Source organism: Heterodontus francisci, unplaced genomic scaffold, assembly GCF_036365525.1.
Source record: "Heterodontus francisci isolate sHetFra1 unplaced genomic scaffold, sHetFra1.hap1 HAP1_SCAFFOLD_53, whole genome shotgun sequence".
Lineage (NCBI taxonomy): Eukaryota > Metazoa > Chordata > Chondrichthyes > Heterodontiformes > Heterodontidae > Heterodontus > Heterodontus francisci.
The window spans coordinates 9,263,213-9,335,301 of record NW_027141851.1 but is presented as its reverse complement, the minus strand read 5'-3'; the positions used below and the strand labels follow the sequence as shown (position 1 = coordinate 9,335,301).

Here is a 72,089-nt window from a genome sequence, read left to right as displayed (position 1 = left end):
TGGTGATGCGTTTCTCCGTCTCAAAATATTTTAAGAGTGGTTTTTGAACACTTTTTTGACCTCGTTTCTTCGCTTTCCTATCTGTTGGTTAAGATTTCCTACCGGCCTTCAGCGGAATTTTAATTTTGCAGATTTTGGGGGAAAGAGCAGGGCAGGAGGATTAATTGAGCAGCTCTTTCTAAGAACAAGCACAAGCATAATAGGCTGAATGGCCTCTTTCTGTGTTCTAATATTTTATGATTCCAAATCTAGTGAATGAGCACAGAAAGCATATGCCAAATATATGGGGAACGACAAATAGATTTTAGTCTTTAAGAGACAATCTTAAATTAAAACCTTTTATCTAATTTATTGGAATCCAATTGATTAATTTATTACGTTAATTTATTGTTGATTTTTGCTTCAGGTTCCCTTGAACTCGGCCCTCGAAGTGAACTGATAATAAAACTGACAGGTCCAGTTTGCACCAGTTAAGTTAATTGCAGAATTTATTCATTAAATGTGTTCGCTTATCCTTAAATTCTAGATACATTGATAACACAGTCTCAGAGATCAGTGCATGGCCGTCACTGCAAAACAACATATGTGGTGTTGCCCGACCCTGCTGCGGCGTTCCTGGAGGTCAGAAAAAGAATAACTCCTTTTGGAGTTGGTAACGAGTTTCATCACAGGTGAAAAGTTAGTACAGAAAAGATTCAACGTTACTCTTCATTCTTTTGTTTTGCCCAGATTATTCTGATGAGAAGATGTGTTGCATGGGGAGAGATGGAACTTTTCCTGGTTCCAAAAGATATTCAAATTTGAACCGATTTCTCCCACCGACAAGCTGTTCACGTGTTCTCAGTGCTGTGGAACTGTGCTGTATGAAATGTAACTCATTGCTGCCTCTTTGTGCATTGTACTTCGGGTAGAGTGACAGTGCTGTGTCAGACCTCTGATATACACTTGGACGACCGCTTCTTTAACGAGACTAAAGTTGTGATTCCTTCAGATTTGATCCTGAAGATTTCAGCGTGAGATACATCAACTCCGCCCAACAGCTCCGTAATATATAACAATTTTTTAAATTGTCTGTTGAAATGCGTTGTGGCCACGTCGCCAACACCAATTGAAGGAAGCCCATTGTCAATCCTGGGCTTGTTAACCAGGGAGCAACGCGACAGGAACTCTGTGATCAAATTGGTCATTTCAGACACTTGCCAGAGTGTCTTTACAGCTTGATGTGACAGTGACAGGTTTAAATCCCAAACCTTTGTTACAAACCCGTTTTGTGTTGGAGTGTTTGAACGTCACCTTTATACAGAATCCCCCTTGATGATTGTTCTACACTGACCATGTTGTATATTCAGATCTGAGATTGCCAAACAACTAGGACACAAATCTCATTCCACAGCTCACGCAGAAAGCAAGCCATTACGTTTCCAAACCGAAAATATGAAACAATGAAATACAATCAGATGAAATAATTTTTACTCAATGAAAAGTTGCAACCAACAGTTTACCTCTGCGTTGACGCAACTCTGATTATTTGCAAAAATCAGGATCTGGCGGAAATTTCAAGGTGGCCGAATTGTTTCCAGGACAAGCCTGGTAATGTCTGAACGAGCGGAGTCTGAGGTTTCTGTTGCAGAAGCCCATTCAGTTACAATACGAAACTATGCTGTATAAGAACTGATTATATTTCAGGGAGTCTCAGAAGTTCACTGCATTTGAACAGTTAACTTTCTCGCTCTTGGGCAGATACCAATGAAGTAATCAGTCTGGGTGTTCGACTTATTTTATACAATCTGAGATGATAAGTAGCTGACTTAGTATTGCCATTTCAAGAAGTGAAATGGACCCTGAGACGGAGAAACAGACAAACATCACTTCCTCCCTGTCTCTCTAGCTTTTGCAGAATCTTTTTCTAACCAGTCATCATTAAAGAACCAGGCTACAATGTGTTGGATCATTTTGTAAACATTTCCTTTGTCAATAAAAATTTGCTGCCTAATTACTAATTTTAAGTGCCAGTTTGCTTGGCGTTCCCTTCCATGAAAGTTTTATTGCCCTGCAATGCAGAATGGAACAAGTAGTCTGAGTGAGCATTAAAGAAAGTACAGATAATAGTACCACGTTTATGAAAAAATATGGATGTAAATCATTGTTAACGACACTTCAGAAAAAATGAGATTGAGGATTTATCGAATAAGATTATATATTTGACAATCATCAATCACCAGGATATTATTGCCTCAGGATAAAAAGGCCAAAAACGTATTTTACATTCTGAAGATTTTTCAATAATGTTCCGGAGCGGCTAATTAAATAGCAGAATACTGGGCTCCCAGGGTTGCTATGGATAGTAAACCATCTATACACATTTAGGGTTTGAGTAACTCTCAATCTGTTCATCGTGTTCCCCAGCAAATGCTTAACCATTTACAAGCAGCACTGACAATCCCAAAGGATAAAAATTAAGGAGACTCCTTAATACATGAATTAAATTACTTATACTGCTAAAATGTTCAATGAAATCTGCTTTCTTTGAATTTGAATATGGTACCGGTTACATTTTTTGCCATGTGCTATCAGTTCTGTGCCTTGTATGTTGGTGTCTGTGGTCAATGGCTTTTTAACCAATCATGGTTTTGTTATTATACGAGATTAAAATGAAATGAATCACAGCATTCGATGTGCTGAAACGTTTATCAGGAGTTTCGATATGACATTCCTTTGTATATCCTGATGGACACCAGGCCAACTACATTTCTGATAATTTTTGGACATCATGATCGAATCTCTTCTGTCAAAGTGCTGAATAATATTAATGCAGATGGAAAGTCCCATCAAGGGCTTTGAGATAATCCAGAGTGAAAATTGCTCCAACATCTTTTGGCTGCAATGACGTTCCAAATGGCATTAACGTTATCTTGTGAGTTACACCCAAGATTTTGCAGAAGCTATCCCTCACCACTCTCTGTGCCTTCTGACTGGAGCTTGGTAAACAGTACACTTTATATTTTCCACTCGCTTCGAGATGCATGAGGGACAAAAGGATTGAAGGATATATTGACGGGGTCAAATGAAGAGTGGTGGAGGATGCTTGTGTGGTGTATGGATCAGCTGTGCTGGATGTCCAGTTTCAGTGCTGTAAATATGATGTGATTTTTTGTTGCAGTGAATCGGCTGTGTTCCTTAAGCCTTTGACCACAATCGGCTCTGTTCCTTCAGCCTTTGGACTCCGAGTCATTTTGTTCCAACTTTCATACACACACACACACACACACACACACACACACACACACACACACACACACACACACACACACACACAAGAATCACAAGTACAGACGAATAGGTAACAGAATGATGAAGAACAGTTTCATTTAGATTAGATTCCTGAAAAAAAGTAAATCTAATATACAACCTGTGGGGTCTGGTAATTCAGTTTTCTTCTGGCTGGATTCATGGTTTCAAAGTCTCTGGATGGTAGAAGTGCACATGCAGCTGTTCCGCCTGGTTCAGGCTTTTCTTGGAGACAATGATGGTTGGTATCTTTCTCCAAGGTTTCTATTAGTAGCAATGGTGGACTTGGATATTCAGCAGTCACAGAGAGATTACAAAACTTGCAATGTAACCTGGAGAGAAAAAGCGAGAGAGACAGCCCCACATGGGTCTTGCTTGGGTTAGCTCACAAAGCTTGCCTGCTGTGTGTAACAAAAAGCTCCAACATTATATAGACTGGGTGGAGGGAGTGTTGTCACATGGACTCTCAGCTCCTTTCCTTCTTTAATGAGTTTCAAAGTATAAGAATCCAAATCTCCCTCAAATTATATTAGGTACGTCTCCGCTAATAAATGCTCCAAGACGGTTTCGAATGTCCTCAGGATGATGCCAGATGATCAACTCAACTGTTCAAACCATTGCCCTCGATGGGAGTTTTGAAGTCATGCGCCTCCACTTCAATGTCCTGCAATGTGAGGTATTTCGATGCATATTTGAATTTAATTCATAAATCTGGATTTAAAATCAAGTCTCGTGATGGCTATGAAACCACTTCCGATTTTTGTAAAAACCCATCTGGTTCACTAATGTCCTTTAGGGAAGTAAATCTGCTGACCTTACCTGGTCTGACATACATGTGACTCCAGACCCACAGCAATCTGGTTAACTTTTACATGCCCTCTGAAATGGCCCAGCAAGCCACTCAATTGTACCTAACCACTACGAAGTCAATAAAAAGGAATGAAACCGGACGGACCACCCTGCGTCGACCTCGGCACTGGAAACGACGATGGCACACCCAGCCCTGTCGACTCTGCAAAGTCCTCTTACTAATATCTGGGGGCTTGTGCCAAAGTTGGGAGAGCTGTCCCACAGACTAGTGAAGTAACAACCTGACATTGTCTTGCTCACGGAATCATACCTTGCAGACAATGTCCCAGACACTGACATCACCATCCCCGGGTATGTCTGCCCCACTGGCAGGACAGACCCACCAGAGGTGTTGGCACAATGGTATACAGCAGGGAGGGAGTTACCCTGGGTGTACTCAAGATCGACTCCGGACCCCATGAAGCCTCATGGCATCAGATCAAACATGGGCAAGGTAACCTCCAACTGATTACCACCTACCGCCCTCCCTCAGCTGATGACTCTGTATTCCACCATGATGAACATCACTTTGAGGAAGCACTGAGGGTGTCAAGGGCACAAAATATTCGCTGGGTGGGGGTATTCAATGTCCATCACCAAGAGAGTGGCTTTGTAGCACCCCTAATGACCGAGCTGACCGAGTCAAAAGGACATAGCTGCGAGACTGGGTCTACGGCAGGTGGTTAGGGAACCAACACGAGGGGAAAAACATACTTGACCTCGTCCTCACCAATCTGCCTGCTGCAGATGCTTCTGTCTATGACTGTATTGGTAGGAGTGACCACTGCACAGCACTTGTGGAGACGAAGTCCCGCCTTCACATTAAGAACACCGTCCATCATGTTGTGTGGCACAATCACCGTGCAAAATGGGATCGATTTTGAATAGACCTAGCAATGCAAAACTGGGCATCCATGAGGCGCTGCGGGCAATCTGCAGCAGCAGCTGAATTGTACTCAACCACAATCTACAACCTCATGACCCGGCATATCCCCCACTCTACCATTACCATCAAGCCAGGAGACCAACCCCGGTTAATGAAGTGTGCAGGAGGGCATGCCAGGAGCAGGTCCAGGCATACCTCAACATGAGGTGTCAACCAGGTGAAGCAACAACACAGGACTATCTGCGTGCCAAACTACATAAGCAGCATGCAACAATCTTCAGCAAGAAGTGCCAAGTTGATGATCAATCTCCACCTCCTCCTGAAGTCACAGCATCACAGATGCCAGACTTCAGCCAATTCGATTTACTCTGCATGATATCAAGAAACAATTGAAGGCACAGGATACTGCAAAAGCTACGGGACCTGACAATATTCCGGCAATAGTACTGACGGGCTGTGCTCCAGAACTTGCCATGCCCCTAGCCAAGCTGTTCCAGTACAGCTACAACACTGGCATCTACCCTGCAATGTGGAAAATTGCCCAGGTATGTCCTGTACTCAAAAAGCAGGACAAGTCCAACTCGGCCAATTACCGCCCCATCAGCCTACTCGCAATCATCAGTAAAGTGATGGAAGGTGTCATCAACTGTGCCATCAAGCAGCACTTGCTTAGCTACAACCCTTTCAGTGACGCTCAGTTTAGGTTCCGCCACGGCCACTCAGCTCCTGACCTCATTACAGCCTTGGTTCAAACATGGACAGAAGAGCTGGCTAAAGAGGTGAGGTGAGAATGACTGTCCTTGACATCAAGGCAGCATTTGACCGAGTATGGCATCAAGGTGCCCTAGCAAAACTGAGATCAATGGGAATCAGGGGGAAAACCCTCCGCTGGCTGGAGTCATACATAGCGCAAAGGAAGATGGGGTTGTGATTGTTGGAGGTCAATCACCTGAACTCCAGGACATCACTGCAGGAGTTCCTCAGGGTGTGTCCTAGGCCCCACCATCTTCAGCTGCTTCATCAATGACCTTCCTTCAATCCTAAGCTGGAAGTGGGCATGTTCGCTGATGATTGCACAATATTCAGAATCATTCGTGACTCCTCAGATAATGAAGCAGTCCGTGTAGAAATGCAGCAAACACTGGACAATAACCAGGCTTGGGCTGATAAGTTGCAAGTAACATTCGCGCCACAAAAGTGCCAGGCAATGACCATCTCCAACAAGAGAGAATCTAACCATCTCTCCTTGACATTCTGCAGCATTACCATCGCTGAATCGCCCACTATCAACATCCTAGGGGCTACCATCGGCCAGAAACTAAACTGGAGTGGCCATATAAATACCGTGGCTGCAAGAGCAGATCAGAGGCTCGGAGTCCTGCGGCGACTAACTCACCTCCTGACTCCCCAAAGCCTGTCCACATCTACAAGGCACAAGTCAGGAGTGTGATGCAATACTCTCCACTTGCCTGGATGGGTGCAGCTTCAATAACACTCAAGAAGCTCGTCACCATCCAGGACAAAGTAGCCCGCTTGATTGGCACCCCATCTACAAACATTCACTCCCTCCACCACCGACGTATAGTGGCAGCAGTGTGTACCATCTACAAGATGCACTGCAGCAATGCACCAAGGCTCCTTCGACAGCACCCTCCAAACCCGCGACCTCGACCAACTAGAAGGACAAGGGCAGCAAATACATGGGAACACAGCCACCTGCAAATTCCCCTGCAAGTCACACCCCATCCTGACTTGGAACTATATCACCGTTCCTTCATTGCCGCTGGGTCAAAATCCTGGAACTCCCTTCCGAACAGCACTGTGGGCATACCTACCCCAAATGGACTGCAGCGGTCAAGAAGGCAGCTCACCACTACAAGGGCAATTAATGATGGGCAAAAAATGCTGGCCTGGCCAGCGTCGCCCACATCTCATGAATGAATAAAAAAATATTGTTGAGGCCATCTTGGATGCCAGCTTTTTAAAAGATAAATCCAGGTTTCTAGCTTTCCTTTTTCAAAGTTAAATTTAGGTATACAACCGATGAATCAAAATTCCTCATTCAGTAAAGCATGTTTTCTCGACAACAGTTATTAGAAAGGCAGTCTGTACTTAAAGATGCTCAGCCAAAAGGCATGCGAGTTGCTGAGTGAAGTGAGGATGTACATTGTAGAGGCACCAGCCATACCTTTTCTGACACACAGTGATGGTGTCAAGGGTCTGGAGAATTGCAAATCTTACACCATTGTACTAAGAAGGGTGTAAGGACAAGCCCATCGAATAGAGGCCAGCGAGTTAAAACTCGGTGCTGGGAAAACTTTAATAACAATTAACAATAACATTAACTGACTGGGACAAATGTGGATGAATTGAGGAAATCCAGCACGGATGTGTCGAAGTCAAATTGTGTTTAACTAATTTGATTGAGTACTTTCAGTGAATTAACAGAGCGGGTTGATGAGTGTTATGTAGTTGATGTGTTGTGCATGGACTTCCAAACAGCATTTGATAAAGTGTCACTGAACAGGCTTGTCAGCAAAGGTGAAGCCCATGGAATAAAAGGGACAACGTTGACTGCATGACAGGAAGCAGAGACAGGTGGTGAAAGGTTGTTTATAGAACTGGAGGACGTTTACCCAGAGGTCATTACCAGGACTGCTACTTATCGTGATTTCTATTCGCCACTTGTACTTGAGTGAAAATTATACAATTTCAAAATTTGCAGTTGACACAAAACTTAGAAGTGCATTGCGCAGTGAGGAGGATAGTGAAAGACTTCAACTGGATATAGACAGCCTGGTGGATTAGACAGGCACGCGACAGATGAACATGAAGAGAAGCACACATTGATACATTTTCTCAGGGCAGAGAGGACAGTCTGGAAAATAAAGGGTGTAATTTTAACGGGGCTGCAGCAACAGCGTGGATGCCTGTGCATAATTCGACAAAGGTGTCCGACATGTGGATAAGACGGTTAAAAATGACATGCTGTGTGACTGGCACAAAGGCAGACTATCGCTCCTTACCCTTCACAAACTTACTACACCCTGTGACAATGTTGGTGGTACCATTTTCCTCCACTATCTCTCCACTGTCGTCCAGCTGGAAGGAAATGCAGTTACCTTTTTATTATTTCATGGGATGTGGGCACTGCAGACCAGTTCAACGTTTATTGCCGATCACTAAACTGCCCTTGCGTCGGTGGTGGTGAGAAGCCTTCTGGCAGTCCATCTGCTGCGGGTACACCCACAGTGCTATTCGGAAGGGAATTTCAGGATTTTGACCCTGTGATAGTGAAGGAGCGATGATACATTTCCAAGTCAGGATATTGTGTGACTTGGAGGGGAACTTGCAGGTGGTGCTGTTTCCATGCATCTGCTGCCCTTTTCGTACAAGGTGATAGAGGTCCCGGTGTGGAAGCTGATGTCGAAGGAGTCTTGGTGATTTGCTGCAGTGCATCTTGTAGATGGTACGCACTGCTGCTACTGAGCGATAGTGGTGGAGGGAGGGAATGATTATGGATAGGCTGTCGATCAAGCGGGCTGCGTTGTCCTGGAATATGTCTAACTTCCTGAGTACTGTTGGAGCTGCACCCATCCAAACAAGTGCACAGTATTAAATCACACTCCTGACTTGTGCCTTGTATGTGGTGGACAGGATTTGGGAAGTCAGGAAGTGAGTTACGCGCCGCAGAATTCTCAGCATCTGACCTGCACTTGTCGCAACAATATTTCTGTGGCTTGTCCAATTCGTCCCTCTGGTCAATAGCAACCTCTGGATATTAATATTGGGGAATTCATTGGTATGAATGCCGTTGAATGTGAAGGGAAATGGTTAGATTCTGTCTTGTTGGAGATGTGGCGACTAAGTTATTTGCCACTGATCAGCTAAAGCCTGAATGTTGTCCAGCTCTTGATGCATATAACGTGCTTCAGTATCTGAGGAGCTGCGAATGATGCTGAACATTATACAATCATCAGTGAACATCCCTGCTTCTGACCTTATGAAGGAGGGAATGCCATTGTTAAAGCAGCTGAAGATCGGAGGGCCGAGAACTACCCTGAGTAATTCCTGTATTGTCTGGGAGCTGAGATGATTGAGCTCCAACAACCACAGCCATCTTCCTTCATGCTAGGTACGACTCCAACCAGCGGACAGTTTTCCACTTCACACCCGTTGACGTCTGTTTGGCTAGGTTCCATTCATATCTATAATCACAACAGAAAGTGCTGGAGATATTCAACTGGCCAGGCAACATTAGTGCAGGGAGAAGCAGAGTTAACGTTTCATGTTGATGACCTTTCATTAGAACTGACAATGGTTAGAAATAAAATAGGTTTTGATAAAGTGAAAGATGGGGAAGAACACGAAAATGGACGTCCTGTGAAAGGGCCGACGGCAGGGAGATTAAATGACAAAGATGACATCAAACAAGACAAAGCGAGTGCTAACATTTGTTGTCAGAAACAAATCATTTGTCCAGAGAGAGTGTTAACGGTTGAATACTGAACTGCTCTTTCTGAAAGCACAGACATGAAAAACAAGTTTAAGACCAGGTGACGGTCTGAAATTGTTGAACTCAGTGTTGAGTCCAGAGACTCTAAAGTGTCAACTTGGAAGATGAGGCGCTGTTCCTCGAACTTGCATTCAGCTTCACTAGAAAACTGCAGTAGGCCGAGTTTCGAAATGTCGGAGTGGGAGCAGGGCAGTAAATTAAAATGGCAAACGACCCGAAGTTCAGGTTCATGTTTGTGGACTGAGTGGCAGCTTCTGCTAAGCGATCACCCAATCTGCATTTGATCTCCCCAATGTTTTTTTTACTCGTTCATGGGATGCGGGCGTTGCTGGCTATGACATCATTTGCTACCCAGAGGAGCGGAGAAATTAAGGCGCTGACCGATGGCAATGAAATGATCAAGAGCAGCTATGAGACCAGAGGGAGGGGTCCAGGTGGAGGGAGAATGCTGGAGGTGGGCGAATGGGTCTACTGATTGGGAGAGAGCTCCTGGTCAAAGAAATGAGCCCGGAGACGGTGGAAGAAACGCTCAACGTAATTGCGACCGTGAAATTCATTGAGGTGGGGTTGTAAGAGGATGAAACTGAGTCTTTTGTTAAGTACATATCTTTCAGCGTCAGAGAGGGAAGACCAGGGCTATTGTGAATACATTACAACCGGTCAGATTAGAAGCAGTGATGGGGTTGCTTTCCTTGACAGGAAAAAAAGCTTTTTGTTAAAGTGTCGGATAAGCGAAGTATGAAATAAATTTGTGGAGCGTGTCTTATCTATTTAATCATATAGAGAGAAACACTTGCAATGACTTCTCTTCCTGCTCCTGTACCGTTAGCTCTGTTTTTCCACATGGATCTATTTGTCACCCCATCCTATTGCTCATCTACATGCTGCCCCTTGGTGTCATCATCCGAGAGCACAATATAACTTTTCACATATATCCTGCTGACACAGAGTTCAACCGCACCACCACCTCCCTCGACCCCTCCACTGTCTCTAAAATATCAGGTGTGTTATCCAACATCCACTACTGGATTTGCAAACATTTCCTCCTGTAAAATATTGGAAAGACTGAAACCATTGTCTTTTGTCTCTGTTACAATCTGTGCGCTCTCACCATTGATTCCATCCCTCTCCTTGGCAAAAGTCTGAGGCTGAACCAGAATATTTGTAACTTTTGTGTCACATCTGATTCCGAGATGAGCTTTCAACCAGGTATCTGCCCCATCACTGAGACGATACGTTTCCACTTCCATAACATCACACAATTCCGCCCCTGTCTCAGTTGTTCTGGGGCTGAAACTCTCATCCATACCTTTGTTACCGTTAGACTTTGTTAATCCAACGCTTTCCTGGTTGGCCTCCCACATTCTGCCCTCTGTAAACTTTAGGTCATCAAAACCTCTGCTGCCAGTGTCCGAACATGCTCGAAATGCTGTTCACCCAGCACCTTTGTGCTTGCTGGTACACATTGTCTCCCAGTTAAAAGACTTCTCGATTTTAAACTGCTCGTTCTTATTTGAAAATCCCTCTGTGGCCTGGATCCTCCCTATCTCTGCAAACTCCTTAAGGCCTACAACCCTCCGAACTATCTTCACTCCTCCAATTCCGTTCTCCTTAGCTTCCCCAATCATCATTGCTCGATGATTTATGACCATGCCTTCAGCAGCCTCTGCCTTGAACTCTGCAATAGCCTCCCGTCAATTTTCTACCTCTCTACCGCTGTTTGCCCCTTTAAGACACTCCATTAAATCTACCTCTTTCACCAAGCTTTTGGTCGCCTGCCCTAATGTCTCCATATATGGATCGGTAACATATGTTGTTTTATAATGCCTCTGTGAAGAGACTTGGAATATTTAATTACATTAAAGGTGCTATGTAAAAGAAGTTGCTGTTGAAGTTTGCCAGATATGATTCGGCATTCGCATATCCATGCTACTTGCCACATATCATCCCATGTTTCTTTTCGAACAATGATTACTTTTCTCCCGGTAGTGACTTCTAGAACCTTCCCCACCAGCAATGTTAGATTGTTCAGTAAATACAGGGTTTATCCAACCTTTGTTTTGTTTTCGACAGTGTATAACATTTGCAACCCTCCAGTCTTCAGTCATCACTCTCATATCCAAGGAGGATTGGAAAATTCTGGCTTCTGCCTCTGCTATTTCCACCAGCCCTTCCCTCAGTAACCCTTAAACATTCCATCCATACTGGATAAATATTCCACTTTATTGTGGTACAAAAGGTGTTGGATTGAAAAGGGTTAACTGCATCTGTTTGTTCAGTCACTGTAATTAATGCCAATCTCCTCGGACACTAATTGTGTCACTGAAGGGTTTCCCTCTTCCATTAATAAGGAGCTCCTTTACATGTGTTATCCCATAGTGTCAGTGAGAGCATCAGCCTCAGCACCAACTGGGAGCAGTGGCTCCAGAGAGAGGGAAAGTGTAGTTCAGAATCCGAGAACAATAGATTGGAATGTTACAGCAATGGATCAGAATCCGAGAACAATAGATTGGAATGTTACAACAATGGATCAGAATCTGAGAACATTAGACTGGAAAGTTACAACAATGGGCAAGAGTTTATCATGGTCTCTTTACATGCTTCATACGTATGGTTCACATGTGTTAACACTTGGGATCTATCACATACTGTTGATTATGCAATGCATTTATTACCCAATTCTTGCTGTTGTTGATGTCCCTGGCAAGTCTCTCTATACATCTTATTAACCATGTTTAACTGCATTACTGCTTCTGTAATTTACCTGCTAACCTTGCTGCTGTTGTTATTCCTCGTATACCTATATTTCTAGCTGTTTGCGCTATAAATCATTCCTCACTGTATTATAGCTATTGGACTTTACTGTTGTTGCTGCCACTCCTAATTCTCTATTTCCAGCGAGGAGATCTGTAAACCCTGTCTCACTGAAATACTGTTCTTGCAACTTAAATTTTGGGAAGACTGTAGAGAGTGTCATCGGTCTACATCAAAACTCCGTCCCTTATCCATGAAATACCATACCCTTACTGATCAATGTCTGAGGCTGGACTGGACTTTTTACAGCCTCTGTATTTTATTGATCTCTGAGCTGATTTCATCTCCATATTCTATCTTTCACCAATCCTGCCGACTACCACCTCTGTAAAATCATCCGTCTCCACCTCTGCCTCAGCCCATCTGTTTCATAAACCCTCATCCGTGTCTTTGTTTAAATGCACATTTGACTATTCCAATTCTATCCTGGTCACCCTCCCAGTTAAATAGCTCCATTATCCACAGCCTATCCAGAACTCTGCTGTCTGTCTCCTAACTCACAGCAATTCCCGATCTCCCATCACCTCCCAGCTCACTGATTGACATTGGCTCGCCGGTCTGACAGCACCTTAATTTTAATATTCTCATTCTTGTGTTTGAATTCCTCCATTGACTCACCCCGCCCGATTATCCCATTCCCCTGCCCATTTCACTCTTCCTGCAAAACTTATGCCTGTGAGTCTTTTGCCAATTCCCTTAATAAAGTGAGTTGTTTTCCCTTTCTATCTCCCCTGGCTGTGATTTTTACTCCGTGGCGCCACTGGTGCCAGTGTTACAAAATCCTGGATCTTCCAGTGTGGCCTGCACAGTGCCCCATGCTGGGCAGGAATATAGCTGTGGGCGTACTGTGCGTGTACTGGCAGTATGAGGGGGGGCGGGGTTGAATTGATGTCAATGAGCTATTCCAGCAGCTTTGACGCACGTCTTTGAAAGTTGCACTGTGCATGTCCACTGACCACCTGTGTTAGCCATTCTCATCTGGTCTTGCATTCAGCAGCACGAGGGCTGCGTTCTAGTGTTATTTAAAAGGACCAGGCCACCAACTTACAGGTGAGGGACTTTTGACCTACTGCTGCTATTGTAAAGTTAGTGGAGGTGTTGTGGATGGTTTTCTGGAGGTTGTGTTGTGAGCTGCTGCAGACATTCAGGGAGGACAGATGATTTGGTGACCAAACCCTGCACGAGGTCTGGTGACTGTAGTTACAGTGTATTTGCGTCTGTAACAAGACGAACAAATGGGGCAGAGACTGCAGAGCGGGGAAGCTCTGTCAAGAGGGTCGAAGCAGGGGCTCTGCCCTACCCATGCCGGATTTTTCAACAGCACCTTTCCAACCTACTCCTATCCCAGGAGCAGTATGTGAGGTGACTCTGATTCAATAAGGATGTGTCACCTCTTGCAAAATGATCTGGAGCCTCACACCAAGGTGAAGACTGAACTGCCAGTGACCATTAAGGTCACAGTTTCATTGAATTCTATGCATTTGGATCTTTGCAGGCAGTGCGTGTGCTGTATACAACATCGAGTTGTCGACATTGATTGAGTCATAGAGTCATATAAAGAGGCCATTCGGACACTCCATGGCAGCTCTCAATGGAACAATTGCGTCAGTCCCACTGCCCCACTCAATCCATGTAGCCCTGCAAGTTTATTTCATGCAGGTGCCCCTCCGGATTCATTTATAAATCATTGATTGTCTCGGCTTGCACCACCCTCCAGGGCAGTGAGTTCCAAGTCATTACCGTCCACTGCATAAACCAATGTTCTTCCTCATTTTCCCCCTGCATCACTTTCCAAAACCTTCATCTGTGTCACCTAGTCCGTGTTTCATCAGTTAATGGGAACAGTTTTTCCTTGTTTGTCTTTTCGAAGACTATCATAATCTTGTACATCTCTGTTAAATCTTTCTCAATCTCCTTTACTCCAGGGAGAGCAGTGCAGGAGTCGACAAACTAACCTTGTAACTAAACCTCTCCCCCAACCCTGGATCCATTCTGGTAAATCTCCTCGAAACCCTCACGAGGGCGTTCACATCCTTCCAAAAGTGTGGTAAGCAGAATTGGACACAGTCTTCCAGGGGGCCTGAGCAAAGTTTTATAGAGTTTCAGCATTAGCTCCCTGCTTTTATACTCGTTGCCTCTCATGATGAAGCCAAAGATCTGATATGCTTTGCCAAACACTCTCGTAATATGTTCTGCCACCTTCAGAGATCAATGCAAATGGAGGCCAGGTCCTTCTGTTCCTGCACAATCTTTAGAACTGCACCATTATAATTCTATATTGCCTTTCTCCCCTTTATGCCAGAAGTCTTCACGTCATACTGTTCTATTAAATTCCACCTGCCACTTTTCAGTCCTATCTATATCCTGTTGCTGACAGTTTGCATCATCCTCACGGTTTCCCACTCCTCCAAGATTGGTAGCATCAGAACATTTTTAAATTCTACTTTGTATTTCAAGATCCAAGTCATTTACATATAGCAAAAGAAAAAGAAAAAGCAGTGGTCCCAGTACTGACCCTTGTGGAACATCATCCTCCAGTATGAAAAACAACTGTTTACCACAATTTGCTCTTTTCTGTCCTTTAGACAATATTTAATCCCATTTGATGCTATTCCATGAGTTTCAATTTTTCTAACTAACCTTTTGTGTGGTACTTCATCAAACGCTTTCTTGCAATCCATGTCGACAACATCCACCACTTTCCTTCAGAAACCTTCTCTGTTACTTCATCAAAAAAAGTTTAGTAAAGCATGATCTGCCTTGTAAAATTCCATGCTGACAATTTTAAATTAACTCAGGTCTCTGCAAGTGTGTTTTGATATTCCCCCGTTGATTATTGTTTCTAAAAACTTACCCACCACTGATGTTAAAGTAACTGACCAGTAGTTGCTAGACCTGTGTGTTGTCTATTGATAATTCTGGGAGGTGAGGGAGGCCATCTCTGTCAACATGTTCTCCCTCAGCAGGGAGACGCAGCATGAGAGGTCCCGTTGCTTTATCGGGATAGCCGGATTCCTGATGGTGTCGGTAGCTCTGCAGGGCAATTTGGCAGAAGGCATGAAGAAAGGCAATATGGACTTAATATCACAGGTGGAAGAGTGTACAGGGACAGAGGGACATGGGTGCTCATACACATAGATCCCTGAAGATACAGGACATATTGAGAGAGTCATTAGTAACGCATACGGGATCTTGGGCTTCATAAATCGAGGTAGTGAGTACAGAAGAAGGAAAGTTATGCTGAACCTTCATAAAGCTCTGGTTAGGCTCCAACTGGAGTACTGCATCCAGTTCTGCTCACCACACTTTAGGAAGGTTGTAAGGTTCCTTGACAGGATGTAGAGGAGATTTACCAGAATGGTTCCAGGGATGAAGGATTTTAGTTACAGGGTTAGCTTCAAAAAGCTGGTATTGTTTTGCCTGGAGGAAAGGAGATTGATGTGGACAAGATTATGAGAGGTTTAGATAGGTAGATGATTAGCCGATGCTACAAGACTAGAGATGACGCCTGGGCAAGTGATTCCAGGGGAATGTGAGGAAGAACGTTTTTACGCACCAGTGGCAATGGCCTGGAAGTCACTGCCCACAGGGATGATGGATGCAGAGACAATGAACGATTTCAAACGAATTTTGGAAGGACAGGCGAGGGAAATAAACTTGCAGGAATATGAGAACAGAACCGGGACCTCACTTTTATCCACGTTGTAATGCAGCTGCCATACATTTGCCCACTCACCCAAAATGGACAAATCGAATTGGAGCCTCTTTACATCCTCCTCACAGCTCACTTTCCTCCGCAGCTTTGTGTCAACTGCAAATGTTGAAATGTAAGATTTAGTTTCCCCACCCAAGCCATGAGTATATATTGTGAATCGTTGGTGTCCAAGCACTTGTCCCTATGGCACCACATTGGTCGCTGCCTGCCACCTTGAAAAAATACCCGTTTATTCCAACTCATTGGTTCCTGTCAGTCAATCAATTCTCAATCCATGCCAGTATATTACTCCCAATCCCATGTGCTTTAAGTTTGCACAATAACCTCTTATATGGGACCTTATCAAAAACCTTCTGAAAATCCAAGTACACCACATCCACGGGTTCTCCCTTATCTATTCTACTAGTTGCATCCTCAAAAAAACTCCAGTAGGTTTATTAAGCGTGATTTGCCTTTCGGAACCCATGCTACCTTTATACAATCCTGTTTATGCTTTCCAGGTGTTTTGCTATTATATCCTTTATAATAGATTCTAGCATTTCCCAACTACTGATGTAAGGCGATTGGATCTATAATTGCCAGGTTTCTTTTCCTCTCCCTGCTTTTTGAAATAGTGGGCTACATTTACCACCCTCTAATCTGTAGGAACTGCTCCAGAGTCCAAAGCATTTTGGAAGATGACCACCAATGATCCATTATTTCCAGGGCCACTTGCTTTCTTACTCTGGGACTTAGATTACCAGTCCCTGAGCATTTGTCAGCCTTTAATCCCATTAATTTCCCTATAACTTTTTTTTAAATAATACTGACTTTATCCAGTTCCTCCCTTTCATCAGACCCTTTGATCCATAACATTTCTGTGAGGTTATGCGCGTCCTCCTTTGTGAAGACAGAACAAAAGTATGTCTTTAATTTTTCTGCTATTTCTTTGTTTTCCATTGTAATTTCCTCCGTTTCTGACGGTAAAGGATCTGCAGTTGTCTAAAGTAATCTTTTACTTTTCACATATTTATTTATAGTCAGTTGCCAGCGTTCGCCAGAGCTGGCGGGCAGACATAAAGACGGGGCTAAAATGTGGCGAGTCGAAGAGACTTAGTAGTTGGCACGAAAAAAGGCAGAGGCGCAAGGGGAGAGCCAACTGTGCAACAGCCCCGACAAACAAATTTCTCTGCAGCACCTGTGGAAGAGACTGTCACTCGAGAATTGGACTTTATAGCCACTCCAGGCGCTGCTTCAAAAACCACTGACCACCTCCAGGCGCGTATTCATTGTCTCTCGAGATAAGGAGGCCCAAATAGAAGATTTTAATGTTAGTTTTGATGTTCCACGCACGTTTACTCTCATATTCTATTTTTAACCGCTTCATCATCCTGTTCGTCCTCCTTAGCTGAATTCTAAACTGTTCCCAATCCTCAGACTTGCTGCTTTTTCTGGCAATTTTATATGCCTCCTCTTTGGATCTAATACTATCCCTAATTTATTTTGTAAGCCACGGTTGAGCCATCTTTCTGGTATTATTTTTGTGCCAGACAGGAATGAATGATTGTTGTTCTTTAAATATTATCCATTGTCTCTCAACCCTCAACGCTTTTAGTAATGTTCCCCACTCTACCATAGCTAACTCGCACGTCATATATTTGTAGTTTGGTTTACTTATATTCAGCACCCTGGTTTCGAATTCAACTACTTCACTCTCCATGTTAATGAAGAATTCGATCATGTTCTGGAAGCTCTTCGGCAAGGGGCCCCACACAGCAAGGTTGTTAATTAATGATTTCTCATTGTCCAATAACCAGTCGAGGAGAATCTGTTCTGCAGTTATTTCCTCAAAGTATTGGTTTAAAAAACAGTCACGAACCCACTCCAGAAAAATCTTCCTCCACAGTATTATTGCTAATTTGGTTTGACCAATCTATATGTAGATTAAATTCACCCATGGTCACAGTTGTAGCCTTATTGTATACGCCTCTACGTCATGTTTAATGCCATCCCTAACACCTTCACTACTATCTGGGGGCCTATACACAAACCGCATCAACGTTTTCTGCCCCATTGGTGTTTCTTAACCCCACCCAGATTCCACACTATGATTTTCCGAGCCAAAGTCCTTCCTCACTATTGCATTGATTTCCTCCGTTACTAACAACGCTATCCCACCTCCTTTCCCTTTTTGCCTATCCTTCCTAAATATTGAATACCCCTGGATGTTCATAAAGTCATAGAGTCAGAGAGTCGTATAGCAAAGAAACAGGCCGTTCTGCCCAGCGCATTCATGCCTACCATAATGCCGATCTATACTCATCCCTCTTCCTGCATTAATTCCATATCCCTCTATGCCTGCTCATTCAAGTACCTGTCCAGATGCCTCTTAATTGTCGCTCTTGTTCCTGCCTCCACCACCTCCTCAGGCAGCTCATTCCAGATACTCATTTCTGTTTGTCTGAAAGATTTACCCCTTTGATCACCTCGAAACTTCCTCCCTCTCACCTTAAATTCATGCCCTCTGGTTTTACTTCCAACGCTATAGCGCCGCGGGCAGGAGGGCCATGAGTCATGGTCGGCCTCAACCCTGGCATTAAAGTCCCCCAGCAGGAATAGGTGTTCGGTGTTGGGGATGCTGCTAATGATGTTATGGAGTTGCTCGTAGAACTGGTCTTTAGCTTCAGGAGGGGAGCAGAGTGTTGTAGCATAGATGCTGAGTAGGTGTACTGGACCAGAGGTGGTGAGCAGTCGGATGGACAGTATGCGTTCCGAGCCATTTGAGGGAGGCTCGATCATGCTGAGCAAGGAGTTTCTGATGGCGAAGCCCACTCCATGCTGTCTTGGTTCTTCAGGGTCCCTGCCCTGCCAGAAGAAGGTGTACTCTTGCTCTGTTAGAGATCCACTCGCGCGGAGGCGTGTCTCCTGAAGTGCTGCAATGTCTACATTGAGTCTACTGAGCAAGTTGTTAATGATGGCTGTCTTCCGAGAATCGTTGGTTTGTGTAAGGTCTTCCGACAGGCCAGGACACATAGTTCTGACGTTCCAGCTTGCAAAGCGAAGGGCTGGTACCTTCTTTCCTTTTTTCATGTTGTTTGGTGCGGTGTATCAACCCACCTTTCGGGCAATGACCCTGAGCTCCAAGCACCCATTGAAGCAGGTAGACTGTGGCGGGACAGAACCTTGTTGACCGGGGGCTGCCCGGTTTGAGGTGGGCGGAAGCTGTCCAGTGAGGTGCAATGACCTCTCCCACCGACAAAGCAACCCGTGGTGCCCAGTTTCTACGCCAATTTATCTGGACTTATAACCCGGAACTGCTGCCTTCCGTGTTGTGTCAGTCGCTGTGAGGCAACTATGGAGTGACCTCTCCATGGCGCATGCCTGGGCAAGTTTATGGAGGTTGAGAGTTGACCAGTCGTCAACACCCCCCTCTCGGCCTTTCTGGTGGGGTCCAAAGGAGTGCAGAGCACGACGTTTGGCACCGGTATGGCTGCAGGAACTGCCGGAAACATGCCAAAGGTGACACATGACCGCCTACGGGGTTCCGCTCCGGATTATCTGTTAGGGTTTACTCCCTTAGCCTTGGTCTCTCCCGAGACGCCCACAAGGCAGTGGGGTTGTTAGGGCCCCTACACAGGTGTAGGATGGTGCCTGTGGGAGGAGGAGATGCGAGGGGGAGGGGTGGAGGGAGGGGGGTACTAGGGGGAGCTGGGAAGGGGGCTGTAAGGGGTGGGGTGTGCAGGGGAAGGGGGTGTGGGGGGAAGATGGTGCGGGGTGGCGGGCTGGGACGGGGTTGTTGGGGGGTGAGCTGAGAGGGTGGAGCAGGGAAGGGGAAGGGGGAAAAGGGGGGAAAGGGGGGAAGCGGGTGCAGGTAATAAGGTCCCAAGTGCCGTTGGAAGGATGAATGAGAACGGGCAGAGACTGCTTGAGTTGTGTACCTATCATAACCTCTGCATCACCAACTCGTTCTTTCACACGAAACCCTGTCACCAGGTTTCATGGAGGCACCCAAGATCGCGTCGTTGGCACCAGCGAGACCTCATTGTCACAAGGCGAGACGCCTTAAAGAGTGTTCAAATCACACGCAGCTTCCACAGTGCAGACTGTGACACCGATCACTCCCTGGTGTTCAGCAAGGTTAGACTCAGACCAAAGAAGTTGCATCATTCCAAGCAGAAGGGCCACCCGCGCATCAACACGAGCAGAATTTCTCACCCACAGCTGTTACAAAAATTTCTAAATTCACTTGTAACAGCCCTTCAAAACATTCCCACAGGGGATGCTGAGACCAAGTGGGCCCACATCAAAGAATCAAAGACGCCATCTATGAGTCAGCTTTGACCACCTACTGCAAAAGTACGAAGAGAAATGCAGACTGGTTTCAATCTCATAATGAAGAGCTGGAACCTGTCATAGCCGCTCAGCGCATTGCACTGTTGAACTACAAGAAAGCCCCCAGCGATTTAACATCCGCAGCACTGAAAGCAGCCAGAAGCACTGCACAAAGAACAGCCAGGCGCTGTGCAAACGACTACTGGCAACACCTATGCAGTCATATTCAGCTGGCCTCAGACACCGGAAACATCAGAGGAATGTATGAAGGCATGAAGAGAGCTCTTGGGCCAACCATTAAGAAGATCTCCCCCCTCAAATGTAAATCAGGGGACATAATCACTGACCAACACAAACAAATGGACCGCTGGGTTGAGCACCACCTGGAACTGTACTCCAGGGAGAATGCTGTCACTGAGACTGCCCTCAATGCAGCCCAGCTTCTACCAGTCATGGATGAGCTGGACATCAGCCAACCAAATCAGAACTCGGTGATGCCATTGATTCTCTAGCCAGTGGAAAAGCCCCTGGGAAGGACAGCATTACCCCTGAAATAATCAAGAGTGCCAAGCCTGCTATACTCTCAGCACTACATGAACTTCTATGCCTGTGCTGGGATGAGGGAGCAGTTCCCCAGGACATGCGCGATGCCAATATCATCACCATCTATAAAAACAAAGGTGACTGCAGTGACTGCAACAACTACCGTGGAATCTCCCTGCTCAGCATAGTGGGGAAAGTCTTTGCTCGAGTCGCTCTGAACAGGCTCCAGAAGCTGGCCGAGCGCGTCTACCCTGAGGCACAGTGTGGCTTTCGTGCAGAGAGATCGACCGTTGACATGCTGTTTTCCCTTCGTCAGATACAGGAGAAATGCCGTGAACAACAGATGCCCCTCGACATTGCTTTCATTGATCTCACCAAAGCCTTTGACCTCGTCAGCAGACGTGGTCTCTTCAGACTACTAGAAAAGATTGGATGCCCACCAAAGCTACTAAGTATCATCACCTCATTCCATGACAATATGAAAGGCACAATTCAACAAGGTGGCTCCTCCTCAGAGCCCTTTCCTATCCTGTGTGGTGTGAAACAGGGCTGTGTTCTCGCACCCACACTTTTGGGGATTTTCTTCTCCCTGCTGCTTTCACATGTGTTCAAGTCCTCTGAAGAAGGAATTTTCCTCCACACAAGATCAGGGGGCAGGTTGTTCAACCTTGCTCGTCTAAGAGCAAAGTCCAAAGTACGGAAAGTCCTCATCAGGGAACTCCTCTTTGCTGACGATGCTGCTTTAACATCTCACACTGAAGAGTGCCTGCAGAGTCTCATCGACAGGTTTGCGGCTGCCTGAAATGAATTTGGCCTAACCATCAGCCTCAAGAAAACAAACATCATTGTGCAGGATGTCAGAAATGCTCCATCCATCAATATTGGCGACCACGCTCTGGATGTGGTTCAAGAGTTCACCTACCTAGGCTCAACTATCACCAGTAACCTGTCTCTAGATGCAGAAGTCAACAAGCGCATGGGAAAGGCCTCCACTGCTATGTCCAGACTGGCCAAGCGAGTGTGGGAAAATGGCGCACTGACACGGAACACAAAAGTCCGAGTGTATCAGGCCTGTGTCCTCAGTACCTTGCTCTCTGGCAGCGAGGTCTGGACAACGTATGTCAGCCAAAAGCGACGTCTCAATTCATTCCATCTTCGCTGCCTCCGGAGAATACTTGGCATCAGGTGGCAGGACCGTATCTCCTACACCGAAGTCCACGAGGCGGCCAACATTCCCAGCTTGTACACACCACTGAGTCAGCAGCGCTTGAGATGGCTTGGCCATGTGAGCCGCATGGAAGATGGCAGGATCCCCAAAGACACATTGTACAGCGAGCTTGTCACTGGTATCAGACCCACCGGCCGTCCATGTCTCCGCTATAAAGACGTCTGCAAACGCGACATGAAATCATGTGACATTGATCACAAGCCGTGGGAGTCAGTTTCCAGCGTTCACCAGAGGTGGCGGGCAGCCATAAAGACGGGGCTAAAATGTGGCGAGTCGACGAGACTTAGTAGTTGGCAGGAAAAAAGACAGAGGCGCAAGGGGAGAGCCAACTGTGCAACAGCCCCGACAAACAAATTTCTCTGCAGCATCTGTGGAAAAGCCTGTCACTCCAGAATTGGTCTTTATAGCCACTCCAGGCGCTGCTTCACAAACCACTGACCACCTCCAGGCGCGTATCCATTGTCTCTCGAGATAAGGAGGCCCAAAAGAAGGAAAGTTTTACTCACCCCTACCATCGAAAACAGACACCGGCTATTTACTTTATCTATGCCTCTCATCAATTTATATAACTCGATCATGGCCCCTCGCAGCCTCCTTCACTCCAGGGAAAACAGACCTAGCCTATCCAATCTCTGTTTATAACTCAAGCCCTCCAAACCAGATCACATCCTTGTGAATCTTTTCTGCACCCACTGGAGCGTAAACACAGCTTTCCTGGAGTGCGGCGACCAGAACTGCACACAGTACTCCAAATGCAGCCGAACCAACGTTATGTACAACTGGAACATGACGATCCAACTCTTGCAGTCAGTGCTTCGGCCAATGAAGGCAAGCATGCCATACACCTTCTTCACCACCCTGTCTACCTGTGTTGCCACTTTCAGGGAGCGATGTACTTGCACCCCAAAGTCTGTCTGCTCAACAACACTCCCCAGAGCCCTGCCATTCACTGTATATGCCCTGCCCTGGTTTAACTTCCCAAAATGCATCACTTCACACTTGTCTGTGTTAAATTCCATTTGTCACTCCCTTGTCCACATTCCCAGTTGATCTATATCCTGTTGTAACCTTAGACGAACTTCTTCACTATTCACTATACCACCAATTTTGGTGTCATCTGCAAACTTACTTATCATGCCCTTTACATTCACATCCAAGTCAATAATATATATGACAAACAACAGAGGCCCCAGCACCGATCCCTGTGGCACACCACTGGTCACCGGCCTCCAACCTGAAAAACAACCCTCCACTATCACCCTCTGCCTCCAATCACGAAGACAATTTTGTATCCAATTTGTTAGTTCTCCTATTTTGGGTCCCACCCCCCTGCAAGACGAGTTTAAACCCTCCCGAGTAGTGCTAACCAACCTCCCCGCAAGGATATTGGTCCCCTTCCAGTTTAGATGGAACCCTTTCTTCTTGTAGAGGTCACCTCTGACCCAGAAGAGATCACAATGCTCTAAGTAGTTGAAACCCTCCCGCCTACACCAGCTCTTCACCAACGCATTTCTTTTGCCGAATCCACCTGTTTCTCCCCTCACTAGCACGCGACACAGGGAGTAATCCTGAGATTATAACCCTGGAGGTCCTGCTTTTTAACCTTCTGCATTACTCCCCATATTCACTTTGCTCACTTCCTATCCTTTGGCACACTGTAGGCATGCCTCTATAATTACAACTATATCATAAGAGTTTATATCTATTTGCACTGTTAATTCATCTACATTATTGCAAATGCCCTGCACATTAAGACACAATGCCTTTAGACTCGTTCTTTTAACGTTGTTAGTCATCTTAGCTTTATTTTGCACTGTGGCCCCATTTGTTTCTCGCCCTTATTTTCTCCGTCTTTAAGTTTTATTTTATTTAGAGATGCAGCACTGAAACAGGCCCTTCGGCCCACCGAGTCTGTGCCGACCAACAACCACCCATTTATACTAACCCCACAGTAATCCCATATTCCCTACCACCTACCGACAATAGGCGCAATTTACGATGGTCAATTTACCTATCATCTGCAATTCTTCGGCTGTGGGAGTAAACCGGAGTACGCGGTGAAAACGCACATGGTCACAAGGAGAACTTGCCAACTCCGCACAGGCAGTACCCAGAATTGAACCCGGGTCCCTGGAGCTGTGAGGCTTCAGTGCTCGCCATTGCGCCACTGTGCCGCCAATTTCTGATTTTTATTTCTATTATTGCTTCCCCCTCCTGTATCTTCCCGCTCAGAATCCCACACATCCTGTCATTCTAGTTTAAGCCCTCCCTGACAGCAAGAGCAAACACCCCACCTCACGCACACACCCTGAGGAAATTGGTCCCAGTCCTGGCCAGATGCAATCCGTCCATCTTGTACTGGTCCCACCTTCTCCTGAACCGGTCCCAATGTCCCAGATATCTGAATCCCTCCCCCCACAAAATTTCTGTAGTCACGTATTCATCTGATAGATCCTGTTATTTCTGCTCTCGCAAGCACGTGGCACTGGTAGTAATCCGGAGATTAGAACCTTTGAGATTCTACTTTTTTCACCCTAACTCCCTAAATTCAGCCTGTAGGACGTCACCCCTTTATTTTTTACCTATGATATTGTTACCGATATGTACCAACTGTCTGCTTGCCCTCCGCCATTAGAATGCCCTGCAACCGCTCAGAGACATCCTTGACCCTAGCTACAAGGTCCTAGATGTACACACCTATGCACCACAAAAATACACAAGCACACACAGGCAAGCACACACAAATATCGGCACACACACACATGTGCGCGTGAACGCACACACATACAGACAAACACGCATAGCACAGTCCCTGAGACACACACACAGCGCAACACAGGCACTAAGATATACACACACAGACACACACTGAGACAGCACAAATCAGGCCCTGAGACAAGCAGACACACAGGCGCGCGCAAACACACAAACACACACGCACACAAACACGACACAAACATAGACGCACATACACACAAATATCCACGCACACAAACACTCACGTGCACCCACAAAGCAACACAAGCACACACTTGCATATAAACGCACAAACATCTGCACAAACAAACATCCACGCACACATATGCATGCGTGCACACACACACACACAACCCAGTTCCTGATACACACACAGACACACAGAGACGCACTGATACACACACACACAAAGCGCAGTCCAGTCATTGAGACACTGAAACAAGCATACGAAGACACACAGCACAACCCAGGTAATGAGACACCAAAGACAAAAACACTAACTCACCACAGCACAGCGCAAGTCTGAGAAACAGAAATGCACATACATATGGACACACGCACACACACACAGCATAACCCACGTCCGGAGGCAAACACACAAATGTGCACACACATACACACGCATACCCACACACATACACACGCACACGCAGACACATACACGCACACAAATACACTGAAATATCCACGCACACAAACACACACACGAACCCACAAAGATACACAAGCATGCACTTGCACGCAAACACACAAACATCTACACAGACAAACATCCACACACACACATGCACGCGTGCACACACACACACACACGCACACACACACACACCCCAGTTCCTGAAACACACACAACACACAGACACACATGCACGGACGCAAACAAAGACACAAAACACAACCCACTCCTTGAAACACACATGCACACACAGACACACAGACACACACACGCAGACTCATTTACTCACACATCAGCACCCAGCGCCCAGCACAAGCCAGACCTTGAGATACACATAAAGACGCACACACACGCACACTCACGCACACATGCACAAAAACACAAAGCAGAACCGAGTTCTTGAAACACACACACGCACACGCACACAGAACAACATTAGCACTGAGACACACACAGACAGAGCACAACCAGCCCCGAGCTATAAACTGCACACACACACACACTCACACATGCACAAATACAAAGATGCACAGCACAACCCAGGCCCTGAGACTCAAAAGATACAAATTCAAACACACCACAGAGCAGCACAAGTCTGAGAAACAGAAATGCACACACGCACGGACACATGCACACACACAGCACAACCCAAGTCCAGAAGCAAACACAAACACACCCACACAAAAAACACACATACACAGAAAAACACACGTACGCACACAAAAACACACTCACATACAGCCACAAAAACTCACACACACACAAACACACACGGACGCACACACAAACACACAGAAATATTCACACACACACAGCACAACACAAGCACCGAAATACATACATTGAGACACACTCAGACAGCACAACCCAGTCCCTGAGACAAACACACACACAGACACGCACAAACATACACACAAACACACGCACGCACATGAACATCGATACATACAAATACGCACACACGTACACATATCCACGCAACAAACACACACACACACCACACACATGCACCCACAAGGATACACAAGCACTCACTTTCATACAAACTCACAAGAAACTACACACACAAACATCCACACACACATTATTGTGTGCACACACACGCAGGCACAGTCCAGTTCCTGATTCACACACACACACAAACAAACACCCATCACAACCCAGACTTTGTGCCACACACACGCAGAGTAACATAAGTACTGAGACACACACAGGCTTAGAAGAACCCAGGCCCTGAGCCATGAAGCACCCATATACACACACACACACATGCACACACACAGACACACACACCCACACAAACCCACACCCGCATAAGCAAACTGAACCAGAAACACACCCACAAACACGAGAAGCACAAAAACATACACACACACACACACACACACACACACACACACACACACACACACACACACACACACACATACATACACACACACATACAAAGACTGGTCATTGTGTGCTCGCCACACTTACCTGCAATCCAGGACTCCTTCGCCTGGTGAATCACCAGCAATGACACCAACTAGCTTTTTGGTGTTGATGTCCTCGCCACACTGATCTCCGGTCTGGGGTCCAATGATGACCCTGAACCCAGGCCTGGTGTCGTACTGGCAGTTCCAGTGCTGCAGGTGGCGTTGACGATACTACTGAGCTGCTGGCCCTCTGATTGTTCAGCAGCTTTGGCAGGCGGGATCTCCATTCTTAAAGAGATATGGACGACGGCATCAGGCAGTTAATTCTCCAGGTGCCAGAGAATTGCACCAGGTGGGAGCTCCGAATTGCTGATGCTTTGTTGCATCATCTTTTCATCCATCGTCAGGAAGCCCGCAGGCTCCACTAAATTGACTGGCCATTCACCAGCCGAAAGCCCTGTCACTGGAGCAATAATTCTACACATACTGAAAGTGGTAACAAATGTTCAAATGTTAACACGAAATCCCTCAAACTGTTGTTTTTACCGGTGTAAAATTCTTTGACAATTTCCCTTGCTTACAGTTAACTTAGTGACGATTGAGATTATTTGTTTTATTGATCTTTCAGTGGACACATTTCCAATTATAGCTTTGAAATAACTGAACTCCGAGCTGCCTGTCACAGGTGAGCGAATCTTACAGTCAGTCCAATATTTAAATTTCTATACAAGAGCAACGTGCTGCAGATGCTGCAAATCTGAAATAAAAACAGAAAATGTTGGAAATATCCAGCAGGTCTGGCAGAATCTGTGGAGAGAGAAACCGAGTTAATGTTTCAGGTCGGTGACTCTTCATCAGAACTGGGAGTGATTTGAAATGGAACAGTTTTTTGACGAGACAGGGAAAGGAGGGAGTGGGAGGATTATGATCAACATTGAATGTAACAATTTCAGAATAAATCTATTGTTATTGAATTTCTCCTGCCTTCCACCATATCACAGCATTTTCCGTTTGTTCTTTCAGGTCCAATCATTTCAATACGTCACTGATACAGGAACACGTTTATAAATCTCAATAAGTCCTCAATCAAACTGGTAACTTTGTTCCCAGCCTGATGTATAATTTCCCTGTGTGTTTCTCTTCCTCACAGTTAACTTGCTAACCATTGGGATCCTGTCTCGGGGAAAGTGTGGTCTCTCCAAATGTGTCACTCGTTACCTGGTGGCCATGGCAGTGGCAGATCTACTGGTCATTATCCTCGACCTGATATTAAGGCAGATTCCCATTGCTTTTGATGAACAGTTTAAATTCCTGTATGACATCCACGTGTGTAATATCCACGCAGTCCTGCTTTATGCAGCGACAGACTGTTCTGTCTGGTTCACCGTCACTTTCACCTTTGATCGATTTGTGGCCATTTGTTGCCAGAATCTGAAAAGTAAATATTGTACCGATAAAACGGCGGCTGTGGTTCTGGGAACAGTGACTGTGCTGAGCTGTTTAAAGAACATCTTCTGGTATTTTATGCTAACAGATGAATATTGGCTGTGGAACCAACCCTGGTTTTGTTTTGTACCAAAAGATGTTATGAGTTCTCGGGTCTGGGGAATAATCGAATTCCTCAACAACATTCTAACACCCGGTGTCCCATTTGTGGTGATTCTGCTGCTCAACGCTCTCACCGTCAGACACATTTTAGTGAGCAGCAGAGGACGCAGAAGACTCAGGACTCACAGCAGTGGGCAGAGTCGCAGGGACCCAGAGATGGAGAGTCGAAAGAAATCCATTATTTTACTGTTAGTTATCTCGGGGAATTTCATCCTGCTATGGGCAGTGTTCATGGTGTATTCGATATGGTTCCGGATGTATTGGATGGATTATGAGTCTGTATTTTTACATACTTTTGAAAAAGAATTAGGCTTCATGCTGCAGCTCCTGAGTTGCTGCACAAACACTGCGCTTTATGCCGTGACACAGACACAGTTCAGAGAGGAGTTGAAGTATGTGCTGAAATATCCCTTTACTCCAATTATTAAATTCATTCAATGATGAGAGGGACCGAATCTCTGATGATTTCCAGCACCCTGGGGAAGGGCCTGTCGCTATCGTGACAGAGCGGAGGCGACGCAAATCACAATGGACACAAAGCGGGGGTGGGGCCTGTCACTGTGGGACACAGCGGGGCGAGGCCTGTCGATATGGTGACACAGCGGGGGCGGGTCTGGCGTTACATTTATTGGGAGACGGGCCTGTCACTATAGTCACAGAGCGGGGCATGGCCTGTCGCTATCGGGTGGGGGCATGTCGCTACGGTAACAGAGTGGGGTTGGGGAATTCTCGATGGAGACTGAGGGAGATCGGGCCCTGTCGCTACGGAGACAGAACGGAGGTGGAGCCCGTCATCCCACCCATTTATAACCTTTATAATACCTGACCACTCATAGCCCATCTTGATCCTTTGTAACCTTTATAATATTTCATAAAACTTTCCAATCATCCATAATCCTTAAGTAACAGTTTATAATCCTTTATGAGACCTTATACCTATTTATACACAGTTACATCTCATACATTTGCTGTCGTTGACAGAAAACGCAGAAAATGATCGCCGTGGATTGCTCTCATTTCAAACAGGCCATTGTGCATGTCATTAAAATGGCCGCAGAGCCTGTTACATAAAATAGCCAAGGTACATATCGCTTAAAATGGGCGTACAACATGTCAGTTAAAATGGCCTCAGTGCATATCATTACAATGGCCACAGTGCTTGCTACTTGAAATAGCCGCAGTACATATCAGTTAAAATGGCAGTAGAACATATCACTTAAAATAGCCACAGTGCATCGCACAGTGGCAGCAGTGCGCACCATCGACAAGATGCACTGCAGCAATGCACCAAGGCTCCTTCGACAGCACCTTCCAAACCCGCGATCTCGACCAGCTCAAAGGACAAGAGCAGCAGATGCATGGAACATCACCACCTGCAAGTTCCCATCCAAGTCACATACCAACCTGACTTGGAACTATATCGCCTTTCATTCATCGTCGCTGGGTCAAAATCCTGGAACACCCTTCCTACCTAACAGGACTGTGGGTGTACCTACCTCACATGGACTGCAGCTGTTCAAGAAGGCAGCTCACCACCACCTTCTCAAGGGAAATTAGGGATCGCCAATAAATGTTGGCATTGCCTGTGCCGCCCACATCCCATGAATGAGTAAAAAAATGGTTGCCCTGCATATAATTTGAAATAGCTGCAGCACATAAGACATAAAATGGCTGCAGTCCACGTCACTTCAAATGGCCACTCTGCATAGCACTTAAAGTGGCCGCAGTGCAGGTCACCTAAACTGGCCATACAGCATCTCACTGAAAATATCCTTAGTGCAAATTTCAACCAGGGCTATGTTAATCCCAGCTGTCGTGGTTCTGAGCCGAGCCACACACCAGGAAAGGGCCATTTCAAAAGAGGGCTGTGCTAATCCCATCTGGAGTGGTACTGAGGCCCACTCTCGCACTAGGAAAGGCGTCATTTAAACCAGGCCAGTGATAATCGCAGCTGGAGTGGCACTGAGCCCTACTCACAGACCAGGAGTGGGCCAATAAAAACCAGGCCAGTTTTACACCCATCAGGAATGTCACTGAGAACAATGTACACTCCAGGAAAGGGCCATTACAAATCAGGCCTGTTATAATCCCAGCTGGAGCAGTACTTAGTACAATTCAGACTCCAGGATAGGGCAAGTCAATCCAGCACTGTCTGATACTGAGTCCCACACACATAACAGGAACATGCCAATTCAAACCAGCTCTGTGTTACTCCCAGTTGGAGTGGTACTGAGTCCCACTCAGAAATAAGAAAATGGCCAATACAAACCAAGACTGTACAAATCCGAGTTGGAGTTGTACTGAGTCCCAACACATACACCAGAAAATGGCCATTGCACACCTGGTATGTGATAATCCCAGTAGGAGAGGCACTGAGAGCCAAACGCAAAGTAGGAAAGGGCCAATTCAAACCTGTCCTATGATAATCAAATAGGGAGTGGTACTGAGTCTCAATCTCACAGCAAGAAAGGACAATTCAATCGAGGCCTGTGTTAATCCCATTTGGAGTGATACTGAGTCATACTCTCACAGAAAGAAAGGACTATTCAATCGAGGCCTGTGTTAATCCCATTTGGAGTGATACTGAGTCATACTCTCACAGAAAGAAAGGACTATTCAATCGAGGCCTCTGTTAATCCCAGTTGGTGTGGTACTGCATCCCACTCACACCGCAGGAAAGGGCACTTTCAAACCAGGCGGTGATAATCCCAGTTGGAGAGGAACTGCGTCCCACCTAAACACAAAAAAATGGCCAATTCAGACCGGGACTGTGTTCATCCCATGTGGCGTGGTATTGAGTCCCACACACATGCGAGGATCGTGCCAATTCAAACCTGGCCTGTGTTAATCAAATAGTGAATGGTACTGAGCCCCACACATACCAGGTAAGGAACAATTCAAACTGGGCCCATGTTAATCCCAGGTGGAGTGACACTGAGTCCCACGCACATACCAGAATATGCAGATTCAAATCAGGCCTGAGGTAAGCCCAGTTAGAGTGGTACACACACCAGGGAATGGCCAATACAAACCAGGACCGTGTTAATCCTGGTTGAAGTGGTACTGAGACAAACACGCTCAGCAGAAAAGGGCCAATTCAAACCAGGCAGTGTTCATTTCAGCTGGGGTCATACTGAATCCCACTGACACTCCAGGAAAGGTCCAAGTCAAAACAGGCCTGTGTTTATCCCGGCTGGAATGGTACAGATTTTCACCATAAAAAAACAGGAAGGGACCAATTGAAACCAAGCCCGTGGTTGTCCCAGCCGCAGTTGTACTAAGCCCCACTCACAAAGCAGAAAAATACCTATACAAACCAGGCCTGTGTTAATCACAGCTGGAGTAGTACTGAGCTAGACTCACAAACCAAGAAATGGTCAAAACAAAACAAGACGGTGTTCACCCCAGTTGGACTGGTACTGAGTCCAACTCACACAGGAGGAAAGGACCAATTAAAATCAGGTCTACATTAATAGCAGGTGGAGTAGTACTAAGCCTTACACAGACAACAGAAAAGGGACAATTCAAACCAGGCCTATGTTAATCCCACTTGGACTGGTACTAAGTTCCACACACACACACCGGGAAGGGGCAGTTTCTACCCAGGCATGTGTCAATCAAGCAGTAGTGGTACTGAGTCCCACTCTCAAACAAGAACATGCCCAAGACAAACCAGGGCAGCGTTGATCCCAGCTCGATTTGCACTGAGTCCCAACACACACACCAGGATAGGGCCAATTCAAATCAAGACGTTGTTAATACAATCTGGAGTGGTATTAAGTCCCGTTCACACACCAGGAAAGTGCCAATTAAAAAACAGGCCAGTCTTAAGCCCAGTTGGAGTGGTACTGAGACCCACTCGCACACTAGGAAATGGCCAATACAAACCCTGACGGTGTTAACCCTAGCTGGACTGACACTGAGTCCCAGTTACACAACTGGAAGGAGTCATTACAAACCAGGTCTGTGTTAATCCAAGTTGGAGTGGTGCTGAATCACATTCACACTTCAGAAAAGGTGCAGTTCAAACAAGGTGCTTGTTAATCTTAGCTGGATTGGTACTGAGTCCCAATCAAACGCTAGGAAATTGCCTGGCAACGCAGGCTTGTATTTGCTTTCAGTTTTAGTGGTGCTAAGGACCACTCTCACAGCAGGAATGACGAACTCAATCGAGGCATGGGATAATGCCAGTTTTAGAGGCCCCACTCACATACCATAAAAGTGCCAATTCTAACCAGAACTGCGTTAATCTCAGTTGGAGTGGTACCGAGTCCCTCTCACACACCAAGAAAGAGCCAAATCAAACCAGGCCCATTTTAATCCCATCTGGAGTGGTACAAACTCCCAAACAGAAACCAGAAAATTGCCAATACATTACAAGACTGTGTTAATCCCAGTTGGAGTGGTACAAAGACCAAATTACACTGCAGGAAATGGCCAATTCAAACCACGTCTGTGTTAATACCAGCTTCAATGCTACTGAAAGCACTCACCATTCAGGAAGGGGCCAATTCAAACCAGAACAGTATTAATCCCAGTTGGAGTGGTTCTTAGTAGCTCTCACACATCGGGAATGGGCCATTTCAAACCAGGCCAGTACTTATCACAGCTGGAGTGGCACTGAGCCCAACTCGTACAGCAGGAAAGGGATAATTCAATCCAAGCCTTTGATAATCCCATCTGGAGTGGTGCTGAGTCGCACTCGCGCACCAGGGAACAGCCAACACAAGCCATGTCTTTGTTAATGCCAGTCGGACTGGTACTTCATCCCATTCACACTCCAGGAAAGGTCAATTCAAACCAGGTCAAAGAGAGATACAGCACCGAAACAGGTCCTTCGACCCACCTAGTCCGTGCCGACCATCAACCACCCATTTATACTAATCCTATATTAATCCCAGGTTTTCCCTCTGACATCCCCATCTTCCCTCAATTCTCCTACCACCTACCGACACAAGGGGCAATTTTATGTACAATGATCAATTTACCTATCAACCCACAAGTCTGTGGCATGTGAGAGGAAACCGGAGCACCCAGACGAAACCCACGCAGTCACAGGGGCAACCTGCAAACTCCGCACAGGCAGTACCCAGAACCAAACCCGGGTCGCTGGATCTGTGAGGTTGCCGTGCTGGGAACTGCGCCACTGTGCCGCCCAATAAAAAAGCCTTCAATATGTCCTTACTACTGCACTGGAGCGTCAGCCTTGATTGCTATACTCAATTCCTGGAGTGGGATTGGAATCCCTGCCTTTCTGATTTATCGGTGAGTGTACTACCAACTCAACCACAACCAACACGCGTTGCTAATTACGGCTGGATTCGTACTTTGTATCACTCACACACCAGGAAACTGCCAGTGAAAAAAGGCATGCATTAATTTCAGTTTTAGTGGTACAAAGGCCCACTGTCACAGCAGGAAAGGCCAAGTCAATCGAGGCATGGGATAATCGCAGTTACAGAGCTTCTATTTGCACACCAGAGAAGTGCCGATTCAAACCAGAACGATGTTAAGCCTAGTTGCACTGTTGCTGAGTCCCTCTCACACACCATGAAAGAGCCAATTCAAACCAGGCCCATGTTAATCCCATCTGGTGTGGTAGGGACTCCCACTCACATTGCCGAAAATGGCCAATACATACCAGAACTGAATTAATCCGAGTTCGAGTGGGACTGAGAACATTGCACACAGCAGGGAAATGCAATTCAAACCACGTCTGTGTCAATGCCAATGGTAAAAGTACTGAATTTCACTCACTAGCTAGGAGGGGCCCAAATCAAACAAGACCTGTGTGAATGCTATCTGGAGTCGTACCGAGTCCCACTGACACAAAAGAGCCCGGCCAATACCAAACAGGACTGTGTTAATCCCAGTTGGAGTGGTACTGAGACACACTCACACTCCAGGAAATAGCCAATTCAAATCAGGACTGTGTTAATATCACTTGGAGAGGTACTGAGTTCCACTTGGACACCGGAAAATGTCCAATACAATACAGGACTGTGCAAATCCGTTCAGGAGTGGCACTGAGTCCCACTCATACTCCAGGAAATGGCAAATTCAAATCAGGACTGTGTTAATACCACCTGGAGTGGTACTGAGTTCCACTCTCAAACCAGGAAGTGGCCGGTTCAAATCAGCACTGTGTTAATCACAGCCGAGGTGGTACTGAGTCCCACTTAGACACCAGAGAATGGCGAATACATACCAGGCCTGTGTCAATCCCATCTGGAGGGGCACTGAGTCCCAACCAAACACCAAGAATGGGCCAATTCAAACCAGGACTGTGTTAATCCTATCTGGAGTGGTACTGAGTCCCACAGACACACCAGGAACGTGCCAATTCGAACTAGGCCCATGTTAATCCCAGTCAGAGTGGTGCTGAATCCCACTCTAACTCCAGGAAAGGGCCAATTCTGTCGAGGACTGTGTTAATCCCGATAGGAGTGGCACTGAGTCCCAAACACACAGTCGGAAAGGGACAATTCAAGCCTGGCCTGTGTTAATCAAATAGGGAATGCTGCAGAGACCCAATCTCCCAGTCGAAAATAATTGTGTTAATCCCAGTTGGAGTGGTACTGGGACCAAATCATACTCCAGGAAAAGGCAATTTCAAACCACGTCTGTGTTAATACCAGCAGCAATGCTACAGAATACCACTCAGCAACCAAGAAGGGGCCAATTCAAACCAGGACTGCATTAATACCATCTGGAGGGGAACTGAGTCCCACTCAATCACCAGGAAGGGCCAATTCAAACTAGGCACATGTAATCATGGTTGGAATGGTACTGAGTCCCACTCTTACTCCAGGGAAGGGCCAATTCAATTGAGGCCTTTGTTAATCCCAATTGGGGTGGCACTGAGTCGAGCTCTCATAGGGGGAAAGGCCAATTCAATGGCGGCCTCGTTTCACCTCAGTTGGAGTGGCACTGAATCCCACTCGCACACCAGGAAATGACCAATTCAAACCAGGCCTGTGTCCATCGCAGCTGCAGTGATACAGAGCCTGACGCACGAACGAGAAAATGGCCAAGACGAAACAGGACTGTTTTCATCCCAGTTTGAGTGCTACTGAGTCCAAGTCACACGAGATGAAAAGGCCAATTCATTTCAACTCTGCCTGAAAACATGCGGAGTGTTACTGAGGCCCACTCACACAACAGAAAAAAGGATCAATTCCAATCAGGCCTATACTTATCCCAGGTGAAGTGGTACTGAGTCAACTCTCAGCCCAAGAGGGCGGCACAGTGGCGCAGTGGTTAGCACCGCAGCCTCACAGCTCCAGCGACCCGGGTTCAATTCTGGGTACTTCCTGTGTGGGGTTTGCAAGTTCTCCCTGTGTCTGTGTGGGTTGTGTCTGCGTGGGTTTCCTCCGGGTGCTCTGGTTTCCTCTCACATGCCAAAGAATTGTGGGTTGATAGGTAAATTGGCCATTATAAATTGTCCCTAGTATAGGTAGGTGGTAGGGAAATATAGGGATAGGTGGGGATGTGGTAGGAATATGGAATTAGTGTAGGATTAGTACATAAATGGGTGGTTGATGGTCGGCACAGACACGGTGGGCTGAAGGGCCTGTTTCAGTGCTGTATCTCTACACTAAACTAAGAAAGGGCAAATACAAACTAGGACTGTGTTAATTTCAGTTGGAGTAATACTGAATCCCACTGACACTCCAGGAAAGGTCCAATGCAAAACAGGCCTGTGTTAATCCCGGATGGAGTGTTACTGTGTCCCACTCATACACCAGGAAATGGCCGATGCAAAACAGGACTATGTAAAACCCAGTTGGAGTGGTACTGAGTCCAACTCACACAGCAGGAATGGGCAATTCAAACCAGGTGTGCTTTACTACTGGCTGGAGTGGTACAGCGTTCCACCCACAAACCAAGAAGGCACCAAATCAAAGCAGGTCTGTGCTAATCCCAGCCGGAGTGGTACTGACTCCCACTCACAAACCAGAAAAAGTCCGATACAAACCAGGCCTGTGTTAATCACAGTTGGAGTGATACTGTGGTACTGAGCCACAGTCACAAACTAGGAAATGGCCAAGACAAAACAGGACAGTGTTCATCACAGTTGGAGTGGGACTGAGACCAACTCACACCTTCTCAGGGAAAGTAGGGATGGACAATACATGGGTTCAGAACAATATCGCCAACTTGACGACAGTGGTTCAAGAAAAAAACCGCCATCTTCTCTGGCTAAGTCGGGTTGTTCAGTAAATTCCACCTGGCCAACGCGCTCATATCCTGAAAATGAATCTAAAGAATCTGTAGCCGAGACTCACATACTTGCCTGTTCGTCGAGTTTATCTCTTACTGTCTCAGAGAAATGTTCAGCCGCTCCCCTTTCTCGATCATTACTATTTTCCCATTTATTTATCTACAATACTCCTTCTATCTGCCGATTCCTCCATTTTGCTCTCGTAACCTTCCTCACAGTTTCTATCTGCTCTCATTGTTGTTCTCCAAAACAGTTTGAATACATTTCTTTGTGTACCGTTATTCGAATCGCCTATATATACAGAGAATATACCCACATGTTTCTGGTCGGCCTCCTACTCTCGGTAAACATGAACTCATCTAAAGCTCAGCTGCTGCTGTTATCCTGATACAGACAGTCCCACTCACCGATTTCCCCTGCTCTCACTGACCTGCGGCGACTCCCCGTTCCCAACGCCTCAAATTTCAATGGCTGCACCGATACCTTTCTGATGTTTAGCCTAATGGGTTTGGTGCCAAACATTTTAACATTTTATACTGAAGTTAACTTGCTATTGTATCGTATTACCGCAAACAGTAATATGGAAATATTAATTATAAATAGCAATAAAGTCAAAGCAGGTGAACTGACACGAGACAAACGTGGGGTATTCAAAGCCCAGAATTTAAACTCTTGAATGAGTTACAAAACCAAGGACTGGGTGGTTTAGAGATTACGAAATACAGTCAATGCAATAACTGAGACTAATCGTCCGGGCACTGTCTGTTGAATTTAAATATGCAAACGAATTCAGGATTTGTTCCACAAGGTGACCAGAGTATGGGACATGTGGAAGGACATTGAAGCACTCAATAGGAATAGGAGTAGGCTATACTGCCTTCCCAGACGACTCCGCCATTCAATAAGAGCATGGCTGATTTAATGCCCCAAATCCACTTTCCCGGCCTTTCCCCAGAGATTCAGAAACAACTCCAGACCTTTCATTAAACACTGCATCGAACGACATAAAAAAGTATGGGACATGCAGAAAGAGATTCAGAAACACGTCCGGATATTCAATGCGACATCAACTTAATGAATCACGTCGCAAGAGACTGAGAAACAGTAATTATTGCACAACACCGTGCACATAAATGTATGAAATGGAAAGCATGATTTAATGCAAAAATGCCCAGTTTTGAAGATTGTCGCTAACTAAATAAAAAAACTCATACAGCAAATCCCCCTGAGATAAGCAGCATCGTTTTTGGAGACTGTAATTGATAACTCCATTAATAATTAGTTCAAATGAATCAATATTGGTTCCACCTCCATAGGTTACACAATATTTATAGTCCTTTCCAAACATTCCAAATGCTGTACAAACTATTTAATCTAATTCTTTGTAACACACGGTGCTTCACTGAGAAATTCTGGGGACAGAAATCTCAATGTGGGATCAGTTGGCTAGATGCAGATCCTGGTATTCTGCAGTTCTGACTCACATACACTCGATTGTAACACTGAGCACTTTCTACTTCCAGGAGTCTCCTTCTTAAACGCCTGATTAGAATTTTAACTCCAGTCTGCTGCATCTGTACGAGAGGCACAGGAAACAAAATAAAACCAACTGTTGCATTATTTATGTTCAATTTTGGTAATAAAACTAAATTTTACTCAAATCTCCTCTGAAAATTCAATCAAATGTTAATGAGATAACAAATATTAGATACGGTTTTGCTGTCAGCGACAGAAATGGATAACAGTTCCCTATTTGCATTTGATGAAGTTAAAATCAAACAGGAGAAAACGTATTAAGTGATACATTTATAAAACAAAGAAACTGTTTCAATATTCACTTTATACAATCTCAATAAATGACAACTTTAAATAAATATGAACATTTTCAATAAATTGATTTTGATCAGTGGCCGATTGCTAAAAGAATCGATTCAGGGAGTCAGAGGCATTTCATACTTTCTCTCCGTTCTCTGGCTAGCAGAAAATATTCTTTAAATTACCTTCAAATTCAGGATTTTAGAATAAAATCCCTTTTACAAAAAAGAAAAGAACATTGATCACAGAAATGTCTAATAACATTCAGGGAAGGCTTCCCTGCCGGAAACAAACATTTGCTGTTGATAAACATTAACAAATGTAACTAAACCCGCATTTGAAACAATGAGAAACTGAATCGGATCATCGCCGGAAAAACTCCACAAAAATATCGAGCAGGGAAGGAGACTATTCACAATATCTAAGTAAACACTTCACGATGCTTTACACAAAAGGAGCATGTGGAAGGAGACATTGCCACATTAATTACTACTTGAATGTGAAATAAGGTGATTAATTTACAATACACAGTTCTAAATTTTCAAGGTCATCATTAAATAAGCAATAATAAACAGAAAATCCTCCAGAGATTTTGCAATATTCAGTAACATCATCTTTTGAAGAGTCACTTCACACTTACAGTAATACTTAACGCTAATTGTAATATTATTGGCGCCAAACCTAGTTCCTACATTATTCAACATTGCTAGATCATGTACAATGCTCTAACGCTGAACAAACTATTTAAAATATGTTATCTCATGCAATATGTCACACAGGGTTAGACAGCACTTCTACTGAGAAATACTGGGGACAGAGAAATGCCCGTGTATGTTCTGTTGCCAGTAGATTTAGCTTTGACTGTAGTTCTAAAATCCCTGCGTCACCAGAGACCCCAGACCCCGAGACCTTCCATTCCCAATGTGATGACGCTCTATTGCTAGATTTCTTGTTTAACTACTTTGCTTCGAATTTCTGACAGTACAGAATGGATAATGGTTCCCTATTGAAATGTGATGGAATGTAAAATGAAACCAACAATTCTAATTCCAGAGACTTGAACACAAAACCTGGGTTGCCACTTCAGTGCAGTCCTGAGGGTGTGCTGCACTGTCCAAGGTTCTTTCCATCGGAGTAGAAGTTAAACCGAGGCCCCGTCGGCCCTTTCAGGTGCACTATTTGGAGAAAGGGCAGGGGAATTATCCCCAGTACTCTGGCCTGTGTTGATCCCTCTTTCAACATCACACACAAAAAGAAGTGCTCTGGTTATTATCACATTGCTGTTTGACAGAACTTGCTGTGTGCAAATTGTCTGCTGCGTTTCCTACATTATGGTATGGACAACACTACAAAACAGTACCTAATTGACAGTAAAGCTCTTTGGGACGTCCTGACATCGTGAAATGCGCTATATTCATGCAAGAAATTTTATATAGATGGAGGTTTATTCCTATTTGTAGTTGGTAGAACTTAAAATGGAAACAATCAATCCAAATTGTGTCTCAAATGAAACTTCTACAGATTATATAAACCATTTCAGTATCCATTTCATACCATCCCAATGAATGACAACTGTACATAAAATAGATCCGTTTTCTGTAAATTGATCCCAGGCACTGACAGATTCTATTCTAACAGTGAAGTGGCTCTTTTTCAAACAGACCCTGCGTAAATCGACCCACTATATTTTCAACTACAGTCTGCTCTGTTTGTACGAGCAGCGAGTAAATTGCATTAAACAAGTTTCGATATTTCATTAAAATAAAAGCAAAATACTGCGGATGCTGGAAACCTGAAATCCGAAGAAGGGTCACTGACGCGAAACGTTCACACTGCTTCTCTTTTCACAGATGCTGCCAGACCTGCTGAGTGGTTCCAGCATTTCTTGTTTTTATTTCCGATATTTCATTACACTGTACACAAAAAAATTAAAATGTATATAGCATTTTTTACTTTCTACATCACCTGAATGTGTTCTGTAGTAAAGACGATAATTAGATTAATGATTATCATCTTTGAATAGTAATCACTGTATCAGTAAATATCATAATGCATTCAACAATCGGTAACTCACAGTTCATAAGCTTCTGTCGAAGCAGGGTCAGGAAGGACCTCAGCATCGTTTTGGCACCGGGTACATCGATGTGAGCAGTACACTGACCGAACGCTGTCCTCAGACACTGAGAGCTCCTTCCAGCAGCTTCTGAAACTCTGGCTGTTGTGGACGTTAATTCTTTGACAGAAGTTTCTAAGAAACCAATGTTTCCTTCCAAATAACCAATACATTTTGACTTGTGCGAACTGTGAATTACAGTCTGGTAAAATACACCAATAAGAAGAAATGTGATCATTGAAGTATAAAATGAAGCCAGGTTCCAACCACCAGCCTATCCTGCGAGGACAATGACGTGTCACCATGTGAAAATTAAATGAATCACTGATCTGGCGACTAGATCATGGAATCATAGATGTAAAGGAAAGGCCATTCGGCTACTTTAGTCAGGGTCGTTCCTTTGAAAGAGCTGTCTAACTTATTATCACATATGTAGATTTTTCTTGTAACCCTGCAAATTATTCCACTTCAAATGCTTATTTAATTGTCTTTAAAAGTGCCTTTTGAAGCTGATGTCATCATTCTTGCAGGTCGTGCTTTCCAGACCTTAACAAGACTCTGAGTGAATAAATGTCTCCTAATTCCCCCTCTAGTTATTCTGCCCATTGTATCGAAGGCCTCGGACCCAGGCCCAGCTCTTTAACACCTGAGAAGAGGGAAGTGAGGTGGGTCACCGGAGCTGGTTGGAAAGGCCCGGTGAGCGGCTCTGGGCCGTGTACTTGTGGACCAGGAGGAGGGACGTCCCGAGGAATGAACTGGTTCCTGGTGGGTTTCTTTGTGGGCCCCAAATTACCCACGAGGGCGGCAACGCCCCAGCCCACACAAAAGGCCACAGGGAGAGTGCTTCGTTTTAGAAGGTTTCCTGCCCATGTGGTGGAGGACCTGGCCGCTGGTACGATCCCAGCTGCGGTGCAAGGATCCCATAATTGGCCCTTAATAGGCCATTTAAGATCCTCAACTGCATCTCGGAGAGAAAGCTGCTGTTGGTCCATCCACCCGGGGATCACTGGACGATGGGAAGGCGATGAGATCTCCATCCTGCCAGATCCTCTGGCACATGCTGCTTTTCTCCGTGCCCCCCTCCTCCCAGCCTTCCTGGCTTCCGATCACGCTTCCAAGGGCCACTGAAATCCCAGCCATGATCTCTGATGCCAAACATATTCCTGAGGGGAAATATTTTCCCCATTCTTACTGTATTGTAACCCCTCATCATTTTGAACTCGGTTAGATACCCCTGAACCTTCTCCGATCTACTGAGAAAAATCTGAGCGCTTCCATTCTCTCGACGTAAATGTATTTCCTCATTCATGGTGTCTTCCTGCTCACCCTCCTCTGTACCCTCTCCAGGGCCTTGACATTCTTCCAAGGTATTCATGCCCGGAATTGTACACAAGACGCCAGCTGAGTCATAACAATTGATTTGTAAAGGCTTAGCTTGATTTATTTTATATTTACATTCAATACTTCTATTTTCAAAACAACTATCCCATACACTTTCCAAATCAGCTTCTATACTTGCCTGCAATCCTCACTGATTTATGGACATGCAATCCCCGATCCCCACTGTTCTTGCATCTCCTTAAAATGGTACCATTTATATGACACTGACATCATGTTTTCCCAACGAACATAACTTATGACATGAGCACAATAAATTACATCTACAATGGATCTGCCTATTACAGCAGACTGCGTTTGTCCTCCTGAAGTCTGCTATTATAATATTCGCGATTTACTCCACAGCCATGTTTTTTACCATCCACAAATGTCAAAACTAACTAATTCTACACACAAATCTGTGTCATTTGTACGTGGCAAGAAAAAACAGTAGTCTTAAAATAAACTCCAGCCAACCGCCACTCTCTCCTCTTAGAAGAACATCCAGTCACCACTGCTCTCTGCCTCCGATCTCTTAGCCAATCGACGACTCAAGTTGACATCGTAGCTTTAATAATATGCATTTCTATTTTCTGAATAAGTCTGTTATGAGGGATTTCGTCTACATTGGATCCCCACATACACAAGGCCTACTTCAGTCACTTATGTGATTAAAGAACTGAATCAGGTGAGTTACACACGATTGGACTTTAACAAATCCGAGATGGTTTTCTCATCTTAACCCATGCTTCTGCAAGTGAGGATTAATGTTGTCCTTGATGAAGGCCTCAAACAGTTCTCTCAACCTTCACTGTCGTTGGACAGATTAGCCTGCAGTCACAAAGCTTACCCTCCCTTGTTTTGAAAAGGAGTCTAACATTTGCTAATTCCAGTCCTCTGGCCCCAGTGCAATTTATAAGGAGGATTGGAACATTGTAGTTAGAGCTTTTGCTATCTCCAAGCCAGATTCCTTTAGCAACCTAGGATGCTTCCCATCTGGACCAAGGAAGCTGTCGACATTTAGTGACGTTAAACTTTTTAGCACACCCATCCCAACTATCTTAACCTATGCATGATCTCTACTTCCCTCTCCTTGACTGCAACATTAACTGCAGCCTCTTCTTTTTTGAAGGCAGTTGCAAATTATTCATTCAGTACCTCAGTCAGGCCCTCTGCCTCGACAGGAATATTTACCTGTTTCTCCATAATCCACTCCACCTGTAACGATCTCTTTTAGTTTTATAGGTTTTACAAGATTTGTGATCCTCTTTTCTCTAAGCTGCTATCTTTTCTATACTCTCTCTTTGCCCTTTAGAATTTAGAATGTAGAACATTACAGCGCAGTACAGGCCCTTCGGCCCTCGATGTTGCGCCGACCTGTGAAACCATCTGACCTACACTATTCCATTTTCATCCATACATCTATCCAATGACCACTTAAATGCCCTTAAAGTTGGCGAGTCTACTTCTGTTGCAGGCAGGGCGTTCTTGTATTCTTGTATGCTTTTTCTATTTCTGCACGTACATCCTGTTTTCAATTAGGTTTTAGATTATATTCTTGTTTTGTAATGAGGACATACAATGTAGACGAAATCCCTCATAACAGACTTATTCAGAAAATAGAAATGCATATTATTGAAGGGACGATGTCAACTTGAGTCGTCGATTGGCTAAGAGATCGGAGGCAGAGAGCAGTTGTGACTGGATGTTCTTCGAAGAGGAAAGAGTGGGGGTTGGCTGGAGATTATTTTAAGACTACTGTTTTTCTTGGCACGTACAAATGACATAGATTTGGGTTTAGAATGTATAGTTTTGACATTCGTGGATGGTAAAAAACATGGCTGTGGAGTAAATCGTGAATCTGACAATAGCAGACTTCAGGAGGACATACAAAGTCTGCTGTCATAGGCATATCCATTGTAGATGTAATTTATTGTGCTCAAGTCAGAAGTTATGTTCGTTGCAGGCAGGGCGTTCTTGTATTCTTGTATTCTTTTTCTATTTCTGCATGTACATCCTGTTTTCAATTAGGTTTTAGATTATATTCTTCTTTTGTAATGAATCTCTTGTTTCTCTTTTGCTTTCACTGGCAATTAATTTGAAATTCCCACGCTTATTATCTAATCTCTCTGTGACCTCTCCCGTCCATATCTCTGTAATCTCATTCAGCCTTACGGGATATTTATGCTCCTATAATTCCGGAATCTTGAGCATTCCCATATGTAATCGCTCTACCACTGGTGGTCTTGTTTTCATCTGCCAAGATCCTAAATTCTGGAAATCCCTCTATAGACCTCTGCCTCTCTCCAGACCTCTCCTCCTTGAAGATGCTGCTTTAAATTACTACATTGACGAACCATTTGCTGATCTGCCATAATATCTGTTAACGCTGCTCGCTTCCAAACTGTGCTTGATAATATGACTTGGACAGTTTAACTACGTAATGACATTACGTAAATAAGAAGTTGCTGATCTACTTTTCCTCCCTTTTCTTTACTATTGTCTATCATTGAAGGTTAAACCATTTTTATGTTTTTCTAAAATTCTCTGACAGAATAAAGAACAAAGAACAAAGAACAGTACAGCACAGGGACGGGCCATTCGGCCCTCCAAGCATGCGCCGATCTTGATACCTGCCTTAACTAACACGTTCTGCACTTCCGGGGCCCACGTCCCTCTCTTCCCTTCCTATTCATGTATTTGTCAAGATGTCTCTTCAACGTCGCTATCGGATCTCCTTCCACCACCTCCCCTGGCAGCAAGTTACAGGCATTCACCACCCTCTGTGTAAAAACCTTGCCTCGCACATTCCCTCTAATCTTTGTCCCTCGCACCTTAAACCTATGTCCCCTAGTAACTGACTCTTCCACCCTGGGAAAAGCTTCTGACTATTCACGCTGTCCATGCCGCTCATAGCTTTGTAAACCTCTATCATGTCGCCCCTCCACCTGCGTCGTTCCAGTGAAAACAATCCGAGTTTTTCCAACCTCTCCTCATAGTTAACTATGACTCTACAATCTAGTGCTCACGTTTTGGGTGTGTATAATAAACACGAAGCTATTTAACACCTCATTTTCTGAATGGATTATTGAATACATTCACTCGTTGAATCCACCTGCATATTGCTCCTCTGTTGCAAACATCCCCACTTCTGACCTTATGGGGGGCAGCTCATTGATGAAACAGCTGAAGATGGTTGGGCCGAAAACACTACCATATGGAACGCCTGCAGTGATGTCCTGGTGCTGACATGATTGACCTCCAATACCCACAGCCATCTTCCTTTGTGCAAGGTATGATCCCCAATAGTGGAGAATGTTCCCTCTGATACCCATTGACTGCATTTAATCCCCTTTAACGCCTTTCACAGTAATGGTTCGTCATTGGGCGAATCTTACATTTTAAATTGACTTCGCCGAGTCAGAGAGGCGAATGTGAGATCCATAACCACTATAGATTGTCGATTTCCGAGACGAGTCCGTCACCATCCCCCCAGTGATCTGGACCAGCTGCGCTTCAGCTGTCCGGACAATTACATTCGGACAGATCTGGAGAGGAAACATGTAGTTCACACATTAGAACAACAGTTCATTTAAATTAAATTATCATGGTTACTATACGTAAAACATCGGAATGAAATAGTCCTTCATTCCTCATAAATACAGGGATTGATATTCAACGGGCAGAATTCTATCTGTTTCTGGTACGAGCAAAAGGTACAGCTTGATATTGGTGAGCGGACCGAGAGCCGAGCAGTCAAAGAACAAAGAACAAAGAACAGTGCAGCACAGGGACAGGCCATTCGGCCCTTCAAACCTGCGCCGATCTTGATGCCTGCCTAAACTAACACCTTCTGCACTTCAGGGGCCCATATCCTTCTATTCCCTTCCTATCCATGTATTTGTCAAGATGTCTCTGAAACGTCGCTATCGTATCTGCTTTCACCACCTCCCCTGGCAGCAAGTTCCAGGCAATCACCATCCTCTGTTCAAAAGAATAGCCTCGCACATCCCCTCTAAACTTTGCCCCTCGCACCTTAAGCCGATGCGCCCGAGTAACTGACTCTTCCACCCTGGGAAAAACCTTCCAACTATACACTCTGTCCATGCCGCTCATAACTTTGTAAACCTCTGTCATGCCGCCCATCCACCTCCGTCGTTCCAGTGAAAACAATCCGAGTTTTTCCAACCTCTCCTCATAGCTAATGCCCTCCAGACCAGGCAACATCCTGGTAAACCTCCTCTGTACCCTCTCCAAACCCTCCAGGTCCTTTTGGTAGTGTGGCGAACAGAATTGCACGCAATATTCTAAGTGTGGCCTAACTAAGATCCTGCAGAGCTGCAACATGACTTGCCAATTTTTATACTCTATGCCCCGACCGATGAAGGCAAGCATGCCGTCTGCCTTCTTGACTGCCTTTTCCACCTGCGTTACCACTTTCAGTGACCCGTGGACCTGTACGCCCAGATCTCTCTGCCTGCCAATACTCCTCAGGGTCCTGCCATTTACTGTATACCTCCCACCTGCATTCGACCTTCCAACATGCATTCGCTCACATTTGTCCAGATTAAACTCCATCTGCCATTTCTCCGCCCAAGTCTCCAACCGATCTGTATCCTGCTGTATCCTCTGACAATCTTCATCATTATCCGCAACTCCACCAACCTTTGTGTCGTCCACAAACTTACTAATCAGACCAGCTACATTTTCCTCAAAATCATTTATATAAACCAGAAACAGCAAAGATCTCTGCGGAACACCACTAGTCACATCCATCCATTCAGTAAAATACCCATCACCGATACCCTCTGTCTTCCATGACCGAGCCAGTTCTGTATACATCTTTCCAGCTCATCTCTGATCCCGTGTGACTTCACCTTTTGAACCAGTCTCCCATGCGGGTCCTTATCAAAGGCTTTACTAAAGTCCAGATAGATAACATAGGAAGACACGAACTCCCCTTCACAAAACCATGCTCTCTCTCGCTAATAAGTTAGTTCGTTTCCAAATGGGAGTAAATCCTGTCTCGAATAATCCTCTCTAATAATTTCCCTACCACTGACGTAAGGCTCACCGGACTATAATTTCCTCGATTATCCTTGCCACACTTCTTAAACAAAGGAACAACATTGGCTATTCTCCAGTCCTCTGGGACCTCACCTGTCGCCAATGAGGATGCAAAGATTTCTGTCCTGTCCCCAACAATTTCTTCCCTTGCCTCCTTCAGCATTCTAGGGTAGATCCCATCAGGCCCTGGAGACTTATCCACCTTAATGCTTTGCAAGACACCCGCACCTCCTCCATTTTGATAATGAGATGACTGAGACTATCTGCACTCCCTTCCCTCGGCTCATCATACACCAAGTCCTTCTATTTGGTGAATACTGATGCAAAGTACTCATTTAGCACCTCACCCATTTCCTCTGGCTCCACACATAGATTCCCATCTCTGTCCTTGAGTGGGCCAACGCTTTCCCTGGTTAGCCTCTTGCTCTTTTTATACGGATAAAAAGCCTTGGGATTTTCCTTAATCCTGTTTGCCAATGATTTTTCATGACCAATTTTAGCCTTCGTGACTCCTTGCTTAAGTTCCGTCCTACTGTCTTTATCTTCTTCAAGTGCTTCATCTGTTCCTAGCCTTTCAGCCCTTAAAATGCTTCCTTTTTCTTTCTGTATAAGCTCACAATATCCCGCGTTATCCAAGCTTCCTGAAACTTGCCAAACGTGTCTTACTTACAGGAAATGTTGGTCCTGGATTCTAATCTACTGACGTTTGAAAGACTCCCACATGTCTGATGTTGATTTGCCATTAAACAGCCGCCCCAATCTAAATTATTCAGTTCCTGCATAATATTGTTATAATTATCGTTCCCCCAATTTAGCACCTTCACCCGAGGACTACTCTTATCCTTATCCACAAGTACCTTAAAACTTATGGAATTACAGTCACTGTTCCCGAAATGCTCCCCCACTGAAACTTAGACCACATGACCGGGCTCATTCCGCAGCACCAGGTCCAGAATGGCCCCATCGCTAGTTGGACTATCTGCATACTGTTTCAAGAAGCCCTCCTGGATGCTCCTCACAAATTCTGCCCCATCCAAGCCCCTACCACTAAGTGAGTCCCAGTCAATATAGGGGAAGTTAAAATCACCCACAACTGCAACCCTGTTACCTTTACATCTTTCCAAAATCTGTCGACATATCTGCTCCTCTACCTCCCGCTGGCTGTTGGGAGGCCTGTGGTACAACCCCAATATCGTGACTGCACCTTTCCTATTCCTGAGCTCCACCCACATTGCCTCGCTGCATGACCCCTCTGAGGTGTCCTCCCGCAGTAATTCTGTGATATTCTCCTTAATCAGTAATGCAACGCCCCCACCCCTTTTATATCCCACTATATCCCGCCTGAAGCTTCGAAAGCCTGGAATATTTAGCTGCTAATCCTGCCCTTCCCTCAACCAAGTCTCTGTAATCGCAACAACATCGCATTTCCAACATAAAAACAAGAAACGCTGGAACCACTCAGCAGGTCTGGAAGCATCTGTGGAAAGAGAAACAGAGTTAAAGTTTTGAGTCAGTGACCCTTCATGACGGGTCAGTCTCGAAACTGACTCGAAACGTTAACTCTGCTTCTCTTTCCACAGATGCTGCCAGACCTGCTGAGTGGTTCCAGCATTTCTTGTTTTTATTTCAGATTTCCAGCATCCACAGTATTTTGCTTTTATCATGTTTCCAAGTACTAATCCAAGCTCATCTGCCTTACCTGTTATACTTCTGGCATTGAAACAAATGCACTTCAGGCCACCAGTCCCGCTGTGCTCAGCAACATCCCCCTGCCTGCTCTTCCTCTTAGTCCTACTGGCCTCATTTACTCTGTCCTCCTCATTTATTTCACTAGCTGTCCTACTGCTCTGGTTCCCACCCCCCTGCCACACTAGTTTAAACCCTCCCGAGTGACGCTAGCAAACCTTGCAGCCAGGATATTAGTGTCCCTCCAGTTTAGATGCAACCCGTCTTTTTTGTACAGGTCCCATCTGTCCCTGAAGAGAACCCTATGGTCCTGATATCTGAAACACTCCCTTCTACACCAGCTGCTCAGCCACGTGTTTAGCTGTACTGTCTTCCTACTTGTAGCCTCACTGGCACATGGCACAGGGAGTACTCCCGAGATTACAATCCTCGAGGTCCTGTTTTTTAACTTTCTACAGAACTCCCTAAACTCCCCCTGCAGGGCCTCATCACTCTTACTGCCTATGTCATTGGTGGCGATATGTACCACAACCTCTGGCTGCACATCCCTCCCCCTTTCGAATATCCCCTGTCCATTCATGGACATCCTTGACCCTGGCACTCGGGAGGCAACATACCATCCTGGAATCTGTTCATGTCCACAGAGGCACATATCTGTGCCCCTGACTATAGAGTCCCCTAGAACTATTGCTCTTCTGCGCTTTGTCCCTCCCTGCTGAACAGCAGTGAAAGCCGTGGTGCCACTGCCCTGGCTGCTGCTGTTTTCCCCTGATAAGCCATTCTCCCCAACAGTATCCAAAACGGTGTACTTGTTAGAGAGGGGGATAGCCACACGGGATTCCTGCACTGACTGGCTGCCCCTTCTAGCGGTCACCCATCTATCTGCCTGCACATTGGGTGTAACCACTTCTCTAAAACTCCTGCCACCTGCACACTCCTAACTTCATCCAGTTGCCGCTCCAACCGATCCATGCGTTTTGTGAGAAGCTGCAACAGGGTACACTTCCTGCAGATGTCGTCGCCGGAACGGATCTCTCACATCTCACAGGTGAAGCACTTCACCCCTCTAACTGTAATTTCTACACTAATTAGTTAATAAATATAAAATAAATAAATACTTATTAAATCTTTCCTAAATTATGATACACTTAACAAAATGGTCCCGACTGCTAGATTCCTACTTTAAATATTAAATGCTGTCTAAATACAGTAATCGCCTCCCTCTGGTTTAGTTACTCTCCTTATTGATTAGGTAATTAGTGTTTTAACCAATTTTTATCAGTTTTATTTTCAAATTCGGTACAAATTCCCTACCAGCCAATCAGGTCACAGCTTTCATGTGACGTCACTTTTCCAGTTTTTACCCGAGGTAACTTACCGCTCTGGAACTCCACCCTCCGAGTCTGCTTCGAGAATCCCCGAGGTAAGTTTTTTATACTTACCGCTCTGGAACTCCGTCCTCCGCGTCTGCTCCAAGAATCCCCGAGGTACGTTTTTTATACTTACCGGTCTGGAACTCCGCCCTCCGAGTCTGCTCCAAGAATCCCCGAGGTACGTTTTTTATACTTACTGGTCTGGAAATCCGCCCTCCGAGTCTGCTCTGAGAATCCCCGAGGTATGTTTTTGTACTTACCGCACTGGAACTCCGCCCTCCGAGTCTGCTCCGAGAATCTCTGAGGTATGTGTTTTGCACTTACCACCCTGGAACTCCGCCCTCTGAGTCTGCTCCAAGAATCCGCGAGGTAAGTTTTTTTTATACGTACCACTCTGGAACTCCGCCCTCCCAGTCTGCTCCGAGAATCCCCGAGGTATGTTTTTTATACTTACCACTCTGGAACTCCGCCCTCCGAGTCTGCTCCGAGAATCTCTGAGGTATATTTTTTATTCTTACTACTCTGGAACTCCGCCCTCCGAGTCTGCTCCGAGAATCCCCGAGGTATGTTTTTTATACTTGCCGCACTGGAACTTCGCTCTCCGAGTCTGCTCCAAGAATCTCCGAGGTAAGTTTTTTTAATACTTACTGCTCCGGAACTCTGCCCTCTGTGTCTGCTCCGACAATCCCCGAGGTAAGTTTTTTTATACCTCCTGCTCTGGAACTCCGCTCTCCGAGTCTGACAAAAAAAGAAAGAGTAAGACGTAGAGACAGAGAGGGAAAGACAGATGTAGAGACAGAGAGACAGAGAGAGAAGAGAGGGGGAGTGACAGAGAGGGAAAGACAGTTGGACGGAGAGAGAGAGAGAGACAGAGACAGGAGGAGAGATAGGGAGTGACAGGGAAGGGAGAACAGATGGAGGGTGAGAGAGTGAGACAAAGATGGAAGGAGAGAGAGGGAGAGACAAAGACGGACAGACACATGGAGGGATAGAGAGAGAGAGAGTGAGACAGAGATAGAAGGCGAGAGAGGGAGTGGCAAAGTCCGAAAGAAACATGGAGGGACAGTGAGAGAGAGAGAGAGACAGAGACAGTGACAGAGATAGGAGAGAGAGGTAGTGACAGTGAAGGAAAGGCAGATGGAGGGACAAAGGGAGAGAGATAGAGTTAGAAGGAGAGAGAGGCAGTGACAGAGAGGGAAAGAGAGATGGAGGGACAGAGAGAGACAGAGTTAGAAAGAGAGTGAGGCAGTGACAGAGAGGGAAAGAGAGATCGAGGGGCAGAGAGAGACAGAGAGGAAGGTCAGAGATAGAAGGAGACAGAGGGAGTGACAGGGAGGGAAAGACTGATGGAGGGACAGAAAGAGACAGAGAGAATCGCAGAGACAGATATAGAAGGAGAGACAGGGGGAAACAGGGATGGAAAGCCAGATAGAGGGACATAGAGCGAGAGAGTCAGAGATAAAAGGAGAGAGAGGGAGCGACTGAGAGGGAAAGGCAGATGGAGGGACAGAAAGCCAGACAGAGATAGGAGAGAGAGGCAGTGACAGGGAGGGAAAGACGGATGGAGGGGCAGATAGGGAGAGACAGATAGAAGGAGAGAGAGGGAGAAAAGGAGAGAGAGGGAGTGACAGAGAGGGAAAGACAGATGGAGGGACAGAGAGTGACAGAGAGAGAGGCAGAGATAGAAGCAGACAAAATGAGTGACAGAGATGGAAAGACAGATGGAGAGACAGATAGTGAGACAGAGATAGAAGGAGAGAGAGGGAGTGACAGAGATTGAAAGGCAGATGGAGGGACAGAAAGACAGGCAGAGATAGGAGAGAGAGGTAGTGACAGGGAGGGAGTGACAGTTGGAGGGGTGGAGAGAGAGAGACAGAGATAGAAGTGGAGTGAGAGTGTGACAGGGAGGGAAAGACAGATGGATAGACAGAGAGAGAGAAAGAGAGAGAGGCAAAGATAGAAGGAGAGAGCGGGATTGACGGAGAGGGAAAGACAGATGAAGAGGCAGAGGGAAAGAGAGAGAAGAGAAAGGGAGTGACAGAGAGGGAAAGACAGGGAAAGACAAATGGCGGGATAGAGAGAGAAAGAGACAGAGATAGGAGAGAGAGAGAGAGTGACAGAGAGGGTAAGACGGACGGAGGAACTGATAGAAAGACAGAGAGTTTAGGAGAAATCGGGAGTGATAGAGAGGGAAAGACTGTTGCAGGGTCAGAGAGAGACAGAGAGTGCGGCTGAGATATAAGGAGGGAGAGGGAGTGACAGGGAGGGAAAGTCAGATGGATGGAAGGAGAGAGAGAGAGAGTGAGGTAAAATAAAAGAAGAGAAAGGGAGTGACAGAGGGGGAAGGACAGATGGAGGGGGAGACAGAGAAGAGAGCGAGGTAGAGACAAATGGAGAGAGAGCGAGTGACAGAGAAGGAAAGACAGATGTTGGGACAGAGAGAGACAGAGAGAGAGGCAGAGATAGAAGGAGAGTGAACAGTGACAGAGAGGGACAGACAGACCGAGGGACAGAGAGAGAGAGAGAGAGAGAGAGATAGAAGGAGAGAGGGGGAGTGACAGGGAGGGAAAGACAAATGAAGGGAGAGTGGGAGAGAGAGGCATAGACAGAGATAGAAGGAGAGAGCAGGAGTGATAGGGAGGGAAAGACGGGTGCAGGGACAGAGAGAGAGAGAGAGAGAGATAGAAGGAGAGAGCGGGAGCGACAGCGAGGGAAGGACAGATCGAGGGACAGAGAGTGAGACCGAGATAGAAGGAGAGAGAGGCAGTGACAGAGAGGGAAAGACAGATGGAGGGATAGAGAGAGAGACATAGATAGAAGGAGGGAGAGGGAGTGACAGAGAGGGAAAGATAAATGGAGGGAGAGAGAGAGGGAGGTTCAGAGATATAAGGAGAGAGAGGGAGTGACAGAGATGCAATGACAAATGGAGGGACAGAGAGAGACAGAGAGAGGGGCAGAGACAGAGATAGAACGAGAGAGTGTGAGTGACAGCGAGGGAAAGACAAATGGAGAGAAGGACAGAGAGAGAGGCAGATACAGAGGTAGAAGGAGAGGGAGGGAGAGACAGGGTGTGAAAGACGGGAGCAGGGACAGAGTGAGAGAGAATGAGATAGGAGAGAGAGGCAGTGATAGAGAGGGAAAGACATATGGAGGGATAGAGAGAGAGACAGTGATAGAAGGAGGAAGAGGGAGTGAAAGAGAGGGAAAGATAAATGGAGGGACAGAGAGAGGGAGATTCAGAGATATAAGGAGAGAGAGGGAGCGACAGAGATGGAATCACAAATGGAGGGACAGAGAGAGACAAAGAGAGGGGCAGAGACAGAGATGGAACGAGAGAGTGTGAGTGACAGCGAGGGAAAGACAGATGGAGGGACAGACAGAGAGAGAGGCAGATACAGAGATAGAAGGAGAGGGAGGGAGTGACAGTGGGTGAAGGACGGGTGCAGGGACAGAGTGAGAGTGAATGAGATAGGAGAGAGAGGCAGTGACAGGGAGGGAAAGACAAATGGAGGGAACGAAAGAGAGAGACAGAAATAGAAGTGGAGAAATGGAGTGACACGGAGGGAAAGACAGATGGATGGACAGACATTTAGAAAGAGAGAGAGAGGCAAAGATAGAAGGATGAGTTGGAGTGACAGAGCGGGAAAGACAGATGGAGGGATAGAGAGAGAGAGAGAGAGAGAGAGAGAGAGAGAGAGAGAGAGAGAGAGAGAGAAGAGAGAGGGAGAGCAACAGAGAGGGAAAGACGGATGGAGGGACAGAGAGAGAGAGAGAGAGAAGGAGAGATCGGGAGTGACAAAGAGCGAAAGACAGATGGAGGGACAAAGAGAAAGACAGAGATAGAAGGAGAGAGAGGGAATGACAGGTTGGGAAAGATGGAGGGACAGAGAGAGACAGAGAGAATGGCAGAGGGCAGATATAGAAGGAGAGAGTGGGGGAGACTGGGATGGAAAGACAGATGGAGTGACAGAGAGCGAGAGATGTAGATATACAAGGAAAGAGAGGGAGCGACTGAGAGGGAAAGGCAGATGGAGGGACAGAAAGACAGACAGCGATAGGAGAGAGAGGCAGTGACAGGGAGGCAAAGACAGATGCAGGGACACAGGGAGAAATAGACAGATAGAAAGAGAGAGAGGGAGTTCCAGAGAGGGAGATACAGATGGAGGGACAGAGAGAGACAGAGAGACAGAGACAGAGAACAGAGGAGAGAGAGGGTGTGACAGAAAGGGAAAGACAGATGGAGGGACAGAGAGAGAGGCAGAGATAGAAGCAGAGAGACGGAGTGACTGAGAGGGAAAGGCAGATGGAATGACAGAGAGGGAGAGAGACAGAGAGAGTACGGGAGGGAGAGCTAAGGAGGGAAAGACAGATGGAGGGACGGATAGTGAGACACAGATGGAAGGAGAGAGAGGGAGTGACAAAGAGTGAAAGAGAGATGGAGGAACAGAGAGAGAGACAGAGATAGGAGAGTGAGGGAGTGACATGAGGGAAAGACAGATGGAGGGAGAGACAGAGGGAGAGGGAGAGAGAGAGGGAGAGACAGAGAGGGAAAGACAGATGGAGGGACAGAGACTGAGACAGAGATATAAGGAGAGAGAGGACGTGACAAAGAGGGAAAGAGAATTGGAGGGACAGTGAGTGAGAGAGAGACAGAGATAGAAGGAGAGAGTGGGATAGACAGGAATGGAAAGGCAGATGGAGGGACAGAGAGAGAGAGAGGGATAGAAGGAGAGAGCGGGAGTGATAGGGATGGAAAGACGGGTGCAGGCACAGAGAGAGAGAGAGAGTGAGATAGAAGGAGAGAGAGGGAGTGGCAGTGAGCGAAAGACAGATGGAGCGACATAGAGAGAAATAGAGAGATAGACAGAGAGAGAGAGATAGAGAGGGGGCGGGAGAGTGAAAGAGAGAGGGAGTGACAGCGATGGAAAGACAAATGAAGGTACAGAGCGAGAAAGAGACAGAGATATCAGGAGAGGGAGGGAGCGTCAGAGATAGAATGACAGATGGGGGGACAGAGAGAGACAGGGAGAGGGGCAGAGACAGAGATAGAACGAGAGAGTGGGAGTGGACTGCGAGGGAAAGACAGATGGAGGGACAGACAGAGAAAGTGGCAGAGACAGAGATAGAAGGAGATGTTGGGTGTGACAGGGAGTGAAAGACGGGTGCCGGGGCAGAGTGAGAGAGAAAGTGAAAGGAGAGAGACGGAGTGACATTGAGGGAAAGACAGATGGAGGGACAGAGAGTGAGGCAGGGGCAAAGATAAAAGGAGCGAGAGGGAGTGGCAGAGAGGGAAAGACAGATGGAGGGACAGAGAGTGAGACTGAGATAGAAGGAGAGAGAGGCAGTGACAGAGAGGGAACGACAGATGGCGGGACAGAGAGAGACAGAGAGAGAGGCAGAGATAGAAGGATTGAGAGGGAGTGACAGAGAGGAAAATACAGATGGAGGGACAGAGACTGAGACAGAGATAGAGGGAGAGAGAGAGCGTGACAAAGATGGAAAGAGAATTGGAGGGACAGAGAGTGAGAGAGAGAGAGACAGAGATAGAAGGAGAGAGTGGGATAGACAGGAATTGAAAGGCAGATGGAGGGACAGAGAGAGAGAGGGATAGAAGGAGAGAGCGGGAGTGATAGGGAGGGAAAGACGGGTGCAGGCACAGAGAGAGAGAGTGAGACAGAAAGAGAGAGAGGGAGTGGCAGTGAGGGAAAGACAGATGGAGCGACAGAGAGAGACAGAGAGAGATAGACAGAGAGAGAGATAGAGAGGGGGGCGAGAGAGTGAAAGAGAGAGGGAGTGACAGCGATGGAAAGACAGATTGAGTGACAGAGAGAGAGAGACACACAGTGATAGGAGAGAGCGAGATTGACAGAGAGAGAAAGACAGATGGAGGGACAGAGAGGGAGAGAGACAGAGAGAGAAGGAGAGAGAGGGAGGAACAAAGAGGGAAAGAGAGATGGAGCGACAGACAGAAAGAGAGAGAGAAGAAGAGAGAGAGGGAGAGAGAGGGAGGAAAAGACAGAAGGAGGGACAGAGAATGAGAAGCAGAGAGAGAAGGAGAGAGAGGGGAGTCAGGGAGGGAGAGACAGTTAGAGGGACAGAGAGTGAGGCAGGGGCAAAGATAAAAGGAGCGAGAGGGAGTGACAGAGAGGGAAAGACAGATGGAGGGATAGAGATAGATACAGAGATAGAAGGAGGGAGAGGGAGTGACAGAGGGGGAAAGACAAATGAAGGTACAGAGCGAGAAAGAGACAGAGATATCAGGAGAGGGAAGGAGCGTCAGAGATAGAATGACAGATGGAGGGACAGAGAGAGACAGAGAGAAGGGCAGAGACAGAGATAGAATGAGAGAGTGGGAGTGACTGCGAGGGAAAGACAGATGGCGGGACAGACAGAGAAAGTGGCAGAGACAGAGCGAGAAGGAGATGTTGGGAGTGACGGGGAGTGAAAGACGGGTGCCGGGACAGAGTGAGAGAGAAAGTGATAGGAGAGAGACGGAGTGACATTGAGGGAAAGACAGATGGAGGGACAGAGAGTGAGACCGAGACAGAAGGTGAGAGAGGCTGTGGCAGAGAGGGAACGACATATGGAGGGACAGAGAGAGACAGAGAGAGAGGCAGAGATAGAAGGATTGAGAGGGAGTGACAGAGAGGGAAAGACAGAGGGAGGGACAGAGAGAGAGCGAAACAGTGATAGAACAAAGAACAAAGAACAAAGAAAATTACAGCACAGGAACAGGCCCTTCGGCTCTCCAAGCCTTCGCCGATCCAAATACTCTATTTAAACCTGTCGCCTATTTTCTAAGGGTCTGTATCTCTTTACTTCCTGCCCATTCATGTATCTGTCTAGATACATCTTAAAAGATGCTATCGTGCCCGCGTCTACCACCTCCGCTGGCAATGCGTTCCAGGCACCCACCACCCTCTGCGTAAAGAACTTTCCACGCATATCCCCCCTAAACTTTTCCCCTTTCACTTTGAACTCGTGTCCCCTTGTAATTGAATCCCCCACTCTTGGAAAAAGCTTCTTGCTATCCACCCTGTCTATACCTCTCATGATTTTGTACACCTCAGTCAGGTCCCCCCTCAACCTCCGTCTTTCTATTCAAAATAATCCTAATCTACTCAACCTCTCTTCATAGCTAGCGCCCTCCATACCAGGCAACATCCTGGTGAACCTCCTCTGCACCCTCTCCAAAGCATCCACATCCTTTTGGTAATGTGGCGACCAGAACTGCACGCAGTATTCCAAATGTGTCCGAACCAAAGTCCTATACAACTGTGACATGACCTGCCAACTCTTGTACTCAATACCCCGTCCGATGAAGGAAAGCATGCCGTATGCCTTCTTGACCACTCTTTTGACCTGCGTTGCCACCTTCAGGGAACAATGGACCTGAACACCCAAATCTCTCTGTCCATCAATTTTCCCCAGGACTTTTCCATTTACTGTACAGTTCACTCTTGAATTGGATCTTCCAAAATGCATCACCTCGCATTTGCCCTGATTGAACTCCATCTGCCATTTCTCTGCCCAACTCTCCAGTCTATCTATATTCTGCTGCATTCTCTGACAGTCCCCTTCACTATCTGCTACTTCTCCAATCTTCGTGTCATCTGCAATTTTGCTAATCAGACCACCTATACTTTCCTCCAAATCATTTATGAGCATATATATATATGTATATAGGAGGAGAGGGAGGGAGCGAATGAGTGGGAAAGAGAGATGGAGGGACTGAATTAGAGGCAGAGATTGAAGGCGAGAGAGGGAGTGACAGGTAGGGGAAGGCATATGGTGGGAGAGAGAACGTGACAGCAATAGAGGGAAAGAGAGCGAGTGACAGAGAGAGAAAGACAGATGGAGAGACAGAGAGAGAGAGACAGAGGTTGAAGGAGAGACAGAGATAAAAGGAGAGAGTGGGAGTGACAGGAAGGGCAAGACAGGTGGAGGGACAGAGAGATAGGCAGGAACAAAGATAGAAGGAGAGAGCGTGTGACAGCGAGGGAAAGACTGATGAAGCGACAGAGAGTGAGAGGGAGAGAGTGATAGGAGAGGGATAGAGTGACAGAGAGGGAAAGACAGATGGAGAGACAGAGAGAGAGACAGAGAGAGGGGCAGAGTTAGAAGAAGAGAGAGGGAGTGACTTGCAGGGAACGACAGATGGAGGGACGCAGAGAGAGACACACACACAACGAGAGAGAGGGAGTGACAAAGAGAGAAAGATAGATGTAGGGATAGAGAGGGATACAGAGATAGAAGGAAAATGAGGAAATGACAGAGAGGGAAAGACAGATGGAGGGGCAGATAGAGAGAGACAGAGACAGGAGAGAGAGAGAGAGAGAGTGGCAGATAGGGGAAGACAGATGGAGGGACAGAGAGCGAGACAGAGAGAGAAGGAGAAAGAGGTACAGAGAGAGAGGGATAAAGATAGAAGGAGACATGGTTGAAACCATTGCTGTCCTTTGAGCGAGAGAAGAAGGGAGAGATGAAAAAAGAGAGAGGGGAAGAGACAGGGAGAAGTGGTGTCATGGGGAAACAGACAGAGTTCTGGACAGAGGCAAAGAAAGCGAGTGAGAGTGGTGGAGACAGAGACAGAAAGAGAGGAAAAGGGAGAAGAAGTTACAAAGATGAAGAGGCAGAAATAGAGTTGCAGACGGAGATATAGAGAGGGAGGTACAGAGGCAATGAAAGAGGGAGATAGAGAGAGAGAGAGAATGGGAGAGAGAGGCAGAGATGGTTTGAGAGAGACACAATCAGAGTCATTGACTGAGGTACAGAGAGATAGAGTGACAGAGAGAGAGGGAGAGAGAGGTAGAGAGAAAGACAGAGAGAGAGGGAGCGGCAGAGTGAGAGAGAGAGGGACAGAGACAGTGATAGCGAAAGACAATGAGAGAGTTTGGAGGGGGAGAGAGAGAGGGTGAGAGAGAGATAGAGGGGGAGAGGGAGATAGAGGGGAAGAGGGAGATAGAGGGGAGAAATAGATAGATGGGGAGTCGGTGATAGGGGAGGGGAGAGAGATAGATTGGGAGATAGAGATAGTGGAGGAGAGAGATAGAGGGGGAGAGGGAGATAGTGGGGGAGAGAGAGATATTGGGGGAGAGAGAGATAGAGGGTGAAAAGGAGATAAAGGAGAGAGAGAGATAGAGGGGGAGGGAGAGATAGAGATGGAGAGGGAGATACAGGGAGAGTGGAAGGTACAGGGGGAGAGGGAGATAGAGGGGACAGAGTGATAGAGGGGAGAGAAAGATAAGAGGGGGAGAGAGAAATATAGAGGGGGAAATAGAGATAGAGGGAAGAGAGCGATAGAGGGGGAAAGGGAGATGAGAGAGAAGGAGATAGGAGTGGAGAGGGAGATATAGAGGGGAAGAAGAGATAGAGAGGGAGACGGATATAGAGGGATAGAGAGCGATAGATGGGGAGACGGAGATAGATGCCGCGAGAGAAGTAGAGGGGAGAGCGAGGTCGAGGGGAGAGCGAGATAGAGGGGGAGAGGGAGAGTGAGGGGAGAGAGAGAAATGGGGGAGAGATATGTAGAGGGGAGAGAGAGAGATATAGGGGAGAGAGAGATATAGGGGGAAGGGAATATAGAGCAGCAGAGAGAGATAGAGGGGAGATAGATAAAGCTGCAGACGGAGATAGAGGGGGAAACGGAGATAGAGGGGAAGAGAGAGATAGAGGGGGAGGGGGGGAGATAATAGGGGAGTGAGATAGAGGGGGAGAGTGTATAGAGAGGGAGAGGGAGATAGAGGGATTCGAAGGAGATAGAGGGGGAGAGGGAGATAGATGGGGAATATGGGGATAGAGGGGGGAGAGAGAGACAGAGCGGGAGAGAGAGATGGGGAAGGGGGTAGTCAACCTGTGGAAGTCTCAACCACAGAAGGCAGTTGGGACCGTCATTAAATATATTCAAGGAGGAGAGAGATATATTTCTCAATGACAAAGTGAACAAGGGCTGTGGGGAGAACGTGGGAACAAGGTACTGAATTGGACCATCGGTCGTGATCTTTATTAAACGGCAGAGCAGGCCCGAGGGGCCGAATGGTCTACTCCCTCTCCTATTTTCTATGTTTCCATGAAAGAGGACGATTCAGAGAGAGGGGCAGACAGAGAAAGAGGGAGAAACAGAGAGAGAAAGAGCGATAGAGATGGAGAAAGGTGACCCTGAGATTCTCTCACTCATACATATAAACATGCAGACACACGCAGACATCCACATAAAGGAACACACACAGAGACACAGACACCCCCCTCTCCCCCCCCACACACACAGACAGAGACAAACACACACACATAGACACACATAGATACACACAGACACATCCACAGCCACAGACACACACAGACAGACAGACACACAGAAGCACACAGACACAGACACAGAAACACACAGACACACACACACACAGCCAAACACACGGACAAACAGACACACACACAGACACAGAAACACACAGACATAGAAACAAACAGACGCACAGACAAACGCACACACACACGCACACACAGACCTACACACACAGACCTACACACACACACACACGCAAACACAGATTTTCAATCGACACTGATGTCAATAGAAATGGCCAACAGAACCTCAGTAACAATCCCCAGTGTTTGCCCAGCCCTGAAAGAGACACAGAGAGAGATAGGGAGTGACGGAGAGAGATAGTGGAAGAGGGAGTACAAAACAGCTTGCAAGAGAAACTTGACATTCATTTGTGTTCCACAGATTTTATTAAAGGTTGAAAGGGACTGGACACTGAAAAATCTGTCAGCGAACGACAACCCTGAGAGACTTTAGAAGTGAGGGAATGGGAGACACATTACAATCTACACTGATGTCAGTAAAACTCCTCAATCTGCCCAGTCTTGTATTGTCGGTTTAGTGTGAACTTTTAGGGGTGAGTGTTGGATCAATGTTTGATATTTATAACTGCAGGGAAAGAATTAAAAGTTTAAAATTAACCAAGAAATGGCTGAAAGCATTGCTGTCCTGTGATTAACATATCAATGGACTGGCCCCCGAGGCAGGAGATTGAGAGACAGTCCAACATGTCAGAGGCTCAAAGGGTGGAGTTTGCAAACAACTCACTCAGGATATAACTGGGTAGGAAGATCCCAGTTCCAATCACAAAACCAACCTTTCACTCTATCTCTAGAGAGAGTAGACACATTCCCCAGTCTGGTTCAGTGTGTGTGTCTGTGTGTGTGTGTGCGTGTGTGTGCGTGTGTGCCTGTGTGTGTGTGTGTGTGTGTGTGCTGAATCTGTCTCATTCTGGTTTATAACTGTGATTTGATTGTATTTGAATATTGCTGATTGTCTGAGCAACTGAAAGAGGAAACCCTGGGCTCTTGCTGTGCTATTTTGTTTAAAAATGTCCTCGCTTTGTATTTTAATGAAAATTTTTTCTCCTTCTTTCTCCTGAGGAATTTTCATTCTGAAAACTGCATCATGAAGGTAAAAGAGGGAAAGTTTGGGACGAGGAATCCTTGGACAGGAGCTTCCTCCCGAGGGGACAGACTGAGGCCTTGTCCAAAGGCTGCACCCAAAGGGACCACGTGAGATGTGTCTGTTTTATTAGGCCGAGGTTTAATTTCCTCTCTGGGGACCACCTCGCCAGACTAAATTAAACATCTGGAAGGTGTAGCTGTCTAAAGGCTTGTTATTATGCCCGAATAATGCTGGTGTTTTGGGCAGTGGTGTGAATTTGAGGGTGAAATTAAATGTGCAGCAGCCTTTTGAATAGAGAGTGAGGTGCTGAGAGTGGATTTCTCTGCCTGTCTGTCTGTCTCTCTCTCTTTCCATCTGTCTCTCAGAATGAGATCTATATGAGGGAGAGAGATGCAGGAGAGTAAATGAAACATGGAGGGAAGGAGAGCGGGAGAGGAGGGGTAGCCGGCTGTTATCACATTACTACTTGTGGCATCTTGCTGTGCACCAATGGCCGACAGCATTTTCAACATTGAAACAGTGACAATCACTTTAAAAATTAGTTCATTTAGTGTCAAAAGCCAGGAATTAAGTAACAAATGTGATAGTTTCTGAAGACTTGTTATAATTCCAGAATAATCCGTGTCTTTCGGGCAATGTTAGGAAGCTTTACTGTTAAATAAGATGTACGGAGACCATTTCAATTCATTTTACTGAGGTTCTGAGTTTCGATTTCTCTCTCTGTCCCTCTCCAGCTTTCATTCCCTCTGTCTCTCTATTTAAACCTTTAATAGTTAAAAACATGCCACACATTGCAATATGATTTGTTGTTTTGTTTAAATGGTGAGACAGAAATATTTCATAGCTCATTTCAATGAAGATTAGATATGAATTAGAGGGGAAATCCCCGATAAAGACAAAGAGAGAGAGCAAGAGAGAGGGACAGAGGTGTAACTGAGATAGGAACAGAGAGAGAGAGACACACACACACACACAGACAGGGAGAGAGATAAAGAGACAGACACACAGACACACACTGGTGGAGGGAACTGTCTGAACACTTTTAGCTTCTGCTTTGTTAACTATGATTTGTTTGTATGTGGGTGTTGCTGAGAGAGCGCCTGTGCAACCGATGGCAATTCCTGGGCTCTTGCTGTGCTATTTTATTCAACAATGTCTTTTAATTTGGCTGTTATCACATTGCTGCGTGTGGGACTTTGCTCTGCATCTGGAGCCCTGCAGAATTTCCTGCACGACAACAATGAGGACACATCAAAATTCAGCTTCCTGAGGGTCTGAGAGTGGATTTCTCTGCGTTTTGTCTCCATCTTCCTCTGCTTTTCTCTCCCCCCAAAATTTCTCTATTTTAACCATTAATCAATAGGAGCCACAATCTGACGTGTGGTTATTTTAAACTGTGACAGAAACACTTCAGAGGACGTTTCAATCCAGATTAAATCCCAGATCGCGAGTAAAATATACAGATGTGGATGGGGTGCGGGGGAGGGAGCAGGAGAAAGAGAGGGAGAGGGGTGTTTGAGATTTTCAAACTGAAGGAATGTCCCTCTCTCAGTGATCTCTAAACTGCTTTCATTAAAAAAACTGCATATTATCATATTGCTGCCTGTGGGATCTTGCTGTGCACAGACTGCCTGCAGGTTTCCTGCATTGCAAGAGTGACGACCACTTTCAAAATTAATTCATTGAGTGTCAACTACTCCTGAGGGCCAATAATTACAAGAGCTGAATGTGAAGCTATATAAATTTAAAGATGGAGTTTAGCATTTTTCTGAGGACTGTGATGGAATATCTGGCTATGATCACATTGTGGGAATCTATTGTGCAGACATTTCCGACATCAATTCCTACATTACAACAGATGGGAGGGAAAAAGGGAGAGGGAGAAACAGCTAGAGGTGGCAGGTTAAACAGAGAGAGAGAGAGAGAGAGAGGCCGAGTGTGGGTGATGGAGGGAAGGAAGGCAGAGAAAGATGGAGAAAGGCAGAGAGAGAGAATCTACAGTCAAAACCTTGGTAAACTGATTGTTGAAGTGCCACCATTGCTGGAATCTTGCTGTGCACAGCTTGTCGGCAGAATTCCCTGCATTGTAACAGTGACTGCATTTTAGAAGTGAATTCATTGTGTGTAAAGCTCTTCTGAAGGCCTGGAATTAAAGTCTTGAGCTTGAAGCCGGTATAATTCCCTAATAATACTGATGTTTTGGGCACTGCCGTGAATTTGCGGATGTAATGAAATGTGCAGCAGCCATTTGAATTCAGAGTTAGGTTCTGAGAGTGGATTTCTCTCTCTCTCTCTCTCTCTCCATCTGTCTCTCTGAATGAGAGTAACATGACGGAGAGAGATGCAGGAGAGTGAGGGAATCAGAGGGGGAGAGGGGGTAGCTGGCTGTTATCACATTGTTGCTTGTGGGATCTTGCTGTGCAACAATGGTCTATAGCATTTCCAACATTGTAACAGTGATGACCACTTTAGAAATTAATCATTGATTGTCAACTACTTCTGTGAATGAACAATTAAATGGCTGAAATGTGAAGGTTTGTAAAGGTTTGTTCTCATTCCCGAATATTGCTGCTGTTTTAGGCTGTTGGCTGAATTTGACAGTGAAATGAAACACCTGGGGGCCATTTGAATTCAGATTTTCAGGGATGGGAATGTGGATTTCTCTCTCTATCCTTCTACGGGTGAGTGGATGGGGTCACTGGTGTTTGTGTGTTTTTACAATGAGGCAGAAGCAGATGTAGAGACATACAGAGAAATAGAGAGTGAGACAGAGAGAGAGACAGAGACAGAGAGACAGAGGGAGAGAGAGGAGGAAATGACAGGGTAAACACATCCACACTTCCCAGTCTCTGTCTGTGTCGAGGTATGTGTTTGTCAGACGGGGAGTCACTGAGAGATTGTTTTACGTCGGTGAGTGAGAGAAAGAGGCCTGGGCTCCTGCTGTGTTTTATTTCTGTTCAAAAATGCTTTACTTTGTTTGAATCAATTTTAATTTCTCTTATTCCCAAGGAGAACCTTTTCGGAATATACAGCTGTGATGATGCACAGGGAGAATCTTTTGACCACGTGGAATTCTCAGACAAGAGCTTTAACCAGAGAGGAAAATAACAATAAATCTGTATGTGCCATTGTCAAATACATTTCTAGACACAGAAAATAAGACTGTGTTTTCGGGACAGATAGAAAAACAAAGTGCTGGAAATGCTCAGTAATTCCAGCACGGTTTTTATTTCAGATTTCCAGCACCCGCCGTATTTTGATTTTGTGTTTTCGGGGGTCTGTGGATTTTTTACCACAAGGGAGAGGGCTGGTGAGTCCTCCAAAGGAAATAGTTTGGGACGTGCTGCTCCAGAATAGTCAATGTAGTCCCCTAGATTTCCCTCTCCATCTCTTGCTGCAACTTGTTCCCGGCACCTTCCTCCTTGTTCCTCGTTCTGTTTCTTCACATCTTTAAATCCCTATCTCTGCATCTCTAACCGTCCTTTCTATCTCTGCCATTCTATAGAATCTCACAAGTTTCCATTTTCACCTTCTTTCTGTGACTGCATCTTTATCTGTCTCTCTCTATCAGTCCATTTCTTCTCTCACCCACTTCCAAATGCTTGAATCTTTCCATCTCTGTTCTTCCTTTCCAGACAGATCATCTCTGCATTTGTCCACCCCCCACCACCCCCACCCCCCCCCCCACCCCCGTCCCGGGACACCCCTCTCTATTCTGTAAACACATCTTACTTTGTATCTCTGACCCTCCACGTCTTTCTGTATCTGCATCTCTCTCTTTGTCTCGGATCATTCTCAATATCTACATCTCTCGCTGTATGTCTCCATTTCTCTCTCTCTCTCTGTGCCCTTCTCGGTATTTCAGACCCTCTGTTCTCTGTTTCTTTCTCACTGGTTTCGGACTCCCTGTTTCTCAGTCTTTATCTCCATTTCCATTTACTTCCCTTTCTCTCTCTGTTCTGTCCTCATCCCAGCATGTGTTTTCTGCGTCTCTGTCCCTCTGCTTGCCGGTGGATTTGAACTCGCTGCCCAGTGCTGAATAGGGTGATTGTGAACCGAGATACTGCTTTCCATCTCTGCTCAGATTAGCTACCATTGAGGGGAGAGATGCTGAACGGACAGCCGATTCACAACAACCCTCCTCTCCTACAGCCTAGTTTGCACCATTGGCAGCAAGTCCAAGTCTGTATCTACTCCCCGACTGTCTCTGCCTGTCTCCTTGTGGCTCAATGGGGGAAAGGACAGATCAGCCATGATCTAACATGCGTGGGACTGGCTGAAAGGGCTGAACAGCCTCCTCCCGTCCCTCTGCCAGTCAGTGTGTGCGTGTTTGCGGGGGAGGGGGGATGACACAGGGTGGGAATTGGTAGGAGGGAGGGGGCTTTTACAGGACAGGGGGGGTATTTAGAAAGGGGGTCGTATTTACTGAGGGGGGCAGGGGTGAGAATTAGTTTGGGGTCGGTTAATGGGGGGGTATTTAGATGGGAGTCTGTTCCTGGGGTTATTTAGATGGGGGTCTGTTCACAGGAGAGGGGTTTTTAGATGGGGGTCTGTTCCGGGGGTGGGGGGCGGATATTTAGATGGGAGCCGGTTTTTGGGCAGTGTTTAGATGGGAGTTTGTTCCTGGGGGATACTTAGATGGGATTTTGTTCCTGGGTGGGTATTTAGATGGGAGTCTGTTCCTGGGGGCGGGGGGTGTATTTAGATGGGAGTTTGTTTGTTCCTGGGGGTATTTAGATGGAAGTCTGTTACCTGCGGGGTATTTAGATGGGAGTCTGTTCCTGGCGGTAAATAGATGGTAGTCTGTCGAGGGGGTATTTAGATGGGAGTCTGCTCCTGGGGGAGAGGGGATTCAGATGGAAGTCTTTTCATGGGCGGTATTTAGATGGCAGTTTGCTCCTGGGGGATGATTGGATATTTAGATAGGAGTTTTTCCTGGTGGGGTATTTAGCTGGGAGTCGACTCCAGGGGGCTAGGGTGTATTTAGATGGAAGTTTATTTCTGGGGGTTATTTAGATGGGAGTTTCTTCTGGAGGTGTATTTAGATGGGAGTTTGGTCCAGGGGTTGGGGATATTTAGATGGGTGTTTGTTCTGGGTGGGGGGGTGGTTTAGATGGGAGTCTGTTCCCGGGGGGTATTTAGATGGGTTGTCTTGTAACATGGGAAGGGGATAATGAGATAGGGGACTGTTCATAATGAGGGTATTAGATGGTGGTCAGTTAACAGGAGATATCAGATAGGGTTCTGCAGACGAGGATTATTTTGATTGGGTGGAGGTGTGTACAAGAGGGGATATTATTCAGGGGGGACATATTGCAGGAGTATATTGCATGGTGGATAAAAATTGTGGTGCGAATAAATTGAGGGGGTAATAAATTGCGGGGAGAAATTGCAGGGAGGTAAATTGCGGGGAGGATAATTGCAGGAGGGATAAATTGCGTGGGGGGCTTAAATTGCAGGAGGATAAATGGCGGAGAGATACATTTCGGGGGGGGAGAGATAAATTGCGTGGGGGAAGAGCAGGGGCTGGAAATTGTGGGGGGGATAAATTGCAGGGGGGATAAATGGGGGAGATAAATTGTGGGGGGGAGAGTAAGTTGCGGGCGGGGGATAAATTGCAGGGGGGGAATTGCAGGGTGGGGGGTAATGGGGTTAGAAAAGTGAGGGATCCAGCTCCTCTGCAAGTGCTGCCCTGGAGAAATTAATTGCATTCAAAATCTTTCCCTCAGATTGGAGGCGTGAGGGGAGACTGTTTACACTAGCAGAGGGGAGAAACAAATAGTCAGGGAGTTGTTCTGGTCTTGAATTCACTCTCTGACAGGTTTCTGAAAACAGATTCAATATTAACTTTCAAAAGACAATCGGATCAAAACTTCAATTAATCTTAGTTATAGTACAGAAGATACCAGCATAGAAAGAGCAGTCAGACAAAGAGATGTCATATCGTTAGTGGTGAAGCACTCAACAGCACATATATAGAGTGTTTTCATTTATAAATGATTGTCGGAGTTTTATTTCATCTTGCTGTTTTATTTATGCATTACCTCTAATCACACAAAATAATTTTCCTAACAGGAACGAGTTTCATGTTACAAGTTATCACATAGTAGGAAAATAGCTATTTAATAAAAGTGGCACTGAACTTATTTTAATCAACATCTCAAGTTTCCATAAAGTAAATTCCTCAAACTTGTGGAAACTTTCAACCTCTCAAAAACACCAAATTCCCTGTCAGCAATGGCTCAGCATCTCCATCTGCTGGTGGCCCTGTGTCACTGAAGTCACTGCCCTCTCTCACAATCTCCATCTGCTGGTGTCCCTGTCACATTGCAGTTACTTTCCCCCCTCTCACCATTACCATCTGCCGGTGCGTCTGTCTCACTGCATTTACTGTCCTCCCTCTCACCATCTCCATCTGCCGGTGTCCATGCCTCACTGCAGTTACTGCCCCCTCTCACCATCTCCATCTGCCGGTGTGCCTGTCTCACTGCAGTTACTGTCCTCCCTCTCACCATCGCCATCAGCTGGTGCTCCTGTCTTACTGCAGTTAATGTCCCCCTCTCACCTCCTCCACTAGGTGGCACTGTAACGTCACATGCGCAAATGCAGCCTGTTCGACTTCAACGTCATGGTCTGCCATGTTCAGGCAGCTGCGAAGACGAAAGATGGCGCCGGTCAAATAATCATAAAGGCGGTTGGGTGGAGGGTGGTGGACCAGGGTGGGGGGCGGAATGCCGTTTAGTTCCAGTGTTTGAAACCCTTCATCTCTTTCTGTGATTTCCCTAATTTAACAATGATATTGTGAGGGTATTTCACCCCATTCTTCAGCTCCTGTCTGAATTTAGTCTGGGTCACAGTATAAATACATGTGTTGGTGCAGGAACTGAGAAGCTGCAGCATCTGTGACGTTTCATCTGTGATATAGAGAGGGTCAGTGTAGGAGGAATAATACTGAATATCTACAATTCGCCAATAAATGATAAACACAACCCGGATCACCCATAACAGTAGAAAACTGCCGGATATACTGAAGAGTAAAATAATTGATTTCCTGCGATTCTCCATCTCTGGGTCCTTGTGATTCTCTGCATTGCTGTGGCGCCGGACTCCCCTGCGGAATTTACTGGACAATAAAATCCGTCTGACAGTCAGAACATTGAGAAGCAAAATCAGAAAGACCAGGACGCAAGGGGTTAAAATGAGGTTAAACAATTCAAATGCCCCCCATATGGGGGAAGTAAAGAAGCTCAGGTGATAAACACAATCCATGGGAACATTATCAATAATGTAATCTTGTTCCAGTGTAAAGTACCAGAGGAGAGACTCTAAACAGCCCAGTACACTCACTGTTCCAACAAATACAGCCGCCGTTTTCCCACTGCAATATTTTGTTTTCAGCTTCCCACAACAAATGGCCACAAATCGATCAAAGGTGAAAGTGACTGTGAGCCAGACAGAAACAACTGTGGATGCAGAAAACAGAACGGTAATGAGAGAACACACAGGAGTAATTCTCAGGAATAAATTTGGGAAATAAATGAAAACAATCCTGTACAATATTGGTTCAGTGATAACGACCAGGAGATCAGAAACTGCCATTCCCACCAGGTAGACAGTGATAAATTTGGAGAGACCGCACTTTCCTCGGGACAAGATCGCAATCGCCACCAAGTTAGCTGGAAGAGAGAGAAAAGGAAGCAGAGAAATTACTGATCAGACCTGGAGACAAAGCAACAGTTTGACAGGATCTGGGCTAAAATTTCCAACTTTGTGGCTGCATCGAGTGGTGAAAACTGATTTATTTACCTGGGCAGTGCTTTGCCGCAGTAAAAAGTTTGAAAGCACAATTATTAATAATGAATTAGAAAATTGATATCGAAAGTGAATAAAGGCAGCACCGGATCTACTGGAACTACTGAGTGAGGATGCAGTCTCAGAGGGGAAATGAGAAGTTGTTTTACAGAGATGGAATCCAATGGGCTAACTGGGAATTTGTCTCCAGATTGTTGGTTGGGAAGGTTTCTGGAGAGCAGGATGTGTAGCTGGTTTGTTGCTCTGGGTTCGGAAAACCGACAGGGACTGTTACCAAATGGGAAAAAGCCTGGAAACATCAGTGCTGAGTTTGAGTATCAGCCATGATCTAGAAGGGTGGACCAGGCTTGAAGGACTGAATGGCCTCCTCCTGCTCCTATGTTCCTTTATTCCTATCAGGTTGGACAAGGCAACTGGAGGTGGAGCCAGTGAGTGAGATTGGGAGGCAGAGACGGAAAAGGACATGTTAGAGCATCAGGGAGAATGGAGCAGATGGTTTGGCAAATGGGTAAACTGAAACAATGGATGAGGAGACTGAGGATTCAAGACAGTGAGAGGAGAGGCTGAGATTCACAGGAAGAGACTGCAGCAGAGTCTTAGAGGAAATCTAATCCATAGATCTCAGTAATACAACTCAATTCATACATTCACACAATAATCCCTGTGGTTATTGGTGTTGCACACAGTTCATTGTTTTACAATATCGTCAATCTATTTAGTTTGTACAGGCAATTAAATATAAATGTAAATATATTTCTGATATCCGCCTCAATCTTTATTGAATTCAGCAGTCACAGAGATTTTACAATGCAGTATTTAAATAATGAATTACCATGCATAGAAATACAGCAAGAGCTGGACAATATTCAGGCGTGGGCTGATACGTGGCAAGTAACATTTGTGCCAGGTAATGACTATCTCCAACAAGAGAGAATCTAACCACATCTTTTTGAATTTTAATAGCATCACCATCATTAAATTCCCCACGATCAGCATCCTAGGGGCTACCATTGATTAGAAACTGAACTGGAGTAGTCATATAAATACCATGGCTACAAGAGCATGTCAGAGACCAGGAATCCTGAGGTGTGTAACTCAGTTCCTGACTCCCCAATGTCTGTCCACCATGCGCAAGGCACAGTTCAGGAGTGTGATGGAATACTCTTCAGTTGCCTGGATGGGTGCAGCTCCAACAACACTCAAGAAGCTTGACACCATCCAAGACAAAACAGCCCGCTTGATTGGCACCCCATCCACTAACATTTACTCCCTCCACCACCGACGCACAGTGGCAGCAGTGTGTACCATCTACAAGATGCACTGCAGAAACGCACCAAGGCTCGTTCGACAGCACCTTCCAGACCCGCGACCTCAACCACCTCGAAGGGCAAGAGCAGCAGATGCATGGGAACACCACCGCTTGCATGTTGCCCTCCATGTCACACACGATCCTGACTTGGAACTATTTCGCCGTTCCTTCACTGTCACTGGGTCAAAATCCTGAAATAATATTTGATAACAGTGATAACCAAGATACAAATTGAAATTTCAGTTAAACTGAACCATGTTATTGGGGAGGGAGGACATTGTTCTGTTCCCTTGTAACACCGAGACAGCGAGATGTCTCATTATCAATCACTGAAAGAAAATCATAAAAATATTCCAGGACTGGTTAGATCCACATGGTGAAACTGTTGAAAGCTCCTGATGGTCTGATTCTGATCCGAGCCGAGATGCTTGATTTGAATGCTATCGGTAAACAGAATAATCCAGTAACAATGCCACGTTTACCAAAACCAATACCATTAAAGACATAATACTACTGCTGCAAGACTGAAAGAGTAGACAATGAGGAGATTCCATCAGTAAATTTCTGGAAAAGAACAGGTGGCTGTGCAATACATACAGTGAGAAACACACCGAGTACAGCAGCACAGTTAACATCGATTGACACCATGAACAGCTGAGATACAGGCTTACCAGGAACTCCAATTGCTGCAAGTACAGGATAGTAAAAGAATCTGAAGTAAAAGATTACTGGATATCCCATTTCTGTGAGAAGCAGAGACTTCTGTTAGCCTGGAATTCACAGCTCCAGCAGGCACTCTGAGCTGATCCATTCCAATGGGTCCTTATTTATACAGGGGATAACTCTCCACTGACACGGTTAGACCCCTGATCATTGTTATGATTTACACACACCTGAACAAACACATTACATCAGCAGCTTTGACTCTGATGTAAATAATGTGGTATATAAAACACAATCATTTCAATGTCAGTGACATTTTCTTAGTAAGACCTCTCTCGGGAATAAAACATAAATCGGTACTCATTCGGGATAGATGCTACAATTATGAGTGGCATCATTTACATTTTCCATATTATTGCATTGACCTTGTTCACTCTCAGGTTTCTATTGTAAATGTAACTGATCTGTCTGCAGTGGACACTGAAGGCAGGGACAAAAGCAATCCCATTTCACACGGTTCCTGCCTTTTCCCAGTTAAAATGTGAACTTTGATGATCTGATTCGAGACCATTTTGAGGGTTACAGCCTTGAT

At 45.9% G+C, this 72,089-nt stretch overlaps 1 protein-coding gene across 1 annotated transcript; it reads left to right on the top strand.

Annotated features, from left to right (window-relative positions):
- The first annotated feature begins 11,986 nt into the window (after positions 1-11,986).
- On the top strand, positions 11,987-29,050 carry LOC137364937 (probable G-protein coupled receptor 139). Its single transcript, XM_068027815.1, has 2 exons — positions 11,987-12,242; positions 28,152-29,050. The coding sequence occupies exons 1-2, from the start codon at positions 12,023-12,025 to the stop codon at positions 29,048-29,050; spliced, it is 1,119 nt and encodes a 372-aa protein (XP_067883916.1). The 5' UTR covers positions 11,987-12,022.
- Positions 29,051-72,089: the final 43,039 nt, after the last annotated feature.

Bases quoted from the DNA above. Each gene is read 5' to 3' on its own strand.
- LOC137364937 (XM_068027815.1), top strand. From the start codon at position 12,023: ATGGATCAGAATCCGAGAACAATAGATTGGAATGTTACAACAATGGAT. The intron at 12,243-28,151 runs GCAAGTCTCTCT...TCTTCCTCACAG, and splicing joins TGCTGTTGTTGATGTCCCTG to TTAACTTGCTAACCATTGGG.